This window comes from Gossypium hirsutum, chromosome A02 (assembly GCF_007990345.1).
Source record: "Gossypium hirsutum isolate 1008001.06 chromosome A02, Gossypium_hirsutum_v2.1, whole genome shotgun sequence".
NCBI lineage: Eukaryota > Viridiplantae > Streptophyta > Magnoliopsida > Malvales > Malvaceae > Gossypium > Gossypium hirsutum.
The window spans coordinates 97888318-97960406 of record NC_053425.1 but is presented as its reverse complement, the minus strand read 5'-3'; the positions used below and the strand labels follow the sequence as shown (position 1 = coordinate 97960406).

Here is a 72089-nt window from a genome sequence, read left to right as displayed (position 1 = left end):
CGTCAAAATGATAAAGGGAAGATTGTTGGAAAATTGAAAATTGCAAACCTATGTTGCATTCAGTGTTGCAACATGTTGTTCATCACAAAAAATTCAACAATTAATATATATATATACATATATAACTTATTTAATTGGCATTTTAACTTGTATTTTTGTAAGAAATTATTTTGTAATTCAGAGATAGGTAACAAATGTAGGAAATATTTGTAAATAAAGAACTAGATTAAAATATAAAAAGTTTTTAATAATTTGATAACTAATTTTGAAAGTTTTGGGGAGTTTAAGTCATACAAAGACTCTTCTACTCCAAGGGGATCGACTAACCAACAAGGAAGGATTCTAAGGGACTTATCACGTTTTGAAATTTAAGGATAATCTGATGACTGATTGAAGGAAATTCAAGTTTAAAATTCAAACTAATTAAATATGATGATCTAGCTAAAGGTCCGCATTTACAAAGCCTTTATAAAGGCTATCGAATGGCTTTGTTAGCATGAATGTTATGGGAGCATATTCTGGGTATAGTTCTAGGTTTTACTGCCAACTAAAATTACTTGTATGCGAGGTTATTTTGGAGGAGAGCGAGTGAATACAAATTTATACCGTGAGGCTACTTTTAGCTTAAGTTTTCAGGTATTTTAGTGCTTTAATGTTTGAGTGTACTATCATAATTTTTTAATATATTCATTCTTTAAACCAAGCTTCATAAAAATACGATAATTATCTAAATTATATAAACAATTACATTGCGATTACGGTTGAGCAAAACTTCATTCAATTTGAAAAAATATAAATTTTATTTGAATTTTGAGATAATCGAATTTATTCAGTTTTTTTGAATTAACTCAAATACATAATTCGATTTTTTTTAGTTCAAATCGAGTTAAATTTTATAATTATAATAATTTAAATAACTCAGATATCATATTCAGATAAATACCCCTTGGGTCCCAACAACTTTAAAAATGGGCAAATTAATCCCTTAAAAAAATCAATTCTAAAATTCAAAATACTTATAATAATTTTTTTCCAAAATTATATATATATATATTTATGAATTCAAAAAATAAAGAAAATTAAATATCTAAAAATATATGAAAATGTTAACTTATATTTATTAAACTTTTCAATATGATAAATTTGAGGCATTAAATAAGTAAATTATCAATTCAAGTTTATCATAGTAATTATTTTATTTCTTTTATTTTGTTTTAAAAGAGTTTTCAAACATATATGTATGGTATTTATGTTCTTTAACTCGGAATTTAGTCATATTGTCAACAACTTTTCAATATGTTTGTTTTAATTTTTTTTAGTTTCACTAGAATAAATATATTCGACTGGATTCGAAAAAATTTATAATCGAGTTAGGATGATAAAATAGGACTTGCCAATTTGAAAATTTTCACTCTATTCAATCAAGCACTCGCCCATGATCTATCATATAATGTCAATAATAGGATATCATTTACCTTTTATTGGGATATGAATTCTACTATTGTAAATGAAGCTCTGTTATGTAGGAATCGGACACCCGGCGTACCAGCTTTCAGCTCTATTGCCAATTGAACTTAGACTTTCAATATATTGAGTAACACATAAATAGTCTGCCACTAACTCATAATTGAGGTAAGTCATACTATGAATGTCAAAAGTGAATAAATTTAAAAACGGATCTAAACATTATTTTACTTGGATCTTGTCTAATGTATTTCAATCCAAACAATCATATCTATATTTTTATCTTCTAGAAGTTATCTGCTCCAAAACCCAAGACAAAAAATCTTCTATTTGGATTTGATAAATATCATATTAGTCTTTTAAAGGTTAAAAACAAAAACATTTAATATTAATTTAAATGATAAAATTTTATTAAATCAAACTTACGAAAAACTACATTAACAACAGCATATCCCAAAAAAACAACTATGGTTCCTCTATTGTGTTTCATTGGTAAGATGAATATGGGTGGGCAGAAATGAAATGGTTAAACTCCAAGAGATATTATTGTTGTCCAAAATTGGTGCTTTATTTTAGTGGAAGGCAGGCGTTGAAGGCCATTCACCTCATTGATTTCTAAGATTATATTTACGTTTGTTAATAGAGAAATTAACCGTTGGGTGATGCCCAGAGGCAGTCAGTTTGGTGGTAATTCTTGGATATTGTACCCTTTTTGCCTATTATTGAAGGGGAAATAAAAATGTGTTACACATTCAACCAAATATAAACACATGCTTTATGACCAACATTACCTTTAAAACCTTACAGATTAAAAGTTATATATATCTTCCAAAAACTGAAATCGAATAACTCAAACTACACTCAACATTCTTTCTCTATTATTAAGTTACAACTCAAACATATTAATTAATAAAAACCAAAAAAAGAAGGGATGTTGTTGGAAGTTAGTCTTTCAGGTATATGATTGCAGAGACAGTCTGTTTAAACAAATGGGTTAGTGAAAGTCACATGGTGATGGTCGTGCATGGATTCTCCCAAACCCTGCCACACTCAGTCAGCGATGTCTTAAAACACATCTCTCACTTGTGTCTTAAAAAAAAAGCTGCCACTGTTTGCCACGTACAACAACAAGACTGTAGTCTTTTCCCCAGGGTTTTTCTCCCTTTCTGTCATTTATGACGAAATCAAACAAAGGCAGCAACATGCCATGCAACATTCTCGAGACCCTGCCTGCAGCTGCCCTGAATTACATATTTATTATTACCGATGAAAAATGAATGGATAATATCATCCATCTGTATTTTATGTCTATTTCTTCTACAAATCATTCCTTTTAAACCCCATGAATAAATTTACTAACCCCACCTCTGTACAATTCACTGATAATTAAATGTAGTTTACTCAACAAGTACACCCCACTATTTGGCCTAAAACTAGTACACTTCACTTACTGTTGCAATTGATAACTTTCCGAAAACGTTTGCAAATTGATTTAATAAGATTTAAATTAATGGTAAAATTAAATGAATAAAAGAAAATTAAATCTCTATGTATATTTTTCATGGAGTCTGAAAAATAAGAAAATTATTTTTCTCAGTTAACCTTTCAATAATGATTACAACAAAGAAATAATTTTAATATTTAAAAAACAATAATTTAGAGAATCTCTCTGTCTCACTGTCTTTTGTCTCTATTTCTCTCTCACTTCAGCCTCTCACAAGATCCGTCTCGTGCAACTTGGTTTCGTTAATGAATATTATTATTACCAGATTAAAACCCGTTATAAAGGGAAGAAATTAGCAAGGGGTTCTCACTCAGATCATACGAAACACCCTAAAATTTTTGTGGTTAAATGCTTCTGAATCCTTTGTTGAGAGCAAAGCCAAATTGAAAACAGTGTGTTTGGCAGGAAAGAAATTTGCTATCATGGCCTTAGAGGCTGTAGTGTTTCAGCAAGACCCTTTCTGCTATGGCGGAAGTGGACCATGCAACACCTATGGCGTTGGTTTTCAACAACAAGAAGAAAATGCTAATTACAGTAACAATGGAGAAATGGTTTCCAAAAGTGGAGGAGGAGGAACTAGGGGGTCTTCATCGTCTTCTTTCATGATGCACCAAACCTTAAAGGAATGGCCATGGGATTTCAACTCTTCTTCTTCCCCGGATATTGGCTTTACCACCGGTGGACCGATATTCTCTCCGACGGAAGCACCAGCAATCGACACCCGGTCTTGTCGACGGAGGAGACGGCGACCCAAAAGTGTCAAGAACAAAGAAGAAATAGAGAATCAAAGGATGATTCATATTGCTGTGGAAAGAAATAGGAGGAGACAAATGAATGATTATCTTGCTGTTCTTAGGACTATGATGCCTAACTCTTACGTTCAAAGGGTACCCTTTTTTCTTCTGTTCTTTGAAAAAGTGGTTTGGTAAAAGATTAATTTAATGATTTGGAAGTGTCTTTTTTTTTTCTTCGTAGGGGGACCAAGCATCAATCATTGGGGGAGCAATTAATTTCGTAAAGGTGTTAGAGCAAATTCTTCAATCTTTAGAAGCTCGAAAAAGGATGGAAAAAAGATCAGACATCACCACTTTTTCATCACTCTTCTCGGATTTCTTTTCCTTTCCTCAGTACTCAACCAGTATCCAGACGGAGACCCCTGGCGAGCCCCCGGCGGAGAAAGGGTCGTTTCCGTCGTGTTCTTCATCATCCTCAGTTGCGGATGTTGAAGTAACAATGGTGGATAGCCATGCAAACGTGAAAATACTATCAAAAAAACACCCAAAACAGCTCTTCAACATGGTATCCGGGCTTTACTCTCTAGGCCTATTCGTGCTTCACCTTAACGTCACATCTGTTGAAAATAGGGTCCTTTATTCCTTGAGTGTCAAGGTAAATCTTTTTTATTTAAAATCATAATGAATTGTCAGTCTGTTCGCCATTTTCAAATGGAGCAATTATTTGAGATTTTAATTGTTATGTGGAGAACAGGTTGAAGAGAACTGTCAGCTAAATACGGTGAATGAAATTGCAGCCGCAGTTTATGAAATGGTGGATAAGTTTCAAGAAGAGGCAGCTGCTTAATTCCTGTTCAATCAAGTTTTAGGTTTTCAGCATAAATTCTCAGGTTGTTTGTAGTTTTTTTATTATTTTACGTTAAATTTTGGATAATTAATATTTTTTGGTGGCTCGGACTCGGATAATGATTGGTCCTAAACATTAAATATAAATTTAATATTTATGAAATTTATAATCAAATTTTAGTTATTATTATTATTTAATAACAATTCAAGTGGAATTAAAAAAACATATTATCTAAATCTTTAGTTATTTTTCCTTTTTGAGTTAGTCAAAAAAGTTGTGTCCACTACATTTTCTTAACATCTAATTTCCAATTGGGAATGTCTTTAATTGAGTAAATATTGTGTTAAACGTGGGAAATAATTGAGGTGTTCATGGTTTGGGTCAGATTTAAATATGATATTAATATACTTCATGCTTGCTTAAGTCTGGCTCCACTTGAAATATATGCTTAAAATTTTACCTAAATTGTCCACATTTGTAAAAGATTGACTCAAGCCCATTTTAAGCTTGTCCTTATTATTTTTTAATTTTTTTATATATTTTTTATTTATTGAAATTTTTTATATAATCATCTTAACATTATTTTAATATTTACATTAGAGTAGTATTATATATTTAGTATAAGTTAAATTTTTTTAATGTGCTCTAAATTACATATTATAAAGTATTATAAACTTAAAAACAGGTTGAGCTCAGGCCTGAACACATTTTAAAGGGGCCTAATATATTTGTACAATCTCATTTTTTGGACCTAATACTTTTACCCAAAATTCTCTCAAATTTTGGACAAACCCTCGAGCCATTTAACCCTAAAATGAAATATTGATGTTTTGATAATCTAAATCTTTTTTAGTACATTTCATATCATGTCTTCTCATTCATCTTTATAATTAGCATTGCACTTTTAACTTTAATAAAACCTATCTGCTTAGTTGTTTGTTTCACCTAATTAAATTTCAATCTGGAACAGACTTGTGAAATAATTACAATTTCATCATAAGATAGTATTCTATTATTCATTAAACAAGTAGAGATTAAGTGTAAGATTGATGATTTGAATATAATTCCTTTTATCGCGCTCTAATTATGCTTTATTCCAATTAAAAATTTATTTCTTTTAGCATGTGACACACGATGCCCCTCGCTAGAAAATTTTCACTGTAAAAAGATGACTTTCACTTTTGGAAGTTAAGATTCAGTCATATAATTCTTTTGATTTTGAAACTATTTTCATTAATTAATTAATTAAGTTTTTTTTCCTTTTAAATGTGTATAGGCAAAACGACATGTTTATGATGAAACCGCAGCGGGGATACTCGGTGGCTGGGCTACCTGCCTCTTAATGGAGACTTTACTCAAAAGTCATTGGCAGACCCTGTTTTATCTTACTGTGCTAATTAATTATCTTTGCCTGCACCTATATTCTGATCATTCAAGTTAGTTTATATGTTTATTGTACCATAATTTGTGTATGGTATTTTGCAATTGTATAAAAGTTTCGCATTTTAAGAATCTATACTATATAGCTTTAGGTTTTGTCCAAGTTATTGGTCTAATGACATTAATTTGAGTGGGTTAAAGTTTTATTGACATGAAGTTTAAGGTTTCATCCCTATACATATAATTTTTTAATGTTAATTTTGATTCTATTAAAGATTGTAAATTTTATATATTCATACTATATTTGTATTATATATTTTTTCTGTTATACAAACTTAAGGGTGGGTTTAGATAGATGATTGAGTGTGGTGCGATGCGTTTGGCTTACTTTTTTGTTTCACGCTATAATATCTAATCTCACCGTCATCGTTATTTTTACACTCATCGCTAGCAAACACACCGTCCATCTAAACCCACCCTAAATCTTGTTGCCTGATCATAAGTCAAATCCTTTACCAAGTTTTTACACTCAATAATTACAACTCTAAAGCCCTAAATCTCTAACTAAACACAAGCCCATAAGAATTGTTTGGGTCCAGTCATGTTCGATTTGGGTTTATATATATAGGGTTATTATTTTATCAATCAAAAGTAGAGATTTTAATTCCACAAATAGAGTTAAATGAATTTGTTTAGTATACAACATGTGTTTGTTTTAATTTATTTTTAATTCTCTCAAGATACATGACAACATTTCACTCCTGCTTAGTGCACCAAATAATATGTAACACTCCAAATTTGATTCTTTAGGAGGATCCAAGAATGACATGTCACTATATTACAATCATTAATTTTAGATTATTTTTGGTGCAAACAAAATTAAATCATTTGTCGTTCAAGACTAAATAAAATGGTACACTTTTAAAATCATAAATACTATACTGTAATTTCATTAAATTCACAATTTCGTAACAATAAGTCTGAATACAATTTCGTCCTTCAAAATTAAACATCCTAACGTCACCCCCATGTCATGCATTGCACAAAACACTAGAAATCTCACGACAACAATTGTCCTCTGGCATAGTCCTAGCACTTCCTTTACTTCAACAATAGGCCTAAAAGGAAATGTAACTAGGTAAGTTAAAAAAAAAAACTTAGTGAGTTCTAGACGAAAACATTACAATCAATTTCTTTGAACTCAAACACAGTCACATAGTTCGTCAGTTGGCGAGTACCAATCATAGATAGTCTATACACCAGTTTACTATTCCTTTAGCGTATACATTATGCCCATTTGACCATACAGATCACCTTCTTCATGCTAGCCACGTACCCAAGTCCTTTGTCTTAGTCATTTCATTTACTTGATTCATATTCCTTTTTCATGATTTGCCAATCTGGTTTACAACATACTCTTGCCCTACCAGAGGCTACACGACCATTTTCATGTATCGCAATCTTCCAGTTCAATGCTTATTCCATTGAAGGCATCACCATGAGTTTATTTCCTTTTTTGAGCCATATTATCATTGTCAGAAGCAGTGGGTAGTGGCTTAAGCACGAAGGAGGGTTCTTACTCTTTAATATTGAGATACCATCACCAGACTTAAGACTCCGAACGACCACCTTTCATGTACAAATGTTTTATCCTTTCAGAGTATGAATAATTACCTCAAATAGGGTATAAAGAAAGGTATTATACACACATGGAAGTAAGAAAAAACTCACCAAAAAATACAACAAGTCTAAATAGTAGAACCTTTTCGCTTATCACAAGGACCTTGAAGATTGTCTTGGGCTAAAAGACGGATAGTTAAGCTTATTATATTGTTATTCCAGAAAATAAACATGTTTGCAAGATAAAACCCAGAACCAAGAGTTTCCTTCCTTACACCAACACATGCAACGCTAATATCACGTAAATAACCATGAAAATAACCTAGGGTTCATTAATAAATACCAGAGAGCTAAAACAAGTAAAGGAGTTGGCTGAGTATAGCTAACCTAACTCAAGTAAATTTTCGATCTTAGGTTTTCAAAAAGAGTAAGTGTAGAGAAAATTTTGAAAGAAGATGAATGCCAAGAAGATATGAAGATTGCTTAAGAAGTCACTACTTATACATCTTAACACGAAAACTAGGTTTAGTGAAAAAGTAAGATCATCTCACTAACCCTTCCTCGTTTCCCATAACAAGTACTCATAATAAATTCCAGTCTTATCTACTACAGTAACTTAATTCCATTCTAATCAGTTCTCGTTTGACTACCTAAATAGTCTTTACCAAAATGGCACAAGTTTTATTAAACTACAAACTTTAACAAAAACGTCTAACCCAATGGCGTGGCGTATAATCCACAAGAGAGTCGGCCAAACCATCTAGCTCGCCAAAACACAGGATTCATTGATTGGTGCATTTACAAAATCTTATACTCAATCATCTCTAATATCTTACTCCCTCGTAATTCACTCTAAGCACCATATCTTAATAAACAGTAATCGAATACTAAGACTTTACTGGGCAAGTTGTTACATAATATCTCATATTTTAATTAATTTTTATTTCTTTAATATTATCTATTAGGGAGACCATGACAGAGACAAAGGATGGTTTATACACCAATGACATGTTGTATTCATCGGAAGCTTGCACCAATATTAGGAGATATTCAACGACTCCAACACCAAATAAGCAGGATTGTGTTTACTTGTGCTCTCTATCCTAATCAATTCATTGGTGGTACATTTAGCATTGCTTAAAATTGTTGTAACATCGAGCCTATCAACCATGGACTAATAATACCAGGCCGATAGCAAAATCTATGAATTGGAATCGTCCAACATTTATTTGGGTTCTTTGCACTAAGCCCAATATTATATATAGAGCAAGTTTTCACAATTTCTGGGGATATGATTGTATATAGCATGTCTTCTTTTGGTGGCAGCAATTAAATAACCTTAATTATAAAAATTATGAATGACATGTTAATTACCTTTCTTATTTATTTCCAAATGTAAGTGGAGGATGTGGAAAAGGAGGTAATTGAATCATTGGTTGTACCCAACAAACCTAAATATTAAGCAAAAGTAAAATATGTTTACAATTTTTACGTGTGGATTAAAAAAGTTAGGACAGTTTTGGTACTAAATATGAAACTCATTTTGTAATGGTGATTAGAAAAAGTAGAACATCTACCAGTAAACAAATATATGCCAAACTTACTTGAAAACTTTGCTTCATTTTCCCAACAAATTTTGGTATATAAGAATAATATTTCTTGATCTGTTTCACTTTTTTCATATAAAATGTATTTCAGATTTAAATGGATAAGTTAGGAATTGAATATTGAAACTACAGAATTTTGGGATAATCACTTAAAATCATCATGCATATTTATTGTTGGAGGATCAGTATTATTTTTATATATATTTATTTAAATTTAATCTACAATAAATCCAAAATTATATTCCTACTAATTAATATAAAAGTTGGTTAAAACCAAACCCTAAAATCCTAGGAATGAATACACCTAGGCTGCAACTCTGATAATTACTATAAATTTATGTTTGCTGTAAAAATTTTGTTCTTTCCTTTTATATAAAATAAAAAGAAATTGTGATCCAATTCCTACTTATCCTTCTAACAAAATACACACATCATTACATCAATTTTAATGTGAGAAGAAAAATTAAAGAGAAAAACATGAAAATGATTTGGTGTTTTTGATTGAGATTTCTGGAGTATATAAAATTCAATTTTATTATATTTAATTTAAATCCCTTCCCAATAAATTCTTTTAAAATTTTAATTTTTATAACTTCTTTTCAAAAGTTTTAAAATAGTTAACTTACTATTTAATTTTATGTTTTTTGGTCACCAACAACTAAATTGCTAAGGTAAAGATAACTTGACAACTTTTAAAATTGGCATAATAGTAACTTTAACCTTCAACATTTATATGTTATATCAATTTAGTATTTGATTTTAAAAATTTAACCCTCAACATTTACAATTTTTTTTTGCAGCTTTGTTTTTGAATTGCGATAATAGAATGCTGATAATGACAATGTATCGCAAAGAAAAGAAAGAAAAATAGAACACACAAATTTTACGCGAAAACCCTTTCGAGAAAAACCACGGGCAGAGGAGAAGAAAATTTACTATGTCGAATTAGAATAATACAACAGGAGAAACGACTACGTCTATTCATAAGTTTGTAAAACCATATTTTAACCAAAGTCAAATAGAAGTAACACAGTAAGGTTAAAATACCTTATTCCAATCAACATTAAGTAAATGTAGTATACTTCTATACGAATTTCACTTTGGCCCTCGGCCTGTACCCTCATAGATCCCCTATCTTGCTACTTGTATTTTAATTTTACAAGAATTTGGGTCACATATCTTTAACCTGAATTAAAATAGATAGATGACTAATTTGGATGGGGTTGTGTAACACCCCTTACCCGTATCCTACGTTAGGACAGGGTACGAGGCATTACTGGAATTAAACACATGCATACAAACATTTTCGGGTCATAAAATTTCGCTCAAATTTAAATCTTTCAAACTTTCTCTTAACGTCCCTAATATAGACCTACGAGGCCCAAAATACGCTTTGAAAACAGTTCAGGAATAAACCGAACACTTAAGAAAACATTGAAAAATTTCAATGCACACAGGAGCACACGCCCGTGTGGAATGGTGACACGCCCGCGTGGATTCATTTCTCGATTCGAACCTACAAGGGTTTTTACACGGCCTGACACACGCCCGTGTCCATAGCCAGTGTCCCTCACACGGCCATGACACGCCCGTGTCTCAGCCCGTGTATTAAAATCTTGACATTCTGTTTCTGACGTCATCAATCATTTAGGGGCACGCGGCCAAGGCACACGCCTATGTGCTAGGCCGTATAGAGAATTTAACTTCGCATTTAAGGTGCATACTTCACACGGCCTAAGTACATACCCATGTGCTATGGCCGTGTCCTCCACACGGTTGTGTCTCCACCGGTGTGGTTACTACTGGGCATTTTGTTTTGAAAAATTAAGGTGCAGGGGACACACGGTCGGACCATACGCCCATGGGGCAGACCGTGTGTCACAGACGGCCTAGACACATGCCCATGTGTCTACCCGTGTGGACAAAAATAAGGCTATTTACCAAGCCTTTTTGTCACACTTACTCACACCAACCTACAAAACATTAAACAATACTAATACCACATAGACGCCTGACCATATCAGCCAATACTAAGGCATTCACACATCATTTACAAGCTATTTTCTGTCACATACAACATATCCTACTTATCAACATAAACTATGCAACAACCACATCCATGAAAATTCTCATTAAATGCATTTAGAAAAAATTAATATTAGCCAACATCAATGGCCTATACAAAAATAATATCACATCAATATAAGCCAACACTTATAGCTAAACCAACATGACACTTAACAAAAAGACCAAATCCTTATACATGTTATACTCAAAATGATAAAACTAACTATACCCAATTATTCCGATTGATAGTGTGATCGAGCCTCCAACGTCCTTTGATCCCCGAGCTAGCTTGGCGATGCTATAAGAAAATGGAAAAGAGAGGGAGTAAGCATAAAGCTTAATAAGTTACATGTAAATAATTAACAGCACTTTACCGTGTAATATCATACTCATAACATATTATACACTTGCACAAGATTCTCGAATGACCATAGACATAACTTACTTATTTTCATCCTTACTACTCATATACACAACCCAAGCTCATTCTCATGGGTTTCGTGTAGGTACCTGTACCATTTGCAACATAATTATAACTTTTCTCAATAGTGGCATAATCTTTAAATCACCCGTTGAACCAGTTGGAATAACAAAGGATACCCGATAAGTCTCATACAAAAAGGTAAGATACCGATGTCATGTCCTAGCATGGTCTTACACTGGCTTTCGTATATCAGTGCCGATGCTATGTCCTAGACATGGTTTTATATTGGCTCATACAACAATGCCGATGTCATGTTTTAAACGTGGTCTTATACTGGCTCACATATCGAAGCTGATGCCATGTCCCAGACATGGTCTTACACTAGCTCACATATAACCCTAGTATTATGGCATAGATATCCGATCTATTCCTACGGTTCAACCGGAAGTTTTACCACATCAAATCTCATCATGCATGTTCATAACAAAAATCAAACATTCTATGCAATATCAATTATTCAATGCATAATAACAATAGAATTGTGATATTTACGTGCAACTCACCTCAGTATACAAAATATGGATGACTAGTTTGATTTAATCCACTAGTTTGGTTTTCCCCCAGTTTAGGTCCGGATTCCGTATTTCTTGATTTATAATGACAACATTTATTTATTTAATCATTACATAAATCAAGATATTCCAAAATTTCTACTTTAGAAAAATGATCGTTTTGCCCCTAAACTCTCACATTTTTTACAATTTAGTTTTTAGGCTCGTAAAATGATTTTCATTGAATTTCCTCATTAGTCAAGCCTAGCCGAATCTACTTTAAGCCTATAGCATCTCACAATTTCAATTATTTCACACATTTACCACCTATTTTATAACTTTTACAATATGATCCCTTTTAGGGGTTTTTCATGAAAGCCACTTCATAAAAGTTGTTATTTAACAACCATGATTCATTTTATTTTATAAAAATTCAACAAATAACATGAATACTCTCATGGAAAAAACCTAAAATTTTAACTATTTTGCAAAATAGTCCCCTCATTAGCTAGATTAAGCTATAAGGGTTCCAAAAACACAAAAATCAACAAAAATAACCATCAAAATCATTTACTTGTAAATAAACCAAGTGGCTGAAATTTTCAAACTTCAAAACCCCCCTTTTTGCTGTAATTTTTGGTGGTGAAGAGAAGGAATGAAAAAGATGATAGCAAGTCCCTTAGGTTTATTATTTTATTATCAATTAAGTCACTTAACATTTGACCATTCCTTGAATTAAGGCTCCATGTCCAGCCACTAATATTTTATTGGTCTATTTACTCAATAAAGACATCTATTTTAATGTTCCATAGCTTTTTGACACCTTTACCTAGTAGAAATTTTTTTTGCACTTTATACGATTTAGTCCTTTTTCAAAATTAAGCATGCAATGGCTGAAATTAATTGACCAAAAATTTCAAACACTCATATAATCATGCTATAATACATAAAATAATATAAAATAATTCTTCTGACCTTAGAGCCAAAATCGGGCTGTTACAATTCTCCCCCTTTAGGGATTTTCATCCCTGAAAATCTTACCATTAAAAAGGTTTGGGTATTGGTATCTTATAGTCTCCTTGGGCTCCTATATGGCCTCTTCTACCCTATGTTTATGCTATAATACTTTCACAAGTGCTATACTCTTATTTCTTAATTGCTTAAACCCCGAGCTAAAATCTTAACCGGTTTTTCGCCATAAGTCATATCTAACTGAATCTCAATCTTTGTTGGTCAAAGAACATGCGAAGGGTCAGAACGATAACGGCATAACATTGACACATGGAATACATCGTAGATCTTCTCTAACTCAGACAGTAAAGCTAATCGGTATGCTACCGGTTCAATTTTCTTAATCACTTCATAAGGTCTAATAAAACGTGGACTTAATTTTCCTTTCTTACTGAATCTGAGGACTTTCTTCCACGGGGATAGTTTCAAAAATACCTTATCTTCAACTTGAAACTCAATCTCTTTCTGTTTCAAATCTGTGTAGGATTTCTATCTATCCGAAACGGCCTTCAAACAATCACGAATCACCTTTACTTTCTCTTCGGTTTTTTTGACTAAGTCGACCCCATGAATCTGATTCTCTCTGAGTTCCATCCAATATAATGGTGTTCGGCACTTACGCCCATACAATGCTTCATAAGGCGCCATTTTCAAGCTCGATTGAAAACTGTTATTATAGGAAAATTCCACTAACGACAAGTGGTTTTCCCAACTGCCCTAAAATTCAACACAACACCAGAGCATGTCTTCCAGTATCTATATTACTCTCTCTAACTGACCATCAGTTTGTGGTTGAAAAGCGGTACTAAAATTAAACTTTGTACCTAAATCTTCCTGTAGCTTTTTCCAAAATTGTGATGTGAATCTTGGATCCCTATCTGAAATGATCGACAAAGGTATTCCATGAAGTCTTACAATTTTAGAAACATATAGCTAGGCTAGTTTATCAAGTGATTAGTCGGTACGTATTAGAATAAAGTGAGCTGATTTCGTTAATTGATTGACCACGACCCAAACAACATCTTTCTTTCTCGGTGACAATGGCAATCCTGTCACGAAGTCCATAGTAATCAAGTCCTATTTCCACTTGGGAACCAACACAGGCTAAAGTAAACCTGAAGGTAGTTGGTACTCAGCTTTCACTTGCTGACAAATTAAGCATTTCGAAACAAACTCTGAGATGTCTCTTTTCATATCCAACCACCAATACAATCTCTTCAAGTCATTATACATCTTGGTGCTACCCGGATGGATGGACATACAACAAGTATGTGCCTCATGAAGAATTTTCCTAATAAGCTCGTCATCTCCTACCCCGGAACATCAAACAACCGCCGGTACTAATCTAAAAATCTGATTCATTAACTGTCTCGCAATGAGCCATCTTGGCTTGCAAATCTTTATCAATTTTCTGAGCTTCACAAATCACTTCAAGAAACATTGGTCTAGCTCTTAACTTGGTTAGAATCGAACCATCCTCGGTTACAGACAGTAGAGTGTTCATAGCTCTCAAGGCAAACAATGATTTCCTACTCAATGCATCTGTGACCATGTTCTCCTTTCCCGAGTGATAGTCAATTACCAAATCGTAATCTTTTATCAACTCTAGTAACCTTTGTTGTCGTATGTTCAAATCCTTTTGAGTCATCAAGTACTTTAGGCTTTTATGGTCGGTAAATACTCGGCATTTCTTTCCATACAAATGGTGTCTCTAGTTTTTTAATGTGAACACGATTGCTGCTAACTCCAAGTCGTGTGTTGGATAATTTTTCTCATGTGGTTTCAGCTATCTCGAGGCATACGCTATTACATTGCCTTCTTACATTAGTACGCATCCCAATTCACTCAAGGATGCATCACTATACACTACGAATTCTTTTCCTGGTTCAGGTTGCACTAAGACTGGCGCCTCAGTCAATAGTGCTTTTAATTTCTCAAAACTGTGTTGGCACTTCTCTGTCCATTCGAACTTGACATCTTTCTGTAGCAACCTCATCATCGGATTAGCAATCATGGAGAATCCTTTAACAAACCGTCTGTAGTATCCGGATAAGCCTAAAAAGCTTTCAATCTCCAACACATTCCTCGACGGTTTCCACTCAACAATAGCCGAAATTTTACTCGGGTCAACTCTAATCCCATCACCCGACACAATATGTCTCAAGAATCCAACCTTTCGAACCTAAAATTCACTTTTACTAAACTTGGCATACAACTGTTTATCTCTCAAAGTCCGCAAAACAGTTCTCAAATGCTCTGCATGTTTACTCTCATCACAATAGTAAATTAATATGTCAACAATAAAAACCACAACAAATTTATCCAAGTATGGCTGAAAAATATGGTTCATAAAATCCATAAACACTACAGGAGCATTTGTTAAGCCAAATGGCATGACAAGGAACTCATAATGCCGTACCTCATCCAAAATGCAATTTTCGGCACATCTTGCTCCTTAACTCTCAATTGGTAGGAACTGGACCTCAGGTTTATCTTAGAAAACACCGTGGCTCCATTTAATTGATTAAACAAATTGTCGATCCTTGGCATGGGATACTTGTTCTTTACTATTAAACTGCTAGTAATCTATACATAATCTCATTGAACCGTCATTCTTTTTCACAAAAAGCACCGAAGCACCCCATGGGGAATAACTAGGTCTTGTGAAACCTTTATATGTTAATTATTGTAACTGAACCTTCAACTCCTTTAATTCTGTCAGAGCCATCCTATACGGGGCAATCGATATAGGCGCTGTACGAGGGACTAACTCAATACCAAATTTGACTTTCTTAGTTAGAGGCAATTCGGGCAACTCTTCTAGAAACACATCTGAATACTCACATATTACCGACACTAAATCAATCTTTACTTCCGATACTTGGGTATTCAACACAAACATGAGATAAGACTCATACCATTTTCTCATATATCTCTGAGCTATCATAGAAGATATCACTACAAGCAAGCTATCCGGTTCACCTGATTCAACTTGAAGAATATCCCCATTTTCACATTTCAGTTCAATAAATTTTCTTTCAAAATTTACTATCACATCATGAGCAGTCAACCAATCCATACCAAGAATTACGTCAAATTCATTAAACGGTAACAACATGAGGTTAGCCAAAAAACAATGACTTCTAACCGTAAAGGGACAATTTCTACATATTTGGTCAGCTAACACATGCTTGCCTAATGGGTTCGGCACCTTTACCAAAAATTCTGTAGACTCAATAGGCATGTTCATACTAGACACCAATTTTATGCAAATATACGAATGGGTAGATCTCAGATCAATCAAAGCAACAACAGAGATATCATAAAGAGAAAAAGTACCCGTAATCACATCTAGGAATGAAGCCTCTTCGCGAGCACGAATGACATAAGTCCTTACAGGCGCTCTGCCCTCAGACCTCATGACAGAATCTCTAGTACACCTCTGCTGCTAGCCCCACTTCCTGAGTTCTTTTGTGGTCTACCCCTCAAAGGGGTATTACTCGATCTCACACATTGATTCCTATATTTCTCAACCATCTTAGGACAGTTTCTAATGAAATGATCTAGTGATCCACAATTTAAACAGCCTCTATCATTCCCTCGACACTCACCGAAATGATATCTACCATACTATGAACATTCTGCTCTATTCGATCAAGCGCTACCAACATTCGCGATAGAAGTGGTTTGAGATTTAGACATCGTGTATTGCTTACTCCTATTTCTGTTCAAGAACCTAACTGAAGCATTGGATCGAGTAGTAAACTCTCTCGATTTCTTAGATGAGGATTTAAATAATTTTCCCATCTGTCTTTTCTTTGAGCCACGAGACTCAATATCATTTTTTTTCTCTTCTTTTTGGCCAATTCTTCGGCCTTGCAAGCTCTCTCAACAAGTACCACAGACTCCTTTAATTCTAAAATACAAACTAATAGTTGGATGTCTTCATTTAATCTGTCCTCAAACCTCTTACACATGATGACTTCGATGGATACGCACTCCCAAGCGTATTTGCTGAGCCTCACAACCTCACGCTCATACTCCATTACTGTCATTCGGCCTTGCTTTAATTCAAGAAATTTATTTCTTTCCTGGTTTATAAATCTTTGGCTAATATATCTTTTTCGAAACTCTTCTTGGAAGAATTCCTAAATTATCCCTTCCCTCGGTACAACCGACACAAAGTTGTTCCACAATTGGTAAGCTGAGTCTTGTAGGAGTGACACAACACACTTTATGCACTCCTCAGATGTGCAAGACAATTCGTTGAATACCCTGATGTTATTTTCAAACCAGAACTCTACTCTTTCTAGGTCATCATCTATATTCGCTCGAAATTCCTCGGCCTATTGCTTTCAAATTCTATCAACTGGAGGCTTTTCCCTTCTAATCATTTCTACCACTTGAAGAGTTATAGGGGTAGGTTGAGGGATTGGAGGGGGTGAAGGTGGTGGAGCTTTCGGATTTCTACGAACAAACTCCAAATACCAAGTATTCATCATGTGGAGGAAGGCTTCTCTAGCCCCTCCGCCCTGACTAAGTGTCACGGGCCCACTTTCAATTGGCGCGATCCCTTCAATATTCTGTGTGTACAATTATCTTCAGAAGCATATGTGACTGTTTAGTTTCAGAAAGAATACTTATCGTATGAGAATAATAGTTAATCATATAAATAGACGAAAGTATCGTTGGTCCGTTTGAGTTATGTTCGACATTGTTATATCTTTCTCTGGTATTTATTCCATTGTGTGGATATAAAAGTCGACGGTAAAGTCTGTATGATGGTAATACTCTGTTTCTGCTGGCTATTGTTCTATTGAAAATATGCGAAGATTATATTGCTTCTATTATTGTGGATTTCAGTATTTATGAGTAATATTGTTATTTCTAAACATTTTCTGGGATATTATCGGAGTTGATATCATTCTATATGGATTGTAATTTTCTGATATTTTATGTAGTTACAGATGAAAATTTTGCTATTCTGGTTTTATTATAATTCTATATAATTAACTATAAGAGATATCTATTTGACAGAAATGGCTATATCTGTTATAAACATAATTTCTTTTCTGAAATTTGGGAAGTACTGTAGTACCTTTTTCAGAGTTATAAAAGTTTCGTTTCAGTATTGGTTGTTGTTCAAATCATATTTGATTTTTTTCTGGGTTCAAATGCTTTATTAATAGCCAGGATATTATCTATTGTTATGGGTGAGATATCAGTCTTACTATGATATTATGATTTCTATCTAAAAAAGGCGACTTCAGTACAATTCAGAACTTCGATGATTAATAGATGAGACAACTTTATTATAAACTCTTTTCTAATTCTTGTGAAAGGTTTGACATCGGGAAAAGTGAAAATGATAGAAGATTAAGATCAAATTTGTAAAATTATATTTTTAGGGTTATCCTTTTAATAAGAAGAAAAGATTTCTTTAAAAAGACCAATTCAGTGGTTAGTCTGATTTGAATTATTTGATTGAAAAGACAATTGGGTTATATGTGTTTGAATCTATTCATCGGATTGGAAATAAAATATGAACGCACATGTGTGAGTTGAGGGATAGTCTGGAGGAAGAATTCGTATTTTTGAAGACCTAATATAGAATTATATCTATCGAAACAATTCTATCTGAGAAATGTTGTGGTAAATTAAAGTTAGTTCGATTGTTCAAGTTTTCATAGTTTAATTGTTCAAGTTTTCATATTGTCAATCGAAACATCAGTACTGGTTCAGTCTAATTTGAAGGAAAAGTTTATGATCTTCAGTAATGCGTCAATGAACGATGTGAACTGTGTTCTAATAATAGAGTGTACAGAGATATCATGAGATTCCATACGGTAAAGCTGTATGAAAAGAGTTATGTGACATACTTGATAGTTACAAGAATTTAAAATGTTTGACGTTACAGAGCGAGATCCGAACTTGGCACAATAAAGCTAGTTTGAATCATCGAAAAACTTTTGATTCTGTAAGTAAATATTATTATTCGAGGGAAATGATTATAGTTTCGAATAATATGAATAAGAAGCTTTTGTGTGTTTATGAACGATGAATATGTGATTGATCTTATTAGAGGATGATTATATGTTAGCTGGATTAGAAGTTAAATTGATGCTTATTAAGTGAATTTGTAAAACTTAGAAATGTGTTACCAAATTATAAGTTAAAAAGAGTTTAGCATAAATTGATTTCTGATTCAGAATTTTAGATGTGGAATTGATAATTGTTTGTTGCTTCGAGATAAAGTATGTATACCAAGAAGCTCTGAGATTGTATAACCATTGTTGCAAGAGGCTTATAGTGTCAGTGAAACTGTTCATACATGAATCTCAAGATACATGATAATCTGAAAAAGTGGTATTGATAAATGGGTACAAAACGTAATATTTCTGACCTCGCATTAGATTTCTGAACTATCAACAAGTTAAAGTTAATTATTAAGCTTCTTCAGGACTAATTCAACATGTTTTGATATATGAGTAATGGTGAAACAGAATGTTGATGAATTTTGTATCGGGATTATCTCTTATTATTGAAAAAGATAGATGTTTTCTAAATTATTGTTGATTGTCTGAATAAGTCTTTCAGTATGCATAGATTTATCTTTTGATAAATCAATTGAGTTATTCGTACAGATACTGTCAGTTTGCACATGGTGTCAGATATCATTGTTTCAGATTAAAATCTAAAATTTATATGGTAATTCTGGGAGAAACTACGGTAAGCTGTGAGTACAAGGTTGCAGTTACCGAACACCATTGTTTCTGGATAGACCTTTATGAGGAAAAAGGATTTATGGGTTTAAATTCGTCAATGGAATTAAGCAGTGAATGAAAGTAACTCAGTACAGTTAGAAACAGTTTCAGTTTGATATGACGTATAGCGAAAGACAGATCAAAATTTCAATTGTGAGATTAAAGAGATTGAAATCTGATGTTATGTGTGAATTTAAAATGTGCAGTATGGAAGCAAATCCTTAACCTACTTTCTAGTAAGATTTTCAGGGACGAAAATCCTTAAAGGGGGAGAGTTGTAACAGTCCAATTTAGACCCTAATTAAAACCGTGGTTTTGGGACCACAAATTTGAGTCAGAAAAATATTTTAATATTATATTCTATGGTTAAAGTATGTGAATTGATATGTGTGAAATTTTCGTACGAAAATTTTATCGTTTGAGTGCCTATTTGTGAAAAATGACTTAATCGCGTAAAATGTAAAAATAGCGTGCTATATGTTAAAGTACCTATTTGCTTTGAATAATTAATTATGAAGTCCGTAAAATAGCCATTGGATAATGGGATGGACGGTAATGGACAACCATTATATGGTTTTATTATTAATTCATTAAGGTTAATATAGTAAATTATGTATCAAAGTTAATAAAATAAAACATAAAGAAAATTTTTGCATGTTCATATTTTATTTTTGATGGCCGAATATGGAGAAGAAAGAAACCATCTTGAAATTTTGGAGTTCGGCACTTAGGAGGCCTAATTCGGGTATGTGTTTTGCTCGATTTTTGATAATTTTTTACGTTTTTGAGATCGTTACTTCGAATATTACTTAGCCCATGCTTCAATTTTCAGAATTGATGATGAATTTGAGATTTTCCATTGTTGATAATGTGATGAAATTGTTGTTTGATGATGAATAATAAATCTTTGATGTTTGATTTTCATGTTTAATTAAGTGATTTTTGATAAAATTGTGTATTAAGGACTAAATTGAGAAATTTGTAAATTAAGGGGTCAAAATGTGAAATAAATGAAAGAAATGGGTTGCTAGAGACCTAAGGTAAATTCAGCCTAACATGGATTTGATGAAATTTTGAGTAATTTGAGTTATTTTGAAATAGGGACTAAATTGTAAAAATGTGAAATGTTAGGGGTTAAAATGAAAAATGACCAAATTATGTTTTCTTGGATAAAATTTAATGAAATGTTAAATAGGTAAGTTAATTTTGATATTAATTAGATTGGAAAAAGTGAAACTCAGATATAGATCGAGGGAAAATCAAATTATCGGATTAGTCGACTTAATCTGTCATTACTGCAAAGGAGGTAAGTTCATATTTTAATAAACGGTACAAAATAATATTATAAATGTATACTATTTATATGATTGAATTCAATTCCGAATGGTAATACAAATATATGTATTTTGAATAAGTTATATATGTTATTATGATATTGAATTGTTCGAGAAGCAGAATATATGAATACGAGAAAGTTCCGATCATGTGACGACTTCTTAAAAGCCCCGTACGAACTATAGGAATAGTTAGGATACATATGTCATGACATAGGATTCCAATATGTGTTATTGTGTAAGACCACGTCTGGGACATTGGCATCGATTTGTGATTTATGTGTAAGACCATGTCTGGGACATTGGCATCGTATATGATTTCGTATAAGACCTTGTCTGGGACAGTGGCATCGATGCTTGATTGCATGTAAGGCCATGTCTAGGACGTTGGCATTGTACGAGCTTATGAGTTATCCGAGTATTGTAATTGATTCTGAGCGGTTTAACTGGCATTCCGAGAAACAAATGATTAACTGAAAAACATTCTGATTCAGGTACGTTGAAATGTATACAATATTTGAAAACGAAAGGTAAGTATATATGTGCAAAGAATGTTATGTAATGTATATGGAAATGAAATGTGAATATGTATAAATGAAACATGAATAAATGAATAAGATATGTTTTATAAAGTGGCATACGTGAAATTGTTAGATGTTATATGTATGAAAGGTGATATTGAATATAAATGATAATATGAGATTTATGTATACATATATGATTAGATGTGTTATTTCCATAATGTGCTCATTTGGCTATATGAAATTGTGAATTGAATGATACAAGAGAATTGGGTTGAATAAGCTTGTGAAAGCTAAAGTTTTTGCAGTAAGCAAGTATAATATTGGATGTTGATAATTCGATATGAGAATATGTTTTATAACTTGGAAAAGTTGTAAGAGATAGAATATTATGCATATGGCTTTGTAATGAAATTATTGTTATGTTAAGTTTATTAAGATACAAGCTTACTAAGCTTTAAAGCTTACTCTGTGTTCATTTTTCCTATGTTTATAGAGTTTCGAAGTCTTGCTTAGGTAAGAAGTCGGAGGAGATCTGATCACACTATCTGGTTATTATTTCGGTAAATTAAAGTTTTTAATTTTAGTTATGTGGCATGTATAGGCTAGTTTTGATATAGTTGATTTTGGAATTAGTATATGGATATAGCTATGCAAAGATGGCTTATTCATAATACAAATGTTGGTATTTATATTCAGTCACATTATAAGCTTAATTTAAGAGGTATGATTCATGGAAACTATGCACTTATATATATATGGTATTAAAAGCATATTTGTCCATTTGGTAAGGTTGGTTTTTGGTTCATGTATGGATGCTTGTTAAGCTATATGTTATGTTTTGATTTTGACTTAATATTAAATGCACATATGACTATGTTGTTTACAATCTGAACTTGACTATTTTGTGAAGTTGGTTTTTCCAAATATGCAAAAAGGACCATAAGCCATGTGATATGAATTATTCTGTTTGATATGTGCATGAGTTGAAGTAATAAGTTCAATAATTAGCTTCTGAAATATATGTAATGTTATATGCTCAGATATAGGTTAAGCATTAGATAGCTGTGGTTCATTGGAAATAATGTTTGAATATTACTTTGGGAAATATATGAATGGTTGCCTATTAATTGGTTTGAAATGATTCATAATGAGATGGATTAGATATGCATGAGCAGGGGAAGAAATGTGGCTTAAATCAAGCCAAATTTTATACCACAAGGTCTAGACACATAGGCATGTGTGACTGCCAGTGTGACTAAGTTAGTATGTATGCCCTGTTTTGCCACGGCCTAGACATACGGGCGTGTCTAACACTATGCAAGGCACATGGCCTGTTCACACGGGCTTGTGACCTTTATGACTTTGAAAAATGTTAAGTTTCAAAAAAAATTTGTACGTGTTCAGTTTAGTCCCGATCCCTTTCTAATACATGTTTTAGGTCTCACTGACCTATATAAGGGACTCTGTCATGATGTGTGATTATGTTAATATGATGATTGTGAAATGTTTTTAAATTAGTCCAATTTGTCCAATAACGCCTTTAACCCTAGTTCAGCGACGTACACAGGTAGGGGTGTTACAACCACATAGACGCCTGACCTTATCAGCCAATATCAAGGCATCCACACATCATTTCCAAGCTATTTTCTATCACATACAATATCTCCTACTTATCAACATAAACCATGCAACAACCACATCCATTAAAATTCTCATCAAATTCATTTAGCAATAATCAATATTAGCCAACATCAATGGCCTATACAAAAATAATATCACATCAATATGAGCCAACACTTATGGTTAAACCAACATGACACTTAACAAAAAGACCAAGTCTCTATACATGCCGTACTCAAAATGATAAATCTAACTATACCCAATTGTTCCGATTGATAGTGTGATCGAGCGTTCAACGTCCTTTAATCCTCGAGCCAGCTTGGCGATGCTATAAGAAAATGGAAAAGAGAGGGAGTAAGCATAAAGCTTTGTAAGTTACATGTAAATAATTAACAACAATTTACCAAGTAATATCATACTCATAACATGTTATACACTTCTACAAGATTCTCGAATGACCATAGACATGACCATAGACATAACTTACTTATTTTCATCCTTACTACTCATATACACAACCCGAGCTCATTCTCATGGGTTTCGTGTAGGTACCTGTACCACTTGCAACATAATTATAACTTTTCTCAATAGTGGCATAACCTTTAAATCACCCGTTGAACCAATTGGAATAATAAAGGATACCTGATAAGCCTCATACAAAAGGGTAAAATGTCGATGCCATGTTTTAGACTTAGTCTTACACTAGCTCTCATATATCGGTGTCGATGCCATGTCCCAAACATGGGCTTATACTGGCTCATACAACAATGTCGATGCCATGTTCCAAGCATGGTCTTACACTAGCTCACATATCGAGGCCGATGCCATGTCCCAAACATGGTCTTACACTAGCTCTCATAACAATATCGAGGCCATGTTCCAAACAGAGACTTATACTGGCTCACATATCAAGGCCGATGCCATGTCCCAAACATGGTCTTACACTGGCTCACATAACAATGCCGAGACCATGTCCCAAACATTGTCTTATGCTGGCTCACATATCGAGGCCGATGCCATGTCCCAGACATGGTCTTACACTGACTCACATATAACCCTAGTATCATGGCATGGATATACGATATATTCTTACGGTTCAACTAGGAGTTTTACCACATCAAATCTCGTTATACATATTCATAACAAAAACCAAACATTCCATTCATTATCAATTATTCAATGCATAATAACAATAGAATTGTGATATTTACGTGTAACTTACCTCGGTATGCAAAATATGGGCGACTAGTTTGATTTCATCAACTAGCTTGGTTTTCCCCCGATTTAGGCCCGAATTCCGGATTTTTCATCTTTACAATTTAGTCCCTAGGCTCGTAAAATGATTTTCATCGAATTTCCTCATTAACCAAGCCTAGCCGAATCTACTTTAAGCCTATAGTATCTCAAAATTTTAATTATTTCACACATTTACCACCTATTTCATAACTTTTACAATATGATCCTTTTTAGGGGTTTTTCATGAAAGTCACTTCACAAAAGTTGTTTATTTAACAACCATGATTCATTTTCTTCTATAAAAAGTCAGCAAAACATATGAATACTCTTATGGCAAAACCCTATACTTTCAACCATTTTGTAAAATAGTCCCCTCCTAAGCTAGATTAAGTTACAAGGGTTCCGTCGCCTGGTAGTGGTCACCTAGTAGTGTTGCCTGGTAGAATGAATGTCGCCTGGTAGTGAAGATTCTGGCAAATTATTTTCTTTTTTTTTGTTTGTGGGTCTGCGTTATTCTTTTGAATATTATGGCAGTAAGGAGGGCTCTGAGTGTGTTGCTTTGATTGTGAGTTTTTTTTATTAATTTTTTAATCTTTTGGTTCATTCGGTGGTGGTAAGGTGCTTTTATTTTGATGCGATAGGGTCTGGCGGTGTTTCTGGTCGGACAAAACGTTTCTTGCAGGGCTACTCGTTCAATTATTATGGTGATTTCTATTCAATTTCTTTTCTTTAGTTTTTTTGGTGTTTGGTATGGTTCTGCTTCTTATTAACTTAGTACGTATCTTGCATGTTTTCCGATTTATTAAGCTGATTATGGTTGCGGGCCCCATGGTGACCAGAAATTTTATATCTATTTTGACTTTTCTACGTCCCAATTGAGCCGTTTCTGCATGAAAGAAGGGTTTCTTTATTTTCTTTCATATAGTGTGCAGATTTTCATGCATGTATGGTTCTTTCACGTTTCGCTTCTGTTCAGTAACCTAACTTTGGCCAAGAGATATGTTATTTCTATTGTGGTTTTCTTTGTTGATTTTTTATGGGTTTTTGTTTTCTTTTCTGTGGCTACCTTTCTGCTGGTCGGGGTTATAGTGTTCTCGCAATTCTTTGCCTTTGCTGGCTTTCCTGTTGATGTGTTTTCTTGTTTTTGTTTTGTTTTTTTTTGTTTTCGTAAGATTTGTCTATCTTTTTTCCTTTTTGAAGATTATAATCTTTGGTTGTGCCTTTTGTCTTTTCTCCTACATGCGCAGGGCCTCTATTTTGTGAGTTTGTTTTGAAACCTCATGCCTTCTTTTTCTTGTTTGTTTTGGTTTCGATCTTTCGGTCAAACTATGGAGAATAGGCCAGAGAATGATACGACAACAATGACGGAGGAGATTAATGAGCTCCAAGAGAGGCTGAATTTTTCGGAAGAAGCTGTACAATCATTAGTACAAACGGTGATAAGCATATCCAGGGCTTTGAGTCATGGGCTATGGGCAAGATCATGGCGTCAGAGGCCCCGAATAGAGAGGCGATGTACAGGGTTTTCCGATCACTTTGGTACAAAGAAGAAGAGATTGATTTTGTTGATCTAAAAGAAAGGATCGTGATTGTCAAGTTCGGGTGCCTGGAGGATCAAAGTCGAATCTTAAACTTTTCGCCTTGGCTATTTAATAAATGCCTATTCTCAATGCTGCCTTTCGAAAATAAGAAGGATATTGAATCTTATGAATTCTGGCTGTCACTCTTTTGGTTAAAAATCTATAACATTCCTATAGAACTCATGGATCGTCAAATGGCTTTAGATGTTGGGAATGCTATAGGGGAGTTGGTGGCGATCGATTGGACGGACCGATATGGAGGGTGGACAGAATTTATGAGGATTAAAGTCAACATCGATGTGTTAAAACCCCTGATGAGGGTTGTGAGAGTTGTCAATAAGGATGGAGCGGAAAAGGTAGGGGTAATAAAGTATGAATGATTTCCAGGCTTTTGCTATGCTTGTAGGTTGATAGGTCATACCATGAAGACTTGCAAAAACAACAAGGAGGGTGTTGGGCTGAACAACTCAAACCTTCAGTATAGAAGCTGGATGAGGGCACCTGTCGTGAATCCAAACCAAGAGAGGGGCCTGAGAAGAAACGGTGTGGAAATGGTTATATCAAATGCCCGAGTGAATAAAGAAAAAGAATAGAGTCAAACTAACTCGAGGGCTGAAAGTGAGCAGCATGGTAATAAGGGAAAGGAGAAGGCTTGTGAAGAGGAGTCAATATGGCAAAAATACGAATGAGAGTCCAGCTAGATTTGTTAAAAGAAAGCTCTTAGAAAATGTCTCACCCTTTAAGGCGGTGGCTAGTGACCAGCCTGGCCAAGAGCCATAAAAATTCTTAGCTGAAACTGTCGTGGGGTTGGGAACCCTGCACCAGCTCGCGAACTAAAGCAACTCCTTGTTGCAGATGTTTCTGATATTGTTTTTTTTTGTGAGACTAAAATTTATTCTAATGGATTCCATCGTATTGCACTATTTGCAGGATGGAGGGCTATCTAGCGGTTGATTAGGAAGGGAAAAGTGGTAGGTTGGCTTGCTATGGAGGGAAGGCGTGAACATCTCGATGCAAAACTATTTTAAATATCACATTGACTCACTGGTTAGCATGGATGATGGTGAGAAGTTTAGGTTCACTGGCTTTTATGGCCAGACTGATCCAAGCTCAAGGCAACAATCTGGGGATATGCTGAGAAGGGTGAAGAGTACAATTAATGAAGGTTGGATCGTGGGAGGTGATTTTAATGCCATATTGAATCCTGATGGATGATTTTTACGATTTTCTAGAGGAGTTAAACCTGACTGATGTTAAAACTTGCAACGGCTGGTCCACTAGACTAACAACAGAGAAGGGACTCAGCTTGTTAAAGAGAGGCTGGATAGATTTATTATCTCCGATGTTTTCATGGAAAAAATGTCATTCCTTACTTCCCAAATTGTGCGCCAGTTTAAATCTGATCATGAGGCTATCCTTATGGATACGCACAAGAGTAAGCCAAAAGATAAGAGTGTTGACCATAGGGTTTGGTTTAGATATGACATCTGTTGGGCATAGGAGTAAGAGGCTAAAGATATCATCATGAGTATTTGGTCAAATGAGGATCGCAACTCACTGGAAAATATGGAGTTGATCTGTGAAAAGCTTGGCCCGTGGCAATACCAACACTATAGGAGGATGAAGTATAAGATTAAAGGGCTGGAAAAGGAGATCAGCAAGCTTATGGATGGTCTAAAAAATGAGAGGTCTATGAGCCTTCTTAAGCATGCTCATGGCAAGCTGGGCCATTTTTATGATGTGGAGGAAAAATATTGGGCGCTTAGGGTGAGGTCCTAGTGGTTGAAGGAAGGTGATAGGAACACCCATTATTTTCATGTTCGGGATTCGGGTCATAGAAAAAAGAATAGCATTGAAAGACTTAAAGATGCACATGGTGATTGGCATGATAACAAAGAAGAGATTTGCAACATTGCTTGGAATTATTTTAATGATCTCTTTAAGACTTCTATTAATTTGGATATTGACAGTGGCTTACATTTTGTTCCCGTTTGCATTGATGAGGATTTGAACAGGAGGTTGAACGAAGAGTTTACGGATGAGGAAATTTTAATGGCTTTTAAACAGATGGATCTGCATAAGGCACCAGGGATTGACGAGCTTTCGGGGAGCTTTTTCAAGGATCATTAGCCTACAGTGAGTGAAGATGTTTTAAAAATGTGTCATGATATCCTTAAGGGCAATAAGAGTGCTGAGTGTATTAATGAAACTTTGATTGTTTTGATTCCTAAGTTTAAGACTCTTGCTAATCGGCTTAAAGAGGCTCTTCCCCTGTGCATCAGCCAAACCAGAGTGCCTTCGTTCCTAACCGGATGATCCATGATAATGTTTTAGTTGCCCATGAGCTCATGCACTATATTCGTAGTTCTAAAAATGGTCCGAACAAGGGTTGTGTGGTCAAGCTCGATATGAGCAAAGCATACGACCGGGTGGAGTAGAGTCTTCTTGAGAAAGTGCTGACGAAAATGGGTTTTTCTAATGTTTGGGTTAATAAGATTATGGATTGTGTTTGCACTCTCCAGTATAGAGTTAAATGTAATATGACTTTGTCCGACATTATTATCCCGGAAAGGGGTCTCCGACAAGGAGATCTGTTATCCCCTTATTTGTTTCTTCTTTGCATGGATGCCCTATCCCGCATGCTGACTAATGCCCAAGAGACTAACCATATTAAAGGCATTCGGGCTAGTAAGGATGGCCCAAGAATTAATCACCTCTTTTTTGCTGACGATGCCCTCTTGTTTGTCAGGAACAAACGAAGTGAAGTGAAAGTGTTTACACAAATCTTGGAATCATTTAAGAGGATGTCGGTCCAGAGTATCAACTTAGACAAGTCAATGGTTTACTTCAGCCCTAACACTCCCATTACTCAACGCACGACTTTAAGTGGCTTGCTTAAGATGAAAATGGTGACCAACCTTGACGGTTACCTTGGTCTGCCCATCCCGATTGGTAAAAAGAAGTCGGTGGCTTTCCAAAGCATTTTAGATTGTGCTACTAATAGGATTGATAGTTGGTCTTTTACTATCTAAAGGAGGGAAGGAGATTTTCATAAAGTCTATCCTTCAATCTATTCCTACTTATGCGTTCTCGGTCTTCTTTGTTCCTAACGGCGTCCTTGAGGAGCTTCAATCTATGATTTTTCATGTATGGTAAGGGGAAAAGATAAGAACAGAGGCTGGCATATGTTATACTGGGACTGTATGTGTTTCTCTAAAGGAATGAGGGGTCTCGGGTTCAGGGACTTAAGGCACTTTAACGTTGCTTTGTTAGGCAAACAAGTGTGGCGCCTTAGTAGTTGCAAAGACACTTTATGTTTCAGAGTTTTGAGAGCCAAATATTTTTCGGATGGGGATTTTTTTCACCCTAAGCATATTGACAAGCCTTCTTTTACTTGGCAAAGCATTGCTAAAGCTGCTAGCTTACTGTACGAGGGTTTCGGCTGGAATGTGGGTAGAGTAAGCAAGTTTGATATTTGGCACGACAAGTGGGGTTTTGAAGGGCTTTCGGGTGACTCGTTTGGGCTGAGCAAGAGAGAGGTCCAAGAGGAAAAAGTGCACGATCTGCTGAACAATGAGAAAGATGGCTGGAACGAGAGAAGGGTTATTGAGATCTACGGTGAAGACTTGGAGGACCAAATATGTAAAATCCCCATTCTTCATAATGGCCCTGAAGACTATCGTATCTGGTTCCATAATCCCCTTGGCTATTATTCGACTAAGTCAGCTTATTCATGGTTGACTCTTAAGCATGTAGGGTTCGGCCCTCATCGGGTTTTCTGAAAGCTTACATGGAAATTACAGACTCTCCCAAAGATTAAGATTTTTTGTTGTGTCTGGGGTTGCTTACGTACGAGAATATTTTCGGCATTAGAAGGGAGGTCAACAGCAACTGTCCTAGTTGTGGGACGATTATGGATACCCTGATTCATGCGATGAAAGATTGTCCAAAGGCTAGAGAAGTGCTGGCTTATGGAGATCTGAATAATAATTTGCTTGAGGGTTGCTACGGTCGGTGTGTGGACTAGCTTGAGGATGTGGCTCGTACGTTGGATAAGAAGGCTTTTCTGATTTCATCATGATACTATAGAATATCTAGAACAGCCAGAACAATAAAATTTTTCGAGACGTGGAGGAGAAAGCCAAAGTGACATGGGATAGGGCTGCTGTGTTAAGCCAGGATTTTCGCATTTGTAATTTCCTGGAAAAATCGATGCTTCTAGAACCGACTATGGAGAAAGGTTGGAAGAAGCCAGGACAGGGAGTGGTTAAGATAAATTTTGACGCTACTATGAATGGAAGAAAAATGGGTTTTGCGCTTGTGGCAAGGGATCATGACGGCTTTGTCCTTGGCGGTCAGACGGGTGTGTTGGAGAAGAACGTTCAAGCCGAATGGGCTGAGCTACATACGCTGGAAAAAAGCTTTAGTTTTGTGCGGACAAGAAATTGGCTTAAGCTGGAATTTGAGTCTGACTGCGTCAGCTTGGTGAATCGGCTTAATAGGATGAAGGTTGACTTTTCAACCATGGGCTACCGTATTCGGGAAAGTCTTAAAATGTTAAATTCATGTGTTTCTGTTAGTATTGTTTGGGCCCCGCATTATTGTAATAAAGCTGCTGATTACCTTTTTAAATGGGATGCTATTCAGAATTGTATTACGGATTTTGATATGGATTATCCTTTGGAAATCCATGATATTATTTTAAGTGATGCAATAAATTGAGGTTGACCTTCGGGTCTTTTTCTTTCAAAAAAAAAGCTATAAGGGTTCCAAAAACACAAAAATTAATAAAAATGACCATCAAAATCCCTTACTTGTAAAGAAACCAAGTGGCTGAAATTTTCAAGTTTCAAAACCCCCATTTTTGATGTAATTTTCGGTGGTGAAGAGAAGGAATGAAAAAGATGATAGCTAGTCCTTTAGGTTTATTATTTTATTATCAATTAAGTCACTTAACATTTGACCATTCCTTGAATTAAGGCTCTATGTCCAACCACTAATATTTTATTGGTCTATTTACTCAATAAGGACATCTACTTTAATGTTCCATAGCTTTTTGACACCTTTAGCTAGTAGAATAGAAATTTTCACACTTTATACAATTTAGTCCTTTTTCAAAATTAATCATGCAATCACTGAAATTAATTCACCAAAAATTTCAAACACTAATATAATCATGCTATAACACATAAAATAATATTAAAATAATTCCTCTGACCTCGAATTTGTGGCTTCGAAACCACTGTTCCAACTAGGCCCAAAATCAGGCTGTTACAATTCTCCCCCCTTAGGGATTTTTGTCCCCAAAAATCTTACTGTTAAAAAGGTTTGGGTATTGGTCTCTTATAGTCTCCTCGAGCTCCCATATGGCCTCTTCTACCCCATGTCTATACCATAATACTTTCACAAGTGCTATACTCTTATTTCTCAATTGCTTAAACTCCTGAGCTAAAATCTTAACTGGTTCTTCGCCATAAGTCATATCTGACCTAATCTCTATCTTTGTTGGTGAAAAAACGTATGAAGGGTTAGAACGATAACAGCGTAAAATTGACACATGGAATAAATCCTTTAACTCAGACGGTAAAGCTAATCGGTATGCTACCGGTCTGATTTTCTCAATCACTTCGTAGGGTCTAATAAAACGTGGACTTAATTTTCTTTTCTTACCGAATTTGAGGACTTTCTTCCACGGGGATACTTTCAAAAATACCTTATCTCTGACTTAAAACTCAATCTCTTTCCGTTTCAAATCTGCGTAGAATTTCTGTCTATCCGAAGCGGCCTTCAAATAATCACGAATCACATTTACTTTCTCTTCGGTTTATTTGATTAAGTCGACCCCATGAATCTAATTCTTTCTGAGTTCCATCCAATATAATGGTGTTCAACACTTACGCCCATACAATGCCTCATAAGGAGCCATTTCCAAGCTCGATTAAAAACTATTATTATAGGCGAATTCCACCAATGGCAAGTGCTTTTTCCCAAATGCCCAGAAATTCAAGAACACAACACCAGAGCATGTCTTCCAGTATCTGTATTACTCTCTCTGACAGACCATTCGTTTGCGGATGGAAAACGGTACTAAAATTCAACTTTGTACCTAACGCTTCATGTAGCTTTTTCCAAAATCGCGATGTGAATCTCGGATCCCTATCTGAAATGATCAACAAATGTACTCCATGAAGTCTAACAATTTAAGAAACATACAGCTCGGCTAGCTTATCAAGTGAGTAGTCAGTACGTATTGAAATAAAGTGAGCTGATTTCATTAATCGATCGACCACGACCCAAACATCCTTCTTTCTCAATGAAAACGACAATCTTATCACGAAATCTATAGTAATCAAGTCCTATTTTCACTTGGGAACCAACACAGGCTGAAGTGAACCTGAAGGTAGTTGTTGCTCAGCTTTCACTTGCTGATAAATTAAACATTTCGAAACAAACTCTGAGATGTCTCTTTTCATATCTGGCCACCAATACAATCTCTTCAAGTCATTATACATCTTGGTGCTACTCGGATGGATGAACATACAACTATTATGTGCCTAATGAAGAATTTTCCCGATAAGCACGTCATCTCTAGGTACACAGATCTTATCTCAGAACATCAAACAACCGTCAATACTAATCTAAAAATCTGATTCGTTAACTATCTCGCAGTGAGCCATCTTGGCTTGCAAATCTTTATTACTTTTCAAAGCTTTACAAATCTCTTGAAGAAACATTAGTCTAGCTCTTAACTCGGCTAGAATCGAACCATCCTCGGTTACAGGCAGCTAAGTATTCATAGCTCTCAAGGAAAACAATTACGTCTTATTCAATGCATCTGCGACTACATTCGCCTTTCCCGGGTGATAGTCAATTACCAACTCGTAATCTTTCATCAAATCTAGCCACCTTTGTTACCGTATGTTCAAATCTTTTTAAGTCATCAAGTACTTTAGGCTTTTATGGTCGATGAATACTCGGTATTTCCCTCCATACAAATAGTGTCTCCATATTTTTAATGTGATCACAATTGTGGCTAACTCCAAGTCGTGTGTTGAATAATTTTTCTCATGTGGTTTCAGCTGTCACACATCTCAATCCATTCAAGGATGCATCGCTATACATTACGAATTCTTTTCCCGGTTCTGATTGCATTAGGACTGGCGCCTCAATCAATAGTGCTCTTAATTTCTTAAAACTCTATTAGCACTTCTCTGTCCATTCGAACTTGACATCTTTTTATAGCAACCTCGTCATCAGAGTAGCAATCATGGAGAATCCTTTAACAAACCATCTGTAGTATCCAGCTAATCCTAAAAATCTTCTAATCTCCGACACATTCCTCAGTGATTTCCATTCAACAATAGCTGAAATTTTACTCGGGTCAACTCTAATCTCATCACCCGACACAATGTGTCCCAAGAATTCGACCTCTCAAAGCCAAAATTCACTTTTACTAAACTTGACATACAACTGCTTATCTCTCAAAGTCAGCAAAACAATTCTCAAATGCTCGGCATGTTCACTCTCATCACGAGGTAAATTAATATATCATCAATGAAAACCACTGTAGGAGCATTTGTTAAGCCCAAAGGCATGATAAGGAACTCATAATGCCCATACCTCGTCTGAAATACAGTTTTCGGCAGATCTTGCTCTTTAACTCTCAACTAGTAGTAACCGAACCTCAAGTCTATCTTAGAAAACATCGTGGCTCCCTTTAATTGATCAAACAAATTGTCGATCCTTGGCATGGGATACTTGTTCTTTACTGTTAAACTACTGGTAATCTATACATAGTCTCATTGAACTGTCATTCTTTTTCACCAAAAGTACTGGAGCACCCCACGAGGAATAACTAGGTCTCGCGAAACCGTTATCCATTAATTTTTGTAACTGAACCTTCAACTCCTTTAATTCTGTCGGAGCCATCCTATACGGGGAAATTGATATAGGCGCCGTACGAGGGACTAACTTAATATCAAATTTGACTTTCTTAGTTAGAGGCAATCTGGGCAACTCTTCCGGAAACACATCCAAATGCTCACATACTACCGGCACTGAATCAATCTTTACTTCTGATACTTGGGTATTCAACATAAATGCAAGATAAGACTCATACCTTTTTCTTACATATCTCTGTGTTATCATAGAAGATATCACTACAGGCAAGCTATCCGATTCTTCTGATTCAACTCAAACAATATCCCCATTTTCACATTTCAGTTCAATGAATTTTCTTTCACAATTTACTATCACATCATGAGCAGTCAACCAATCCATACCAAGAATTACGTCAAATTCATTAAACAGTAACAACATGTGGTTAGCAAGAAAACAATGACTTCTAACCATCAAGTGACAATTTCTACATATTTGGTCAGTTAACACATGTTTGCCTAATGGGTTCAACACCTTTACCACAAATTCTTTAGACTTGACAGGCATATTCATACTAGACGCCAATTTCATGCAAATATACGAATGGATAGCTCCCGGATCAATCAAAGCAACAATAGACACATCATGAAGAGAAAAAGTACCCATAATCACATCTGGGGATGAAGCCTCTTCGCGAGAACGAATGGTATAAGTCCTTGCAGGCGCTCTGCCCTCGGACCTTACAGTGGAATCTCTAGGCGCACCTCTACTGCTAGCCCCACTTCACAGGTTCTTTTGTGGTCTACCCCTCGAAGGGTGATAAATCGTAATTTATACGTATTCCTATCCCATGCTTAGCATATTTTATGAATGATTTTCCTCAGATTTGGTGAATTCAATGCTCCTAATGCCTTAATTTCATATTTTATACTTAGGTGAGCATAAAAGAGTGAAAGGAACGAGAAATGGACCAAAACGGAGAAAATGGGCTAACGTACGAAATCAACACGGCCTGGACCTCCTTATACGGGCAGACCACACGACCGTGTCAAATTGGCAGAATCGAAGCACGACTCACACGGGTGGGCCACACGCCCGTGCCTATTTAACAGGCTTGACCACGGCCTGAACCCAAATTGAGTCCAATTCAGAAAAGGAAAATTTTGAGGGCTCTTAGGCATTCCAAAGCCTATAAATACACCCTAGAAGAGGAGAAGAAGGGGGCCACAGAGAAGGAAGTAGGGAACTGCTCAAGGAAAGCCGATTAATCAATCTCAGAAGTCGGATTCATCATCAAGACTGAAAATCTCCCCTCAATTTCCCTTCAGGAGTTTTGGGTTTTTCTTTATGTTTTGTATTCATTATTCTTCTGAGATGTTTACCTTTTTAGTTATAAACTAAAGCCCCTAAATACCTAAGGGGAATGAAACCGGAGACAGATCTTGTTATTATTATCTGAATTGTATGATAAATATTTGACTTGTTCTTAATTATGTGTTCTTAATTCTTGTTTGATATTCCAGGATATTGATTCAAGTTAAGCTCTTATTCAGAGGAGAAATAGACCCTGTCTAAGAGTACATTTGTCATAATTAAGCGGAGTTGATTGCACACCTAGAGATAAGGTGACAAGATTTTACCGGATTAGGGTGAAACCTAATAAGGGGATCCATAGATCGAGTTAATGCAACCCTAGGGAGTTAATTAGAAAAATATTTTAATTATTCAATCTAGGGTTAGAAGTTGTTAGTCTCGAGAGGAATAATAATATAACTTAGAGATTTCTACGGATCGAGTCAAATGAATAAATCGTCCGATTCAGAGTCAAATAACAAGTGAAGTCTAGGTGGATTTTTCCTTAGGTATTATCTTAATTCAATCGTTTTTCCAAAAGTAATTCCCCAATTCTATTTTCTATGAATTCTTAGTTTAGTTAATTAGTTTGTTAAAACAAACCCCATTATTCTTAGGCTAGATAATAAAAAGACAGTCATTACTAGTACTTTTAGTTCCTTTGGGTTTGATAATCCGGTCTTGCTAAAGCTATACTACTGTTCGATAGGTACACTTTCCTTCATCGTGATAATAGTTAGTTTCAAGAACGATTCATTTTAAATATTTAAAACCTGTCACGAATATCACGTATCAAATTTTTGGCACTGTTGCCGGGAAACTAAGATATTAGGAATACTCGATTTTTATTACTTTAACCATTTACTTTTACTGGTAGATTTTTATTACTTTTATTACTAATTCTTCTTTTTCCCTTTTTCTAGCAGATTTTTATAGTTTATGACTAGAAGAAACCCGTCAGGACCATTACTTTTTGACAGTGAGATCGATCGCATTGTTCGCAGAAACCAAAGAGAAATAAGACGAACCTTAAGATACACAGAGAATGAGCAAGAGGACGATACTTCAACTGAGGAGATGGTTGAAAACTAAGAAAATCTGCTACCTCCTGTGATTGTTGTTAATCCATTAAATCAGAATCCTGCTCTGCGCACTATGTATAATTATGCTAAACCTTATTTAATAGGAACTGAATCGAGCATAGTTAGACCTACTGTAGCTGCAAATAATTTTGAACTAAAACCTAAGACAATTCAAATGATACAGCAATTTGTTCAGTTTGATGGTTTGCAGGACGAAGATCCCAACGCTCACTTGGCAAACTTTTTGAAACTATGCGATACATTTAAAATTAATGGTGTTTCTGATGATGCTATTCGCTTTTGGTTATTCCCTTTTTCGTTGAGGAACAAAGCTAAACAGTGTCGAACTCGTTACCACGAGGGTTAATTACTACTTGGGAACAAATGACCGAAAAGTTTCTATTAAATTACTTTTCGTCGGCTAAAACTGCTAAATTACGTAATGATATATCTTCTTTTGTGCAGATGGATTTAGAGACACTCTACGATGCATGGGAGAGATACAATGATCTCTTGAGACGATGCCATCACTATAGGTTACCACTCCGGCTACAGGTTCAAACCTTTCATAGTGGCCTGAATCCTTCGACTCAACAAATGGTTGACGCAGCTGCTAGCGGAACCATCAATAATAAAACACTTGAAGATGCGTATGAATTTATAGAAGAGATGTCACTGAATAACTATTAGTGGCAAGTCATGAGGACAAAGCCAACATAAACAGCCGGTGTTTATAACGTCGATTCGGTCACCATACTCTCTAATCAGGTAGAACCCTTGAACAAGAAAATTGATGGTTTTCTTAGTTCTTCACAGGTTTACCCAGTAATACAGTGCGAAGCAAGTAGAGGTGGATCAAGCAGTTCAGAATACCAACATTATGGCCACAACATGGACAACGAGCAGTTAAAGTACATGGGTAACAATTCTCGATATCAAAACAATCTTTATAGCAATACTTACAATCCAGGTTGGAGGAATCACCCAAATTTTTCATGGGGAGGCCAAGGAAATTAGAGACCACCTCCAAGCTACCAACAACCACCTTACCAACAGGAAAAAAAGCCGAACCTTGAAGAGATGCTCTCAAAGTTTGTGTCAGAAACTCGTTTTCAGAATACTGAGATAGCACTTAAGAATCAACAAGCATCGATCCAAGGGCTCGAAACTCAGATTGGGCAACTTGCCAAGTTGATTTCTGAACGACTACAAGATAGCTTGCCAAGCAACACAGAATCTAACCCAAGGGAGCAACTCAACGCGATTACTAGTCAAGATGAGGAAGGGTTAGTCACACCTGAACCAAAACCAAGGCAAAAAACTGAGATAAGCAAAGGTAAAGGTGAGGTAGACCACAATGAGTAGAAACCGGTAAGTACAGAATACAAACCTCGTGTGCCATACTCTAATGCGACAAGGAAAGACCACACAGATGAACAATTTGGTAAATTCCTTAAACTCTTAAAAAATTACATATTAACTTACTATTTATTGAAGCTCTATCGCAGATGCCAAACGCAATGAAATTTTTAAAGGAGCTTTTAGCAAATAAGCGGAAGTTGGTCGAGGCTTCGCATGTGAAGCTAAACACAGTTTGCTCAGCTATTCTACAGAATAAGCTACCCAACAAATTGAAAGATCCAGGGAGTTTTACAATTCCTTGCTTAATTGGTAGTTTAGATGTTAATAATGCATTAGCTGATTTAAGGGCTAGTATTAACGTCATGCCTTACAAAATGTTTAAACAATTAGGTCTTGGGAAACCCAAACAGACTAGGATGAGCATTCAATTAGCAGATAAAACTATAAGATTTCCTAAGGGTATTATTGAAGATGTGCTAGTTAAAATCGATAAATTTATATTTCCCATTGATTTCGTTGTTCTAGACATAGAGGAGGATAGCAACACTTGTTGGCACAGGTGAGCTCACACTTCATGTGGGAGTGTAACATCTCGAAATAGGGCCTAGTCGGAATACTGGTTTTGGGACCACAAATCTAATATCAAAATATTTATTTTATGATTATTATGAGGCCTAGAATATGAGTATATGCATGTGTTAAAGTTTCATGAAGAAATTCTGAGTATAAGATATCCAATTGAAAATTAGGGACTAAATTGAATAAATTGCAAAACTTGGTTTCTAGAAGCAATTTGTATGAAATTGCTTTAGATTATGAATTAGAAGGTCTTGGAGAGCAATTTTCCCAAATTCTAAATTTTTGGACAAAAATGGGCTTGCATGGATGAAATTTTAAGGAAATGGTAGAAGGGCATTTTGGTCATTTGTCATTTTAAGTCTCGTTTTTAACGTTCTTTGTATTTTTGAAATCCCGGTAACTTGATTTCTTTATTTCTACCCAAATTTCATGCTAGGGTTCATGTTTAAAAATTTACCCATGCATGAGTTGCTTGTATTTTGATAGATTATGGAGGAATATGAAAGATTAATGTGTGTTAAACATTTTTTTCTAGCTGATTTTCATAAGCACATTTAATACTATTGATACAAGATTTTAACAAGGGAATATTACAATGAAGAAAAAATGGTAGGGTTTGAAACGATTCACATGTGTAGAATAAAGAGCCATCAATGATTGAGATAAAAGGAAGAAGTAATGGATAGCCCTCATAGTGGAAGAAAGAGCTAAAGAGATATGTATTGTGACTAAAGAATGGAGTAGAGGAAGAATTCCCGAAAAGACTTCCTTTTGCCCTAATCCCAAGAAGTGTATATAAAAGTGTCCTTGGTGGAATCCACATTGTGGGCAAGATATTTATGTATAACAATTGTCTTCTCCTAGTCGAAGGGAAGATTATAAAGTGACCTTGCTCCCCTCACCACACCAATTGTTGATATTGGTTCTCAATAATGAGGAAAAGGTGATGAAGATAGGAATACTAGTTCACCTATAATAGGCAAAAAGATGGGGTTAAGGTATTCAAGGAGAGAAAAGAGAAGAAAGGGAAGGAAAACGAGGAGGTTAGGCTGATACTTAAATTTTTCTTGAGGAGGAAGGAGATCCTTAGTCTCTCCTGCTTCGGGGCATATATAGGGGGATTACCCCTTATCTTGTAGTACCACATAGCTGACAATATGAAGGTAGGAATAATCGTGTAGTCAACCAGGTGGTAGAGTCATTCCAAGTTAATTGTCACCATATGGTGTACTGTATGGTCTTGTTTTGATGTTTTCCACCATAAGGTTGTATGAAGTTATTGTATCTTAGTGGTCCCCACGATGGGGGATGTAGCAAATCGTTTATCAAGTGGTTCAACTAGGCTATGTGGAGGGTTTCTACAGATCACCCTAAGCGAGAGGTCATCGTGAATGGTTCCCAACATAAGATTGTGTTATTCTCGGCGGAGGGTCATCTGCGGGTTGTTCCATGTTCTACCACATGTCCTACTCTTGCAGGGGTATAACATGTACGTTTTTTTTTTGTTACACCTAAAATAACAAATGACCTCTAAAAAAACAAATGGGAACTGCCTAAATCAATTTTTAGGTTTTTTTTACTTCATTGATGATGTATTGGATAACAATCTTATATTTAAAGTTTTGACTTGTAACAAATAAAAAAAATTATGATTTATAATATTTAATCTTAAGATAGCTATTTTTATAACAATCCTACCCAAGGTTTTTAAAAACAAATTGGTTGTTGAATTGGTTTGGCCACCAATTCGTTAGTATTACTTATATGTTTGATTCAATTAATTAAATTATTAAAAATTAAAAAATAACAAATATTTAGAAAAATTAGATTCAATCAATTTTTACCTAATTTAACTGGTCTATATTGATTCTTGAGTCAACTGATCTATTGACTTTCTCTAAACCGATACCTCAATTTATCCATGGTCCAATCCAATTTAAACATTATTGATCGCACAAAATTTTAGCACCAACAAAAGAATAAATGTTGGAACAATTAGAAATTGGTATAACTCTTATGGAAAAATAAAATAAAGGTTCAAATAGGCGATATATTTTTATACTCTTTACAAATTTAAAATTTAGTCATTATACTTTAATTTTTAGAAAAAAATTTATCTTTCAGATTTTAAAATTTAAATTTAGTTGTTAACCCTATTAATTTTTTTATTAAAATGATTGATGTGAGATTTTAAAATTAAAAAAAAATACTCGCGTGAATAACATTACAATTATAATGAATATAAATTTAATAAAATAAAATGAATAGTTGTAGTTAAAAATTAAAAGTTAAAAAGTAAAAAAAAGCTAAAATTGAAGAAGAATATAAGGAATAATTGCATATATGAAGCTAAAATAAAAAGCAAAGCCCCAAGTCTTGGTGAGTAAGCTAAAACATCAAAGGGTATTTGGAAAGTAAAAGTGAATTATAATATTGGAAAATTGGTGGAGTGGTGGATTCACCAACCCCAAAACGCTACATACATAACATATATTGCAGCTTACGGCAAGTTTAAGCACGCAAGTAACGAATTTCAACAATAAAAAAGTTATACATACTTCCCCTTTCTTGCGGTTCTCTCTCTCTTCCACTAACTTTTTTTTTTTGGTCCACAGCTATTCTGATCGAAACCAATTAAAGGAATCGCAGGTGGGACTGATAGAGGTTTGTGTATTGCCTGCATGGAGACACCCGCCATGGCTACGCAGACGCAGGCACCAAAACTTAATCAGAAATTGAATTATTCCATGGTTGGTAAAGAGAATGATATGATGATGATAGGTGGTCTAATTTCTAAGAAGTCTGGTATTGATTTGATGCAAAACTGTGATCTCCCTCCACCTCTCAAGGTGTTTGCTGGGTTGGATAAGGCGGTGGAGTTGATGTCGTTGAATAACAGGGCGGGTTATAGCATCATGGGACAAGAGGACGATAAAAACGATGATGGGAAGTTGGAGATTTTCAAGGCTTTAAGGTTGTCGCAAACGCGTGCGAGGGAAGCGGAAAGGAAGGCGGCGGACTTGGCGGAGGAGAAACAACGGGTATCAGATGCTTTTATGAAAGAATCGTTGCAGTTGTTTGCTTATCGGCAATGGGTGAGATTGCTTGAGATTCAAGTCTGGGTTCTGAAATCACAAATGGTGGAGAAAGATCAGAATTTTTGTGATAAAACAGAGAGACAAAGAGTGGTAGAAGAGGGAATTGAGGGTGGAAACAATAATGGGGATGAAATGTCATTGATTGTTGCTTTGGCTATTTGCCTTGGGATTGCCAGTGTTGGTTTAGCATTTGGTTGTAGATATTTGTTTTGAATGATATAGGAAGAAAATGGGTATTCATCTGTTTTTCTCTTCTCTTTTTGTCATTTATATATATGTGTATATATATATGAATGATAATCCCATTCTAGAAAGAACATCATTTCGAAAGTCAACTTCTATGATATAGAGTTTATAATAACATTAACAGAGATGCAGACATGGATAGGAACTGTGAAATGGTTTAAATCATTTACTGGAGCCGCAGCACCGGCACCAATCTGTTTGACATGAAAGATCTATTTGTCTGTATCTAGATGTATCTCTATTTAAATTGTATTACTGTAACCGAGTTTTAGATGATCGCCATGTGAACAGCTCTCAAATGGTTATAACAATCATCACTGCAGGTAAAGACCTCTAAACAGGCCCAGCAAACATGTCTCCTACACTTGCATTCGATATGGTTACACCCATCGATCTTCTCGATTGTATATCCGCAGACGGGGCAAGTTTTAACCTGCTCTTTCCCTTTGCACCACTCTTTCAAAGATAAATCTGGATCTTCCTTGAACGCCCGGTACTTCTCACATGACAGATAAGGATGATACTCCCCATGGCACCTAGTACAAGTCTCTGTGTAACATGCTCCACAGACAAATAGCTCACCAGGAGTCTCGGGATCAGCAACACGATAAACTGAAGGGCAATCGGGAGACGGGCAAAACCTGTATGTGCCTTTACTGGATGCAACAAATGCCCCTAAAGAAGCCCGAAAGAGTTGCTCCAACATCTCCGACAAAAGGAGAGACTTCAAATCAGTAAGCAATATGGGAACATTACACCCTTGGTGCGCACAGCATATAGGGAAACTATCCAAGTTTCTGATTGCAGACTCGCATTGCTCCACCAAACACGGACGGCAGAAGAAATGTGAACAACCTTCAAGCCAGTAGCCATCTTCTACTTCACACAAGCAAATGGGGCAGGTAGTATCACCATCAGATTTCTTGGCTAAATCTTCACCTGTCTCTGCGATGTCAAGGACAATCAATTCAACCTTTCTCTTTGTTTCTTTGTCCCCATGGATTGAAATAACATGATGCCTGGAATCAAGTGTAAACTCGGACCCAGGTATCTTCTCTTTCAGCCCATGAAGGTCTGGCCCGAATTTCTTAACCACTTCCTTCATCAAGTCAGGTGGCAGACCTGGACCACGAAGGCAGACCTCAAGCTGCTTGCTCTCATGGTACGACAAAAGAGATTGAATCAATTTTTGCTCCGCTACAGCAGCAGCATCTGGAGGGCCAAAGATTCTTACACCCAGACTATGCCTGTCGAAAGAAATGTAGGTTCTTGTCTCCCGTTGCAATGACCTCATAAGATGAATGCCATCTCTAGAGAACAAATGCTGCAATATAGAAGGGGTGAGGCCGGCATGTTTTATGGTTCTACCATTCATTAGCTCTTCAAGTGGCCTTCTCATCTCTGCAACAGTTTTGGTGGCATTGGCAGATATTCTCACCCGATAGGAACCATTTCCATTTGCCTCTATGGAGCAACCTGCACCTGTAAAAGATGTATTTCATGCCCATCAGCCTTTGACAATTTCAAAAGAAAACAAACAAACTCCTTAATTATACTGCTGAAATACTTAGTTGTCAAAAGGAACATGCAACCTCCAGTCTGTTACCGTTATAGGAGGGAAGTGCTTAAATTTTTTAAAAATAAACCTTTCGTCATAAAATCAGCACAACAGCAGTAAAATTCCTAAAGTTTATGGGATTGAAAATAACCATTTAAATCATTAAACGTACACAAAATAATATGATTAAGTACTTCTGTTGGTCACCATTAAGAGGAGGACCAACATTTGACACTAACACGACCAGCTTTTGCTTTGGTTGTCACCTATCTCATGATATCGTTGCTCATGTCAGCATTGTATCTTTTATCCAAGCTTGAATTAGTACTTATAACTAGAGTCTCGAAAACAAACGCACATATATCTATGTGTTACCACTTTGCAGAAAGTGGAAGGAAACATAAAATAATATAACTGGAACATGAAATACAGAATAAGCATTTCAATGACGAGCTCTGGCCACCAACACGCATATCTAAAGACCCCAGCACAAGCAGAAGTAAGCAAATATGACCAAGATGAACTTGTACATGGTTGTTAAATGAAAATTTTTAAATAAATAAACAAATAGTGCTGTCAGTATGAGTACCTTTTACACGTTTGAAGCTTGCAATTAATGAATCTAGCTGCTTCTTAATAACAGCATACACAAACGAGGAGCAGGATATATAGCTATGAAACAGTCGCTGGCACCTTATCTTTTGCCATGACAGACATCCCCGTAACACTTTCCCCTCTAAATGCTCTAAAGCTTTTGCAGCTTCCAAATGTAACCTTCCATCAAAGGTGATCAAGGCCTTCATAAAAGTCTCGTTTGGTTCAGGCTGGAAAACCTGAACCCAGCAACAATTTGTATGGGGATACCTTTTAGGCATAAAGTGGGATATTTCTCTGTGGAGTGCCTCTTCACAAGCTCCACAACTTGGATTTTCCACAGCATCTCCTCTCACCAGGAAAAAATCATGGATTTTTCTGTTTGTTGCCCCCTGTAGGGTATCCCAAATTTCAGCTTCAGAAAGCTCTTTATCAATTCCACGTATCAGTATGGCATCATCGGATTTCGAGCTAACATCACAATGAATAGTTTTACTCCCTACTACCAGATTATCGAGATCATCAATAATGAAACCAGCATCAAGTAGATCACACTTAACAAATCCAAACCCTTTACTCTGTCTGCGAGGCAAATAAACTTTTGCTTTGACAGCAGGGAAGGAAATCATCTTATGATCACCTCCGAAGGGTGTTCTTGAAGGAAGTACCTTTAGTGCAGAGCCAGTAAAGTCAACTCCATCCAGCTCAGCAGCTTTTTGGGCAGCATCAGGAGTTAGGAACGTTATCTTGCCCCACTTTTCCTTGTCATCACTCTCCTGTCCATTGGCTTGACATTTATGAACAGAGCAAATACTGCCATTTGAATATCTCTCAAAGAACTTCAAAAGCTCCTTATCATCAAGGGTATTAACATTTGAATGGAAAACATCAATGGTCAAACATCTCTTTCCAACTTCAAGATGCTTAATCTCAGCTCCTGCTCCAAAAAGTGCGATAGATGATGAGGCATTCGGTCCATGATATAAAAATTTCTCCATGCATTCATTAAACAACCATTTCCTTTCACATTCCAGCACCTCATTTACAAATGCCAGAACCTTCTGCATGTCCACTGACGGGGCAAACAGTCGAATCTCATTATAATCAAAATTGACTTCAATACCAATTCGTTCATCCATACAGGCAGTCCTAATCCGTGACAGAAGTGATCGAAGATTATGGTTGGATTTCCCACAAATTTTTTTTAGCAGAGTACTGCCAAAACCAGCCATTGCCTTTACTTGCAGCTTCCGGCTTTCCATCTTAGATGCATCAAACATGGGCGGAGGACGGAGAATGGCTAAAGATTCAAAATCAAAAGCTGTTACACAAACCAAGTATTGATTAGTTACTGATAAAATTTCACCAAAAACAACCCAATGTGGTTTCTGACCAAATATCAACAATGAACAAGAAGGATGTAACTTAATATGTTGTCCAGTCAATGCCACTTCATAACCAAGTTGGTCATATCCAGAATACATGGCTACATTTTCGGAAAGGGAAGATAGTATAATTGCCTTCAAGCACTTATCATGCTCAGTAGTCTTATGAGGATCCCATAACCAGTAACTTGGAATAACAGCAGCAAGCTCCTTTTGCAGACAAATTTCCAATTCAGTAACTGTGTCTTGGCATCGCCGCATTGATTTAGCATTTATACTGTTCTCCCAGCACCATTTATTTTTTCTATTGGCCGGGAAGGCTTCCCATTCCTTGTACACAGAGAGCAGAGTAAAGAGATCGCCATCTCTGTGGCAAAATTGCACCTTAAGACAATCAGCTTTTACCTTATCACGATCATTTCCCACCCTGCAAAATATGCTACTAGCATTTGCCATAACAGCAGCAAGAACAAGACCCTCTCTACAAAGACCATAATGGAAGCAACTGAGAATCAGTTTACCAAGACGAGGCTCAATCCCCAACTTTACCAAGTACCGCCCTTCCACAGTTAATTCAAAAACTCCATTATTCTCTACAATGGCTTCCAACTGGATAAGATTCCTAATGGCCATGTCAATCGCTTTAGAACTAGGTGCATCAACAAAATCAAAACTCTGAACTTTTTTGACTCCCAAAGCAAGGATCCGCAGAACTGCAACACCAAGATGAACTCTGCGAATCTCAGGCTCTTGATTAGAGGGCATTGACTCAAAATCACTTGCTGCATATAGTCTGTAGCATCTTCCAGGTTCTGTCCTCCCAGCTCGTCCAGCCCTCTGATTGGCAGAACTCTGGCTGATCCAGCACACTTTGAGAACATTCATTCCAGTGCCAGGTTCAAATTTACTCTCCTTCAGCAAACCAGAATCAATCACATACTTTATCCCAGGAATAGTAAGTGATGTCTCTGCTATATTTGTTGCAAATACGACTTTCCGTTTCCCAGGGTAGTTCTGGAAAACACGAAATTGTTCTTCAAAGGATAGCTTTCCATGCAATGGTAAAGCAACTGCATTTGGAGCTTCAAATTCTCAGAAGCCCATTCAACTTCAATCTTTGATGTCAAAATGCAAGAATGTTCCCCTCTTTCTCCGTTTTATGAACCTCAGCAGCCATCCTCAAGACATCAGAAACATACGGAGCAACCATACCAGAACCAGAAGTTCCCTCAGTTGCACAAGGAACATATTGAATATCAACAGGAAAGTTTCTCCCAATCACATGAAGTATCGGACAACAAAAAAAGTAGTCTGACAGTTGATCTGCATTAGCCGTTGCAGACATTATTATGAGCCTTAAATCAAGTCTTCGAACAAGTAAATCTTTAGCCAATGCCAAAAGAAGATCAGTATTCAAACTTCTTTCATGGGCCTCATCAACAATGATGCAAGAAATTCCTGACAAATTCCTATCATTCATATAATGCTGCAGTAAACAATGGTCAGTCATATATATTAACTTGGAATCAAACTGCTGAGTAGATGAAAATGTTGGATAACATGTTACAAAATTATCATCATAACACCCAGAGCTTTCTTCTGTGACTCTTTGTGCTAATGAGACGGTGGCAATCTTCCTTGGCTGAGTACATACAATAGACTCATTAGCAGCAATTCCTGAATCAGCAAGAAACTGAACCAGCTGCGTACTCTTTCCAGAACCAGTCTCCCCAATCAATACAATTATCTGATCATTTAATAGTTATTAGAGACACATTGAAAAATACTACACTGTAACTAAAGTTAAACACTCAAGTAGTATAGGAACAAAATAAATAAAATAGCAAAGAGAATTTCCTAATCATCTTGCAGTTACTATATACTAATTGCATGGGACAATAAAAGAGTCTTTTTTTTTTTTAATTTCTTTCTAAGGTATATAACAACCATCGGATTTAGTTTAGGGCTCTCTACCAATTTAGCTGCAGCTCCCTACTTGCTCATTTGCAATGACTAGCCTATGTTAATTTTCAACCTTTATGGTATCTCAATGTTCAAATCCACTTTATCCTAAATCACATTTCAAGCAATTGAACAGCCTCTCCATACTATCCTCTGAAGATTAACCTAGGAGTTAGCTACTTAGTACTGAGATCCTCGTTAATTTCTCATAACACTAGGGAAAAAGATAAATAGACGAAGCCTATCAAAAGGTTGTAAATTTCTTTACTTGCAAATAAATGAACGTGATACTTATTATAAACCCAACTATGGATAGGTGTGTATCACCCTATTAACCCCTTATTGGAGAGTCTAAAAACTCCACCGATAGTGAATTTAAAATTTCTCTTTTAAAAACGAGTAGTCAATGACAAGATATTAATTCTTCAATGGTTTTACAAGGCGACGATATGAACTTACTTTCACTCTCTATTGTATTGGAGTGTACTTCAACCTACTCTTCAAGTTATTGAACTCTAATTACATGGTCTCAATATATAATATGATAATCCTTTAAATGATAGCATTTCATGCATATAAAGGTGTTATGTATTTATGATTACCAACTAAAGACCACCAGCGACTCGTACATGGCCCTACCAGTTGATGAATGAAGTTAACCTAGAATGTCAATTCCATAAACAGTAACCGTGTAAATAAATACCCGATAATCCTCTTCAATAGGACACAGCAAAAACACTAGTGCTTTTAATCTCCAAAATATATGAGTATAACCAACATTTCAAGTTTTCGACTTGTATTACCAAGTATCTATACTGCACTCCAATATATAAGATTAAACTCATCTTCTAAACTACTTCATAAAACCCTAAAAGGAGCTGAATATAGAACATAAATGAAGGGGGTTTAGGATAAATTTTCACCTGTTCACCATGTATTCTAGTGAGAATCTCTTGCCTGTGAGCATAAATAGGCAAACCATCGGCCAATCTCCTACATTCCCTCAAAATCAGCCGATGAATTCTCTCCCAATCAAGCTCTCCATCAACCCTGAAAACATCGATATTTTCCTCTTGTTCCTCCTTCCCGATTTTCTCATCTTCCAAACACCGTAGCAAACTCCTCATCCCTCCCTTAAACTCATTCAACCGCTTCGAGATCATCAGGCTCTCTTCATTCAAAGCTTTCTTCTTGTCATTCAGCATGAAAAATCTTCCCATTGAATAATGCCTCTTACCCATTTGTCCCGATACTTCAGCAATCTGATCAGACTTCTCATCGATTTTTTTCTGCCATTCCTTAACCAATTCCCCTTCCATCAATCCCTTTATATGGTTCGAGAAAAGGGTTTTCAGGTCTTGTTGGAGTTCCAGACTGTCGGAAGGTACGAGGACGTTGGAAATAAGGTTGGGAGTGTAATTGTGAGACCCCTCAAGGCGGGAACGCCAGAGTGAAATAATCGAAGAGAGGGTTGTAGTCCATTCCTGGAAATATAAGGAAGCAGCGATTTTTCCAGTAGGGTCAATGTGGAACTTTTCCGGGGATGGGTTGAGTTGAGAAAGTAGAGTTTGTAGGTTGCTGGGTTCTGATCGGAAGGGAGGAGAGTCCTTTAAGAGTTGAATCATGAAGTTTGGGGGTCGGAGAGTGTTGTTATCGGTGGAAGAAACAGCAGTTGATGGCGAAGGAGGGTATCGGTTATTGACAGCCGGACATGTGGGTTTCTGATGGTTGTTGTTAGAGTAGCAGTGGAGCTGGAAGGATTTATGGCCATCCGATGGAGGCGACGGGTGGCGGTTGTTGGAGGATGAAGTGAGATCCATCATGGCATAGAGAAACTAATAAAAATCAAAAGGATAAAAAGAAAAGACTTGGTTGCAGAGAAAAGAAGCGAAGAGAAGAGAAGAGAAGAACAGTGAAAGAGACGATAAGCAAGTAGGAAGTGTAGGGAATATCGAACGTAGGAAGTCTTTATATATTTCTGTTGTAAGCTTTTAGAATTTTAACATTAGTGTTTGAGCTTTAACGGGTAACTTCCACCGCAAGTAATGTAACTATCCTTATGTTTTTCATCCATTTAAAATAGTTAATTTTATTAATGCTGATTAGGCTGGATATCAGCCCTATTTGTAAATTTCCTTTTCGAGTCAACTTACCAAAAATGTATGCTAATACATAAAATTTTAATCATTCGCAAAGTATGACCATAGAGAATATATAAAACCTTACTAGCAAAATAAAAAGTAAAAACATGTCATGGAATACATATGGTAAACCAGCATTTTTCAGTATGGTTGTTTGTCATCAGCCTCATTGTATGAACACCAATATCTCTTACCAGCTGCACCAATACAACCCCAAATTCAATAATATAAAATGATGAGAAAATATGGAAAACAAAAATCATTCTCATATCTCGATATATGTATTTATTGATATGTTTTTATCAATATAATTTTATATTAGTATGCATCGATCTGTATCTATTGATATAATATAAAATGATGCAAAACATCTTTCAAAATAAATAAAAAAAATTATGAGAAAAATGCAGGGAACAAAAATTATTCTCGTATCTCAATATAGATATTTATTAATATGTTTTGATCAATATTGATTTATATAGGTATGGATCGATCTGTATCCGTTGATACAATATGAAATCATGCGAAACATCTTTCAAAATAAAATAAAATAAAATAAAAAGATGAGAAAATGCAAGGAACAAAAATCATTCTTGTATCTCAAGGTGTGTATTTATTGATATCTGTTTATCAATATCGATTTATATCGATATGTATTGATCTGTATTCGTTGATACAATATGAAATGATGCGAAACATCTTTCAAAATGAAAAAAAAATGATGAGAACAAAAATTATTCACGTATCTCAAGATTGTATTTATTAATATGTTTTGATCAATATCGATTTATATCGGAATCTGTCAATATGTATCCATTGATACAATATAAAATCAAGTGAAACATCTTTCAAAAATTTTTAAAAAAAATGATGAGAAAATGCAGAGAACAAAAATTATTCTCGCATATCGAGATATATATTTATTGATATGTGTTTATCAATATCGATTTATATCAGTATGTATTGATCTATATCCGTTGATACAATATAAATGATGCAAAACATCTTTCAAAAAAAATGATGAGAAAATGCAGAGAACAAAAATTATTCTCGTATCTCAAGATATGTATTTTTTAATATGTTTTGATCAATATCGATTTATATTTATATGTATCAATCTGTATCCGTTGATACAATATAAAATCATGCGAAACATCTTTCAAAATAAAAAAAAAATATGAGAAAATGCAGGGAACAAAAATCATTCTCGTATCTCGAGATATGTATTTATCAATATCGATTTATATTGGTATGTACCAATCTGTATCCATTGATACAATATAAAATCATGCGAAACATCGTTTAAAATAAAAAAAATTGATGAAAAAATGCAGGGAACAAAAATTATTTTCGTATCTCGAGATATGTATTTATTTATATGTTTTGATCAATATCGATTTATATTGGTATGTATCAATCTATATCTGTTAATACAATATAAAATGATGCGAAACATCTTACAAAATAAAAAAATTTATGAGAAAATGCAGGGAACAAAAATTATTCTCGTATCTCGAGATATGTATTTATTGATATGTTTTGATCAATATCGGTATGTATCAATCTGTATCCATTGATACAATATAAAATGATGCAAAACATCTTTCAAAATAAAATAAAAAATGGTGAGAAAATGCGGGGAACAAAAATCATTCTCGTATCTCGAGATATGTATTTATTGATATGTTTTTATCAATATCAATTTATATATGTATGTATCGATATGTACCCGTTGATACAATATTTTAATATTTCAAACCAATTTCTAATTTTTTGCCTTAATTATTTAAAAAGGAGTTTCAATTAAAAAGGACTAACAATTGAAAATTAAATAATAGTAAAATATGTATATTGTTAAGATATTATTATGGGATATTATCTTTTATAAATATCTAAATTTATTGTATATTATTATATATTTTTTCATATATTAGGAATATATTATATTTTTCCTAGTCCTATATGACTACGATAGTTAGGCATAAGATAACGAACAATTAGTATAAATTTGAACTTGAAATTAGAAAAATAATAAGTAATAACTCTTGTAAAAAAATAAAACGTCATTAAAATAAGCAAAATTTTAACCTTTTTCCTACTAAAAACAAGTTATAAGAGTGGTTAGATATAACCAATTGAATTAGCTTATTGTATGATGCGAAACATCTTTCAAAAAAAAAATGAAGGGAAAATGAGGGGAACAAAAATCATTCTCGTATCTCGATATATGTATTTATTGATATGTTTTGATCAATATAAATTTATATCAATATCTATCGATCTGGTTCCATTGATACAACATAAAATGATGCGAAACATCTTTCAAAATAAAAAAAAATGATGTGAAAATGTGGCAAACAAAAATTACTCTCGTATCTCGATATATATATTTATTGATATATTTTGATCAAGATCGATTTATATTGATATGTATCAATCTGTATCCGTTGATATAATATTTTAATATTTCAAATCAATTTCTAATTTTTTGTCTTAACTATTTTAAAAAGAATTCCGGTCAAAAGGACTAACAATTGAATTTTTTTTTTGAAAAGTAAATTCATTAATTCATTCAATGAATGAAACCATACAATTCAATGACAAAAAATAACAAACACTCGTTGTAAATGGTGAAGAACAAGCTCCATCAACACAACAAAAGCTTTAGTCTCAGCATCAATAGAACATCATAGCACGTCGACAATTGGCTTTCTCACAACTCAAGCACGATATATTTGAAGTGTAACAACCCGATAGTCACGGGTGTCGAAAAATACATTTTCGGGATTTTGTTTTCATAAAACGGATTCGTAAATAATAAATATTTACGAAGTTAGTTGTGTAGTTAATTATGTTTGGTTAGGTAAATTTGCATGAATTAAGAGTAATTAGGTATAATGACTAAATTACATAAAAGATGAAAGTTGAATTATAGATTAAAGAAAAAGTAAAGGAACTAAATAAGCAATTAAGCCTTATTTCAAAAAGTGGATGATAATAGTGATTACATGTGTAAAAATAATATACATATGTATATATTAATAAAATATGTATTACTTAATATTTAAGTAAATATTTATAATATAATAATAATAAATTAAATATAATAAAATAAATAAGTAAATGAAATAAATAAAGAAAAGAAAGAGAAGAAAGAAAAGAAAGAAGAAATTAGGGTTTCAAGGTTTTAAGTTCAATTGGTTAGTCAATTTAGTCCATTTTCTTGTAATTTTTATATTTTTAGAATTCCGGTATTAAATATTACTCGACCCATGTCAAAATTTTAGAAATTATTGAGCTTTTAAGTGTTGTCTATGTTGAATAATTTTAGTATTAGAGATTAAATTGATAGATTTTTAAGTTAGAAATGAAAAAGGATTGAATTGTAGAATAAATTGTAAATTTTGAGTATTAGGGACTAAATTATGAAAATTCAAAATTTATAAATTTACTAGAAAATAGGGAGTTGAATTTAGTCTAAAATGGAATTTTCCTGAAAATAAAGAATTAAATGTGAAGAATAAAAGTTAGTCTCGGTTTACAGACTAAATTGGAATTTAGACAAATGTTGAGTAAAAAGTTGAAATATTCAATATGAAATTTAAATTGTATTGTATTGATAAATTTTAATTGTTTTAATTATGTAGTTTACGTCGTACCGGAACTCTCGACTAAAAAGGAGAAAGATAAAGTCGACGAGGAATAGCTCAAAATTTCTGGTCCGAAGCTAGTTATTAATTGTTGTAATTTTTATTTAATGTATATGTGATAAACATGTTAATTTGCATATTTTTGTGTTTAATTTGGTTTATTTTTGAATCGAACCCTACTAATTAAGTACTTTTGCTTTTATGATTTAATCTTGTCAGTGATGCAATTAGTCAAAAACAAGCTAAAAAGGGCCAATTTGAAAGACAATCATTGAAATGGGGCCAAATCAAAAAGGTGGAGGAAGCCAAGGACACATCAAATATTTTAACTTTGTAAAAGCCAAATATAGGAAATTCTTATTTTATTTTATTTATTTATTTTTATTTATTTTTATTTTTGATTTTATGTTAAATTAGTTTAGGCTAAATTTAGTAAACCCCATGTATATAATCATTTCAATTTCTTTGTTCTTTCTAAATTCGTCCAATTGCTTTCCAAGCCTTTTTGTTCCCTAATTTATTCCATTATTATTCAAATTCTATCACCTTTCACAACTTACAAGCATGAATAAATTCATGCTTCACTAAATTTCATCTTAGCTTTAGGCCGGTGTTCTTTTTGGTCGGGAATTGTGAGATTTGTATTCGTGCTAAAAATCCTTCCAATCGATATTCACTTTTTTCCTAAGTATCGGGATAGACCAATCATCCCTTAAAGTTAAACTCAATTTCAAGTCAAAGTGCATGTTGGGTTGAAGTCGTGTTTGCTGACAGTTGGAGAAACGAGTTGGCCGTGCTGTATTCGGTTCTCCGAGAACAAATCAAGGAAGAAGTTTGCTTAAACGACCCACGTGGTTGAGGCCGTTAATTCGAGTTGGGTTCTTCAGAACGCAAGGCTACCGGAATCTTGAATCTGGAACACGTGTATCTCGGTTAGATAATCGGTAAGGGTTGGTTTGCAGGTCGTACTGGAACCAGCTACTAGAGGAGGAATTAGTGGTTAGGACGTTCTTAACTGCTATAACCAGCTTATCGTTTGGAGGAGAAGATTAATTTTCAAGGATCGATTCTTGATACGAAATTTACCAAGTCTAAGGCTAAGGCTTATTTTATCTGTTTACACCAAGTCTGAATTTATTTCCAGTTTACATATATTTTCAATAGTATTCAATCGTTTATTTAAGTTGATTAGATTATTTTACCTTCTTAAACATTCTCAAACTCCCCCGATTTAATTGTTTATTTTTGTTGCAGGTGTGTTTGGAGTCATGGGCACGACTCTTGACACGACGTTTGACGCGAAGAATATTCAGTTCATAAGTGAACGCAGAAGTTGATTACGATATCCAATCCCTATGGACTCGACCCTACTACCACTCATTACTACTATTTAGAGTTAATTTAGTAGGAATTATTTTTGGTGGTTTTGACGCCCATCAATATGGTAAGTGTTGAGGTGAGAATATTTATGTTTTGCAATTGAAATGGATTAATTTGGTATATGATGAAATTATTGAATTTATATTGATTGAATTGAATTAGAATATATCTATTATGAATATATATGTGTAAATGTAATATTATTGCAAATATGATATTGGATATTATTATTGGAAAGTGAAATTAAACCCTATTAACTGTATCAAGCTGAGACGGATATAGATGACATGCAATAGGATTGGAAGACTTCAGGGATTTCTTTAACTTCGAGTCAATGAGACATTGGGTATCAATCTATTACTTCAGATTAATTTGATGAGGCACTAGGTGCCAATTTACTTCGATTTAGCCGATGAGACACTGGGTGTCAAATTATTACTTTGAATTATCCGATGAGGTACTGAGTACCAAACTGGTGTGTTTCGGTTGGATCCGTGTATCCGTCATAATTCGAGTTATGTTAATAGGGGTGATTAAATGAAATGATACTATGATTGGTATTAGAAAACATTGAATGTGAAAAGCTCTTTGAATAGCAAGTATGAGATTTGAAATAGCAAGAGATGAGAATTGAATATGTTATAAATGATGTGTTGATGAATTGATTAATTGAATAATTAATGTTATTGTGTGATTAAATGTATATATTAAATTATCTTGCCTTTAATATTCGGATTATAGAAATATCACTGAGTTTATACTCAGCGCATGGTTTTGTTTTCTGTGCGTAGGTTAGGTACTTAAGTTTGATCGCCGATTCAGCATCCATCAACGATTCTGATCTCAAAACGTGGTAATGTTTTTCTTTTTGTGTCGGCATGTACCTAGGGCGTCTAAATGTTAACTATTTTGTGAGTTGATTGTAAATAAGATTATAAGTTAATATTAGTTGATTATATACATATGAATATACATCATGTTAAGGCTATAATATGACATGTTTTAAATTAGTGCATAACTGAACATGATATAGGCAAATTAGAATGAATTTGGCATCTTTACAAATTGGATTTATATGATGTCTTATTGATGTGTTTCGATGATATAATTGTGGAACCTAAACGTATATTGGTTAGATACCTAGGTTTGTTGTTCTGACATGTTTTGAATGGTTTGATCTGAAAAGTCCGGTAATGTTCTGTAACCCTATTCCAGCGACGGATAAGGGTTAGGGGTGTTACATGAAATGATTGCAAGCACTTAATACAGTAAGGAAATCAACCTCGGATAGTCCAAAGCGGCGAACAAAAATCGATAAAAGAGTTGAGCATTCACCAAACTAGAGAGGACGACAACGAGACCATCCCTAAAATCACTTGTAAAACTAAGGTTACATGCATAAGCAAGACTAAAAAGCGTGCTACAAGAGGAGGCAAAAACTTTTAAAATTGAAAACTTATTAAACAATGGAAAAACAAACAAAAAAATATAAAAATTAAGACAACAAGGGTCCAAATCAACTTGTGAAATCATTTATTATTATGAAATTCTCTCAAAATAGAAACAGATTAAGAAGCTGAAGGAGAACCATTCACTTTTCAAGAAAAACTACCGGTGCCTAGTGGAGTTTTAATGAACGACAGGGCCTATCATCTGTCCATCACAACTTGTGAAGACAACAAAGATATCCACAAAATAAATTTACAAATTAAAAAGATAGAAAACATATAGAGTGAATGAGAAGAAGAAAGAAAGAAAGGGTTAATAGGAGGTAGAAAAAGGCGAGCGACAGCCAACGCTAAGGTTAGTACCGCCACTTAACAATTGAAAATTAAACATTAGTAAAACAAAATCATATATTATTAAAATATTATTATGATATATTATCGTTTAGTAATATCTAAATATATTGTATATTATCATATATCTTTCCAGATATTTAGAAATATGTTTATAAATATATTATATATATTTTCTATTCTTATGTAATTATTGCTATATAAATATTATGTATACCCTTAACTTTTATCAATAAAATTGAAAATTGAAAATGATTAAATTTCAAAATTATAAAAATGGGCAAATAAGAAGAAATATAATGCACAATTAAAAATTAAAAAAGGGCTTTTAAAATCCTAATTGCTAAGCCATCAATTTAATGATTAATAATTGACTGGGTCTAATTTACTTAATTTTGAAATTAATGGCACCTTAAAAAGGTATTTAAATAATAATAATAATAATAATAAATGAAAGTTATGGCTCAATTTTTCTAATTCGAAATTGGCAGGGACAGAATTGTGGAACTGTTTCCTTTTAAGAAGCTACCAATTTTTAGTATTTTCTATTTTTTGGATTTTTCATTAATTTTAGTTTTCTTTACACTTTATTTTTAGGTCATTTTTATTTTTGAAACTTTGGGATTATTTCTTGCAAGAAATTTTCATCTCGTGCACACAAAAAAGTCATTCTTACTATATATATTTTTATATTTAGCTTGATTACTAATATAATGAAAAAATTTATTTAGTTAAGCATAAAATAAAGAATATCTAATATGAGTTTAAATTTGAAATTAAAAAAAATAATGAGTAATAACTCTTGTAAAAAATAAAAATTTAAGTAAAAATTTACTAAGATTTAGAAAACTATGCATTACGTCAAATGGAATAAGATTTAGACCTTTTTACTAAGATTAAGAATGTGTTTTGGGTATGATTATGTCGCCCATCTTGGATTAATTTGATTAATCTTAAACTTAATTTTATTGTTGGATTTTGTAGGCCATTAATGATTATGTGAGAGAACCAATCCTAAATGTATTGGGCAGCTTGGGAGCCTACAATGCAAGACAATTGGGTATCAATAAGCCCAAAGAGCGGCCAGCCATAGACGAGCTTACTTAGCCCAAGAGTGGGCAGCTTGGTAAAAGTTTTTTTTTTTTTTTATCATTCACAATTCAATATTAAATAGATTTGTCCCTCTGAAAAAATTAAAAACAATTTAACTTTGAGTAACTAGAGACAATTAATCACAATGTTAATACTTTTTGTCAATTGTACATAATTTTTATTGGTAAAATATCAAATGTAACTTTTAAAGTTTACACATTTTGTCAATTTGGTCTTGATTTAACAAATTTAGCTTGTAACATTTACACATTTTGTCAACTTGATTATTGTTTAACAAATTTAGCCCACAATATTTACACGAATATATAAACATCAAGAGCTAAATATGTGATTATAACAATAAAAATAATGTACAATTGACAGAAAAAATATTAATACTTTGATTAATTGTCCTTAATTGTTCAATTTCAAAATTGACATGAATTAAACTGCTCTGATTCTTTTCAAAAAGACCATTTTGCTCAATATTAAAATTGAAAGAGACTAAAAAATTCTTCTATTTTTCTTTTTTACACAATCTAGCAATTTTTTAATTTTATTTTTGGGCTCTTTTCAATGTTGAGCTTTAACCTTATTCATGACGGGTGCTGCCCCAAGCAAACATCAAATATGAGTGTATAAACAACTTTTTCTCCTTTGAATCCAACTTCCTAAAAACCAATCTCAATAGCTAAAAAATCTCATGTTCAGAGCTTTTATTTCATCCTTCTTCAATATAGAGATATGTATCTTGTATAAGTATTTAATTAGTTTTTTCATATATTTAATATCTCATAAAAGTCGATGCATGATATAAGTTATTGATTAATAATGAAATATAAAATATGAGTTAGAAAACAGTTGAAAGGTCAAAAACTCTGATCTTATGATCGCAAAAAAAAATAAAAACCTCCATCTTAAATCGAATATGGGACTCCATTAAAATAAGCACTTCTGCGAATCCAACAGTTTGGGTTATCTTTTTTCTTTTTGTGAAATTATATGATGTCATTGAACTGTTGGGAATAATCAAACATTTGATCTCAAGATAAATCAGAGCATGAATTCATTTTCAATTATCAAATATTTAAAATTAAATTTAGCTACAAAAGTGGGTTCATTTTTATCATTTCACATTAGTTACTTTGAAATTGAAAACACCATGAGACATTATTTATGTAATAATGTATATCCATATGTTTGCTTCTCTATGATAACTGATCTATATTTATGTAATAGGATTTCTTAACATCTTCTTTAGAAGCTGTTAGTTGAGATAAAACATTTTGCAAAAAGAAAGGTAAACCATAAAAGTATTGGAGTTTGTACTTTGTGACACTCTTCAATTCCAAAATCAGTGAGAGAATAATAATCATCAAGAGCAAAAAGAAATTTTAATAAAATACTATTAAAATGAAAGAGAGGATGGATATAAAGGTGTAGTTAGATATTTTTGTAAAGATTTCAAGCTACCAAAGAGCTACCTTTGCATAAGGGTGCATGGGAGTAAGGTTGCCCATGCTTCTTAATTTAAGTTAGGTATTTTTTATATGTTGTTGAGAGTTAAAAAGTTATTTGTTGTGTTAAGTGTCACATTTCACATTATACTAATTGAATATTCATAGAATTCAAAATGTTAATTTTTTTATATTCACGGTTTTTTTTTAAAACTAATATACTTTTTTTTTAGTAGAAGAAAAAAATTGTAGTCACAACAAGAAAATTATAGAAATTGATATTTGAATTTCAAAATTAGAAATATATATTGTACAAAGATAACTTAGCCTTTTCCACTTAAGTAAGTAGAAATTCACTTTCCCAAACTTTATCAACTTGGCTTTTAGAGAGCACCCACAAAACATAAAAGAAAGCAAAAGAGGAAAAGCTGCCTACCATTAAGGGTACTCTACCCTCTTAATTTCTAAAAAGCTCATCCACCCGTTCAACCTTTTCTTCCATCTTTGGCCCCTCATATTCCTTTTCCTTTTATTTTAAATTTTTTTCCCTGTTAGATTCTGTATACAGTTGTTCATATAGCCCCTTTGGACTTTATAGGTAGCTATCCAAAGACAAAAAGACCTCTCTCTTTCCTACTACTCTCTAAAGTATGCAAAGAAAAAAAAACCCAATTTTCAAGTGCCTCTTTCCTGTCACTTTTAAGAACATCTTATTCAACTCGGTTATCTATCACAAAAGGCCATGTGGGTATGGTCGCATCTGAGTTTTGGGTTAATTCTCTTAGTTTTTTGTTCACGACTATGTTGTTGCAAGGTTTGGTCGTGAGGGGGGCCTTGTATAGGTGGTGGTTTAAGTGGTGAGCTAGTCGTGGGTCTCAACGAATAGTTGCTTTACTGTATAAGACTGTTATTACAAAACTCCGGTAAGGAAAATCTCGAACACACGATCGGAACTCGAAAAGAAAAAGAAGAAATAGGACAAGGCTCCAAGGCGTGTATCAAGCCACTATCTTTAAGGTTATATTCGCCCCCACTTATCTTCAGTGTGCAAATGAGTTCCAAGCAAATTAACCTCGAGGATACAATGAAGCCAATGACTATTTGCGTTTTGCACTGACGAGAATAGTCCACTATGCACTGAGTAATGTGTAACAAAAACTCAATTTCTACAAAGGATTTCTACAGTAATACTTTATAGAATAATCTAATAATATTAGAAAATGAAGGAAGAGAAGAAATAATATTAGAATTTGTTGATATATTTCCAAATGAAAACCCATTCCTATTTATAGGAATTTTCTTATCTCTTCATAGAGACATCTTTCAATAGGTGTCTTTATGAATAAATATATAATAATAATTATAATTCTTTTTTAAAAAAATCAAATGATATAACGTTTGACCAATGACCAAAAGATTTATCTTTTGATTAATTACACCCATTCATTTATAGTTATTGGGATACTATAAATATTTGAAAATGTTCCAACAATCTCCCCCCATTTTCAAAATATTTAGATTTTGATATTCTTGGAAATCAATTTGCATAAATAAAGGTGTCTTACGATTGAACCTTCACTTAGTGAAAAACATGTTAAAGTTAATCGAAATTGCGTGGTAGACTAAGCTTTGAACCAACTATTCCATTTGATTAACTGAACACATCTCACACAATGATTTCAACATCAGTCAATGCTTAGTATCTAGGGACACTATTATGGCCATGTGTCTATGTCCTCTTTTCATGAGTGCTATCAGAGCCAAGCCCTTAAGCTCCTAGAAGCGGCCACACTTCCACTCACATAGGTAGATCCCATCAAAAGTGTTCCCGTAATTATAACACTCTAACATATTTATGTTATGGGTCCATTAAGAGTACATTACTCATCCTTCCCTTATCATTACGGGTACCTAGCACTTTAATCTTAGGATGGATTTATTTATAGTGCTAACAGTCACATACTAATGATGTACTTTGTCTCATTGAACTCAAGACTTGACATTATACCAAGCGTTGAGTCGAGTTTCCATCATGGGTGACTCTAATTAATAGGCTTGAGTCCCATCCCTTTTGAGGTCCTTTTTACTGCATCTCTAGCAAGACTTTTTGTCAAAGGATCTGCCAAATTTTCACTTGACCTCACATAATTAATAGTGATCACTCCATCAGAGATTAATTGTCGGACATAACTATGTCTTAATCCAATGTGTCTAGACTTTCCATTATATACTTGGCTATATGCCTTTGCTAGAGTAGCCTCACTATCACAACGGATAGAAATAGGTGAAATTGGCTTAAGCCATAAAGGTACATCATAAAGCAAATTTCTTAACCATTCTGCTTCTTTAGATGCAGCGGCTAATGCAATAAATTCTGCTGCCATGGTGGAATCAGTAATACATGTTTGTTTCTTGGAACCCCAAGAAATGACTCCTCCACCAAGAATGAAGATCCACCCACTAGTAGATGCATGATCTTCCAAACTTGTAATCCAACTAGCATCCGAATACCCTTCTAAAACTGGAGGATATCCATTATAACACAATCCATAGTTAATAGTTTTCTTTAAGTACCTAAGTACTCTATTTAAAGCTTGCCAATGCAAACTACTTGGATTACTTGTGTATCTACTCAATTTTCCAACAGCATATGCAATATCTGGTCTTGTACAAGTCATTATGTACATAAGACAACCAATTAGACTTGCATATTTCAATTGATCAATTTTCCTACCAGCATTAGATACTAATTTTAATTGAGGATCCATGGGTGTAGATGCTGGTATACAGTTGAAAAGATCAAACTTTTTAAGCACATTTTCAATGTAATGTGATTGTGATAAAGCTATAGTGCTTTCATCTCGGGTTATTTTAATCCCAAGAATAACATCTGCTACACCCATATCCTTCATAGCAAAGTTGTTTGACAAGAATTTCTTTGTGTTTTCTATTTGTTCCAAATCCGTGCCAAAAATGAGCATGTCATCTACATATAAGCAAAGTATAACACCCTTTCCATTATCAAATTTACTATATATGCACTTATCGGATTCATTTATTTTATAGCCATTAGCTAAAACAACCTTGTCAAACTTTTGGTGCCATTGTTTTGGTGCTTGTTTAAGCCCATATAAAGATTTAACAAGCTTACATACCTTATGCTCTTGTCCTAAAACAACAAATCCTTCCGGTTGCTCCATGTACACTTCCTCTTCCAATTCACCATTTAAAAATGCAGTTTTAACATCCATTTGGTGAACAACCAAATTATATATAGAGGTAAGTGATATTAATAGTCTAATTGTAGCAATTCTTGCTACTGGAGCATAGGTATCAAAGTAATCAATACCTTGTCTTTGTGTAAAACCTTTTGCTACCAGCCTTGCTTTAAATTTATCAATGGTTCCATCGACCTTCATTTTCTTTTTGAAGATCCATTTACAACCTATTGGTTTGGAACCTGGTGGAAGATCAACTAAGATCCAAGTTTGATTTCCCATTATTGAATCCATTTCATCATTTATTGCTTCTTTCCAAAAAGCAGAGTCTTGAGATTTCACTGCTTCTTCAAATGTAATAGGATCAGATTCGGTATTATAACAATAAGGTATCTTATTGCATATACTTTCACCTTTTCCTTCTACAAGAAACATAATGAAATCTGGTCCAAAATCTTTGACCTTTTTAATCCTCTTACTTCTTCTTAATTCTTGACAAGATTCATCATTATTATCAATTTGTTTCAATGGAATCTCATTCTCATTTGAAGAATGAATCAATTGTTGTGGTTGTAATTGTCTTGATATAGAATTAAATCTATTTTCATCAAAAATAACATCTCTTGATTCAATAACCGTATTAATTGAAATTGAATCATTTGGTTCAATTACTATGAACCTTTATGCCTTGCTATTATGTGCATAACCTATAAATATGCATTCAATTCCTCTACAACCCCAAACCTTCAAATAATTAAGGTTTGGTTTCCTTTTCTTCCATTGTTCATAGGGGGTTATTTTAGTTTCCTTATTAGGAACTCTATTCAATATGTGACAAGCTGTTAGAACAGCTTCTCCCCAAAAACCTTGTCCAAGACTTGAATATGATAACATTGAATTTACCATTTCAGTCAAGACTCTATTTTTCCTTTCAGCTACACCATTTTGTTGTGGTGTGTAAGGGGCTGAAACTTGATGGACAATTCCAGTGAGTTCAAAATAACTTGGATTATAGTATTCTCCACCTCTATCCAATCTTAAGCACTTGATAAATGATTCACACTGAAGTTCAACTTCAGATTTATAAATTTTAAATTTATCAAGCGCTTCATCTTTTGAATGCAATAAATATACATAACAATATCTAGAACAATCATCAATAAAAGTAACAAAATATTTCTTTCCACCTAATGTAAGAGTATTATGCAAGTCACATAAATCACTATGTATCAAATCAAGCAATTTTGTTTTCCTTTTAACCTTAGGGAAAGGATTTCTTGTAATTTTAGTCAACATACAGGTATTGCATTTTTCAATATTATTATTAAAAACAGGAATTAAATCTAATTTATACATGTCATTCAATTTTCTATAATTCAAATGACCTAATCTATAATGCCACAAACAAATGATTCAACCATATAAGCAGAAATAGTATTTTTATTCTTATTAATAATATTAAGTTTGAACATGCTTTCATACATATACCCTTTTCCCACAAAAATTCCTCCCTTAGACAAAATAAACTTATCTGCCTCAAAAACAAGTTTGAAACCAAACTTATTCAACAGACTTCCAGACACTAAATTTTTCCTAACTTCTGGTACATAATATACATCATTTAAGGTTAAAACCTTTCCAGAAGTGAATTGTAGTTCAACAGACCCTTTGCCTTTAATTGTTGCGGTGGAAGAATTTCTCATGTACAAGACATTGTCATTTTCACATTGTGTGAACTTTGTGAACATGCTTTTGTCTTTGCACACATGTTTGGTTGCTCCGGTATCAATCCACCATCTATTATCATCTTGTGCCATATTAATTTCAGATATCATTGCAACGAACTTTTCGTTATTATCAGCCTTAGAAGATGATTTCTTCTTTAAAAATCGACATTCATTCTTGAAATGTCCTGGCTTTCCACAATGATAGCATGAGCCCTTTTGTTTCTTTTTGAACTTAGGTGCTCTATCAGCCTGATTGAACTTTCTTTTGAATGGTTTAGTAGTCTGTACTTCCTCCGTAACATGTACTTTGGCATTTTCAGAATTTAGGTTCTGATCTTGTTTTCGATACTCTTCTTCAATACGAAGATGATTTGCCAAAGCCTCAAGAGATATTTCCTCTTTCTTATGTTTTAGACTTCTTTTAAAGTCTTTCCAAGATGGAGGAAGTTTGTCTATTATAGAGGATACCACAATCATTTCATCCATTTTCATATCATATTGCTTAAATTGATTCAGCATCTTTTCAATATCACGAAATTGTTCCATAACAGAACGACCATCAACCATTTGATAATTATTGAAACGACTGACAAGAAATTTCTTACTTGTAACATCTTCGGTCATGTATCTTGCCTCCAATTTGTCCCATAATTCTTTAGCTGTGACGTCGTTTTGGTAGGTGTCGAACAAACCATCAGATAAACCATTCAATATGTGGCCCATGCACATGTAATCAGCATTGTCCCATTTTTGTCTTTATCGGGTTGCAGCAACAGATTCGTTTTCATTCTCTTCAGGTCTTGGAGTATCCAAAACATAAGCAATCTTCAAAGTTGATAACAAAAAGTGCATCTTTTTCTGCCATCGTCGAAAATTGCCACCATCAAAACGATCAAGTTTAACAAAGTTGGAAGCCAACTCCCTTAGTGTTCCACTTTCATGTGTTGTGGTAGTCATCATGAATTATAACCTTAAAATTGTTATTACAAAACTCCGGTAAGGAAAATCTCGAACACACGATCGGAACTCGAAAAGAAAAAGAAGAAATAGGACAAGGCTCCAAGGCGTGTATCAAGCCACTATCTTTAAGGTTATATTCGCCCCCACTTATCTTCAGTGTGCAAATGAGTTCCAAGCAAATTAACCTCGAGGATACAATGAAGCCAATGACTATTTGCGTTTTGCACTGACGAGAATAGTCCACTATGCACTGAGTAATGTGTAACAAAAACTCAATTTCTACAAAGGATTTCTACAGTAATACTTTATAGAATAATCTAATAATATTAGAAAATGAAGGAAGAGAAGAAATAATATTAGAATTTGTTGATATATTTCCAAATGAAAACCCATTCCTATTTATAGGAATTTTCTTATCTCTTCATAGAGACATCTTTCAATAGGTGTCTTTATGAATAAATATATAATAATAATTATTCATTTAATTTGTAACTATTCAAATAATATTTTTTGAATAATTATAATTCTTTTTTAAAAAAATCAAATGATATAACTTTTGACCAATGACCAAAAGATTTATCTTTTGATTAATTACACCCATTCATTTATAGTTATTGGGATACTATAAATATTTGAAAATGTTCCAACAAAGATGGGTGATAGAATCAAATGAGGTGTCTGGTAAGGATATGATAGGATGTGACCATATCCTCTTAGAATGTGATTATGTCGTAGGTAACTTGTTATAAAGTCTTTGTAAGGGAACACCAATGCCGAGAGGTTTTTTGGGAGGTCGCTAATGATATCATAGTGATTGAAGTAGGAAAAAAAGACTTGCTTCTTTTGGCTATGAGGGGAGCTTTGTATGAGTAGTGGTTTTAGTGGTGAGTTGATCAAGGATCTTAATAAATAGATGTTTGTAGAGAGTCAAATGAGGTGTCCAATTAGAATGTGATAAGATACGACCAAATCTTCTTAGAATGTGATTGACTATGTTGTAGGTAGTTGGTTACAAGGTCTTCCTTATGCATGTGATGGGACATAAAAGATGCGAAGTTTGGGGGTCCCTATTGATATTCTAGTGGTTGAAGTAGGAAGATAAGACTCCCCTTCTTTTGGTGATGAGCAGAGCCTTGTATGAGCAATGGTTTTAGCCCTGAGTTGATCATGGATCTCAACAAAGAATTATTTATAGAGTCAAATGAGATGTTCGGTTAAGATGTAATAAGATGTAATTAAATTTTCTTAAAATGCGATTGACTACATCGGTAGATAATCAATCATAAAGCCTTTAGGATGCATGTGATGGGTCACGGAGAATGTGATGGTAAGTTCCCCAAGCAAGTGAACCTTTGGCCGAGCGACTTTTTGGTCTAGATCAAAGTGATTAAGTTTGCAAGGGCAAACCAAAAAGGTGTCTCCATGCACAGTAGGAGAAAAGGCTAATTCGTTGTACCTGCTATTATAAATCTTCAACATCCTGTTTCCCAAACAAACATGAACCCTTTTTACAGGTTTCAAAATTAATTGAAAATAACCCAGAAACAAAAAAATGGAGATCATTGTAGGATCTTGTAAACGAGTAAAGATTATTTTTACCCATTCTTCAGTTCTAAAACAGTTCCACATTGACATTGTTCCATATGCTTATAAGGTTGAGCTGTTTAGGGAGATAAGGTTGGGCAAAAACATGAGCAAGTAGATGCCCCCATTCTCATGTGTTCCTGTTTTGGATATGCACTGATAACTCAAATGACTCGTATGATTAGACTGCAAGTTATGGTCACTTGCACAAGTACCATATTCTCTTAAAGGGGCAATTTAATCAATAGCACCAGTCATTTTTTTCCTCCCCCCTTTTTGTAACTTTCTTCAAAGGAGTCCTCATTACCCAAATCAAGAAGCTTTTCAACAACAGCTCCTGGTCATAATGTCCATACATCAATGATGAGTGTATGAATCCCAACAAAATTCTGTGAAATTTATTATTATTTTTTAACACCAGTCACCCACACCAATCAATGTGCCCAATACCTTAATCTTTCCCCATACTGGGATCCAAATATATAAAAAAGAAGTGTCAAAAACATATCATTTCCTGTTTGATATAGGATTTCTCATTATTTTCTTCATCAAGGTTTCCTTCTACTCTTTGATTAAATCTTCGAAAACAGAGAGGGGTTGTATAGATGACGAAGAACCATCTTATAGCATCATAGCAGACAGCCTTTCTTTTCTGATATGCTTTTGTTTCCCTGGAAACAGAGAAATTTTTGGTTTTTTTCACGCCAAAAATTCCAACTTTTTTTTTTTTGTAGTTCTCACATGCACACAACTATCATTTTTTCTTCTTTGTGTGGGTTTCCTTGAGAACCCAAGAAAATATAAAAACCCAACTCACACGTGTTGTTGTCATCAAAGAAATAATTCCTTCGTCCCCACTTTTCTTTTTCATGGTTTTTCATAGATGACCATCATGGTTTTTTTAATAAATTTATTTTAGGGGGTGGGAAAGCTGATATACATAGTGAAAAAATTGACAAAACAAGTGCCTTTCAATGACAATAACTCATCAATTCGTCTTCACCACAAATGGATCAATTGGATTCAAAACATATCCCCTTTGCTTTGAACATGCATTCAACAAAATATTGAATCCTTTTAAAAAAATTTGCTTTGATTCAGTTCAGACCCTGTATGTGAATTGCTGTTTTCACCAATGAAGAAAAGGGTTTTCGTTTTACCAGATATTATGCTCTGAAATTGATGATAAATGATAAAATATCCAATAAATCTGCAAGTCTCATCAGCTTTTTTTTATTAATCAGGCCTAGCTTTTGGCTTCACTTTAACTCAGTGAGTGCAGTTCTCATGATTTTGATTCTTTTTGGTGGCCCTGTGGTGAAACAACTCTTGAGTTTTGTGTGTTCATTGCTGTAATTCTTCTTTTGCTCTTTCACGTCTTAAAGAGAGTTTCTTAACCATCTCCATCTACAGGTATCAACTTTTGAAAGAATTAATGTTTATGAATTATAATCAAAATACCTTCATGTTATATAAAAAAAAAAAACCCAAGTATTAATCCAGCAGATTGCACTCATTTGTATGCTGAGTTTAATTCTTTGAAAGTGCGTTTAATAATAGCAAAACCTTTATGACACCAGCTCCATGGCTAATGGGCTAATTCCAGTCATCACAAAACAATTAATCTCATTCATGGACATGTTTACGTTTCGAGTACAAATTATGATTTTTTTAGGATAAACTATAAAAATAGTCACTTTTGTTTTTCTCAAATTATATTTTAGTTATTTATGTTTGAATGTTACGTTTTAGTCACTTACGTTATCATTTTGTTACGAAGTTGTCATTCTACAATTAAACTCTATTACATCCCTAACGCCGTTAAATGAGTTTTAAATGTCAACTTGGATGTCCAATTAGGATGAAACTATGTTTTTAATTAAATAAATTTAATTTAAACTGTCATATAGGATATCCAAGTTAGCATTTAAAACTCATTTAGACTGCTATGTAGGACCGCCATTACAGAAGTAACGTAGAGTGATTATTTTGTAACAAAACGATAACGTAAGTGATTAAAACATAACATTTCAAACATAAGTGACTAAAATGTAATCTAAAGCAAAAAAAAGTGACTACTGATAAAAGTAAATCACAAACTCCGAAAGAATTAATAGTTATAAATAGTAAAAAGGACATAAAAATATGTTAATTATACCCAAAAAAAAATGAAAACAATCCAAATAATATAAAAAAATTGTGTAATATAAATTACATTTTTTAATCTCTCATAATTTTATAATTCAAAACTCTATTTTCCTTAAAAAAATATGGTATGAAATCTTGATAATATAAATTATTAATATATGAAAAATTATCTAAATATAAAATTATATAAATTTTAAAAGACATACATTTCAAATGAATTAATTAAGAAAAAAATGAGACCAAAATCTTCTGGAGAATCTCCTGCTTAGAGTTAAGCTATAAGATTGATGACTTAAATGGAAGTGGGCAAGAAACACGTTGCACAAACATATTGACTGTTTGCTTCCAAGAACAAGAATATATATATATATATTACTTGTAAATTATGTAAAATCAATTTAGATTTTAAAAATAGTTGCAATAGAAAATATAAAAGGAAAACAATATATATAAACTTTAATTGAATTTCTATCAAATGAAGATGACATTTCAACCAAGATGTAAGCAACAAAATGTATATAATGATGTGTTTAATTGTGCAAAAGATATCGTAAGTGTAATTTCGGGTTTGGTTCTACCTTTGAAAGCCATGCAAGTAAAAGTATTTTACACGTGCATATATGAGCTCTTTTTTTAATATTAACCCTCAAATTTATTTAATTTTTTAAGTAAATTAAAAAATATTGTATATCATTTTAATTTCTTTTTTATTTTACACCCAGGTACAATAGCTCAAGTGACCAAGTTCACCAGTAATATCAACAAACCCTTCATACGAACCTTTAGACTTACAACTTGTCTAATAAATGAATTTACTCAGTAATTATCACATGAGTTATCAACTATCACAACTATTTAAGGTAATCCAAGGCATGTCATAGTCTCACTTTCCCTAAACCTATGACACCAGACTATTTGCCTTTGACCCTACAATAATAGCTTAACATGTGGCACCTTAAGATAAAGGACGACATGTATATAAGGCATAAGGCTTAAGGATAAGACTAAGCAACTTGCCTCTCCTATCCTCCCAACTTACTTCTAGTGTCACGGGGCTAGACCTTTCGTCTCGCAATCCGTGCGGCCTTAGGCAATTCGCTCGTCCAAACTCGCCCAAGTCAGCCTTTACTCGAATGAGGATTCCTTAAGAACTCCTCCAAGGCACCAACTCGTACAGCGGAAGCAAACTTATGCCAAAAGAAGCTTATAAAGAACAACAGAAAGGGACGCACACAAAGTGTTTGAGTAAATGCTCTCTATTCTCTTATTCACAAAGAATAATGAAACAATGAATGGAGTGAGTACAAATGAGGGGGAGGCTCTCTATTTATACTTGAGTTCCCCCAAAACCGACGGTCAAGATACAATTACATTGACGGACGAGATTAAAGGGTACCTACCATCAAATCTCTAATCTTATAAAATAATATCTTATAAGATTCCATATCATATCTAAGATCTCTAAGATTATAATATCATATCTTTTAAGATCATGTTTCCATATTTGTAGATGGACCTTCAATCTCTTCAAGCAACGGGCCAATCCGATTGGGCCAACCAGACTTTAATCTGACAAGCTTTTCCAACAGTTCCTTGAATCGGGCCAGCTCACGTGGGCCAAATGATCCCCGTCTAAGTAATAGACCTCCATCGGATGCATTTGGTTTGATGGTCACGGGCTTTGAACTCTGGCCCGTGACACTAGCATCCTCATCTCCCCTCTCTTTTTATTTTAACTACCTTACTCAACAACTCTCTGCTCAGTAATAAGCAGGGTGAATCATTCATTTCTATCACTCTCTTGCATCAACAATTTTATTATAAATACTCCTAAAATGGATAATTACATGTTTCATCCTATAAATTTTATAAATTTATAAATTAATATATAATAAAATTACACTTCAAACTTTTAAAAATAATATTTTTTAATCTTTTAAAAAATAAATTTATAAACTAATAAAATAGGAAAGCAACAATTTAACTCAAAAAAAAAAAAAACTTTTAACTTAGTCCCCGTCCCAAAAAATTCTTTTGGCCTGTAGTGTTTTTGTGTACTTTTTCTTTGTCCTCTAGAAATTGACATTTATATTTGTGCCCTAATTTTCTTTTGGCTGAAATATTCTTTATTTAAATTCATTTCAATATATATAAAATTATGAAGTATTTTTTGTTTATATATTCAAAGAGTTAGTCTTTCGATTTTAATATATTATAATTTGATTTTCATATTTTATAAAAATTTAAAAAATCAATCCAATCACCATTAAATCATTAATTTGAAATCAACAATTCGTTAAAACCAACCATTTAATAAATTATATGCAATAATTTGACAAAAAAAATAACATTTCAAGTACAAGAAGAGACCGTATAAAACTGTGATCATAGAATCACAATTTCATATAATATTTTTTCTTCAAATACACATGTTGACCAATAACTGCTGTGAGAAAAAAATTCTAATAAATTAGGGTAAAGATAGAATTCATAAAAGATAGATTTGAATTCCTTACCATTAATAAAATATTACATAAAATGTGTAATTTGAAAATAAAAATAAAAAAAGTAGCATTGTGAATCAATCAATTAATGGAATAAAATTAGAAATAAAGAGGTTTTGAGTTTCAAAATAATTCAGAGACACACAAGTTTTTCCATGAAATTATAATTTTATGAAATATCTTATGATAAGTGAGAACTAATCATTTATTTATGAAAATAAAATGGTAAAAAGATAGGCGATTAATCGCACCGACCCGAGTAGAGAGGGCCATGATACGCTGACACCAACCAAATCTTTTAAGCTCAAAAAAATAAACAGCGCCAAGCCGTAATAGGAGCCGAGCCGTACCACCGCTTTCCAATTTCGTAGTAGTTTTTTTTTTTTTTTTACTTTTTACCCACCAAAAAAAATAAACGGTCGAAAAACCGGGTACGCCAATAACCGGTAAAGAAAAACAAAATTGTGCATTTGGAATGAATTTTATGTTAATTTGCATTTTGGCCAACTGTGGGTACCTAACCCCAGTCAAATTCTAACCCAAATGTGACCCCTCTTTTGTTTTATTTAAAGTGATGGGAACTGGTTATTACCCCTGCTGGGTTCTTCTCCTTTCTCAATACTCAATTACTAATATCTATTCTTCACTTCTTCCATTTCAACACTCTCAAACTATATTCTAATTTTGAGGTTGTGTACTGATGTAAACACAAAAAACAAAACATATTGTGGGGAGTTCATATTACATGTTTTTTGGGTTTTCTTGAAAGCTTTGTCTTGTTGGGTTTTGTGTTTTGTTTTTGGATGGGAACTGAGAGAAGTGAAGAAACTGTGTTGAAGAAACAGAAGAAATATAATGGTGGGGAAAGTGAGAGAGGGCAATGGTTGTTGTTGTGCAGTTGTAAATTTCTACAATCTTGTACAAGTTGGTCTTGTTTTAGACAAGGGTGTTACTCTTTTTACAAGTGATACTACAACCATCTTGCATCTCTTAAATCTTGTATAAAAACAAAACTTCTGTCCCAAAACAATACACAATTAAGGCTCTCTCTCTTTTTTCTTTTTC

At 34.0% G+C, this 72089-nt stretch overlaps 5 protein-coding genes, 1 non-coding gene and 1 pseudogene across 6 annotated transcripts in view; 5 read left to right on the top strand and 2 right to left on the bottom strand.

The window, feature by feature from the left end:
- Nucleotides 1-3200: 3200 nt before the first annotated feature.
- Nucleotides 3201-6092, top strand: LOC107951740 (transcription factor bHLH94). The gene is made up of 4 exons (XM_041082026.1): nt 3201-3855; nt 3944-4357; nt 4457-4592; nt 5826-6092. Exons 1-3 carry the CDS (start codon nt 3391-3393, stop codon nt 4547-4549), a joined length of 972 nt encoding a protein of 323 aa, XP_040937960.1. The 5' UTR covers nt 3201-3390; the 3' UTR covers nt 4550-4592; nt 5826-6092.
- A 22640-nt stretch (nt 6093-28732) lies between these two features.
- On the top strand, nt 28733-30049 carry LOC121211719 (uncharacterized). The gene is made up of 2 exons (XM_041084291.1): nt 28733-29219; nt 29487-30049. The coding sequence occupies exons 1-2, from the start codon at nt 28733-28735 to the stop codon at nt 30047-30049; spliced, it is 1050 nt and encodes a 349-aa protein (XP_040940225.1).
- A 131-nt stretch (nt 30050-30180) lies between these two features.
- On the top strand, nt 30181-30989 carry LOC107952333 (uncharacterized). Its single transcript, XM_016887595.1, has 2 exons — nt 30181-30281; nt 30371-30989. The coding sequence occupies exons 1-2, from the start codon at nt 30181-30183 to the stop codon at nt 30987-30989; spliced, it is 720 nt and encodes a 239-aa protein (XP_016743084.1).
- A 6023-nt stretch (nt 30990-37012) lies between these two features.
- On the bottom strand, nt 37013-37119 carry LOC121217580 (small nucleolar RNA R71). Its single transcript, XR_005913684.1, has one exon. It is a non-coding gene; the product is annotated as a small nucleolar RNA R71 (small nucleolar RNA).
- A 4067-nt stretch (nt 37120-41186) lies between these two features.
- Nucleotides 41187-49303, bottom strand: LOC107951737 (ATP-dependent RNA helicase DEAH11, chloroplastic-like; annotated as a pseudogene).
- LOC107951739 (uncharacterized) lies at nt 41203-43418 on the top strand. The gene is made up of 2 exons (XM_016886878.2): nt 41203-41852; nt 42189-43418. Exon 1 carries the CDS (start codon nt 41203-41205, stop codon nt 41830-41832), a length of 630 nt encoding a protein of 209 aa, XP_016742367.2. The 3' UTR covers nt 41833-41852; nt 42189-43418.
- Nucleotides 49304-71588: 22285 nt separating the features above from the next.
- The window catches only part of LOC107951736 (homeobox-leucine zipper protein ATHB-6), a 2033-nt gene continuing 1532 nt past the window's right edge, over nt 71589-72089 (top strand). The window contains exon 1 of the mRNA XM_016886876.2: nt 71589-72089. This exon is cut by the window's right edge and continues 105 nt beyond it. The gene's annotated coding sequence lies outside the window, so the exon portion shown is untranslated.

Coding starts and splice junctions, on each gene's coding strand:
- LOC107952333 (XM_016887595.1), top strand. CDS start 30,181: ATGGATACCCTGATTCATGCGATGAAAGATTGTCCAAAGGCTAGAGAA. Junction 30,282..30,370: donor CTTGAGGGTTGCTACGGTCG/GTGTGTGGACTA, acceptor TATCTAGAACAG/CCAGAACAATAAAATTTTTC.
- LOC121211719 (XM_041084291.1), top strand. CDS start 28,733: ATGGGTTTTTCTAATGTTTGGGTTAATAAGATTATGGATTGTGTTTGC. Junction 29,220..29,486: donor TGGTCTGCCCATCCCGATTG/GTAAAAAGAAGT, acceptor GTTTCTCTAAAG/GAATGAGGGGTCTCGGGTTC.
- LOC107951740 (XM_041082026.1), top strand. CDS start 3,391: ATGGCCTTAGAGGCTGTAGTGTTTCAGCAAGACCCTTTCTGCTATGGC. Junction 3,856..3,943: donor CTAACTCTTACGTTCAAAGG/GTACCCTTTTTT, acceptor TTTTCTTCGTAG/GGGGACCAAGCATCAATCAT. Junction 4,358..4,456: donor TTTATTCCTTGAGTGTCAAG/GTAAATCTTTTT, acceptor TGTGGAGAACAG/GTTGAAGAGAACTGTCAGCT.
- LOC107951739 (XM_016886878.2), top strand. CDS start 41,203: ATGGAGACACCCGCCATGGCTACGCAGACGCAGGCACCAAAACTTAAT.